Raw genomic sequence first — 69,084 nt, 5'->3', positions numbered from 1 at the left:
CACTCAATAACGCTTTCAGAACCCGTGGGAAGCGGCCGGGAAAAGTCACCTCGGGGACGTCTGAGGCGGGCGGCTCTGACCAGACAGACTGGGGGCTGGCCCGGAGCCAGTGGCTTCCCGGGGACCACAGGGATGGCCATCGCCAGGCCGGTGTCAGAGCTGTGGAGGCCGGAGAGGAGAGCTGTGCAGGCGCAGGGTGGCCCTCGGAGGGTCCTGGAGGGTCACGGTCAGGGTTCAGGGATGGCCAAAGAGTAACACGGGGAGGGAATTGGAGCTGGAGGAGACTCACGGTTTAAAGACTGTTTGGGGGGCTGGAGCAGTAGTACAGCAGAGAGGGCGTTTGCCTTGCACTCAGCAAACTGGGTTCCCCGGTATCCCATAGGGTCCCCTAAGCATCGCAGGAATGATTCCTGAATGCAGAGCCACGACTCACCCCTCAGCATCGCCAGGTGTGACCCAAAGACCCAAAGAAGAAAAAAGACTTTTTTTTTTAACTTGCATTCACAACCGTCCACACCCGGACATAGGGACACCAGTGTCGTTGGAACAAGGGAGCGGGGACACTGCCACTGGCTCTGCGGTGAATAACTCTGATCAGTTATTCATTTATTGGTGGTGGTGCTCAGGGCTGAGTCCTGGCCCTGTGCTCAGGGACCACATCCGGGCAGGTGTGTGCAAGGCCAACGCCCTGCCCGCTGTGCTGTTCCATCGCTCCATACCTCAGCTCGAGCACGCCTTTCAAAATGAAGTTTTTGAGGGTTTTTTTGGGGGACCACAACCAGCATAATGGCTGTTTTCTGAAAGAAGAAGGGGGAAAAAAGAAAACCCAAACACTTTCTTTGGTCTTTTTCCTAATTCAAGGAAGGTTTGCTTGGCGCTCCACGGCCTAACGCAGCCGTGGTCAGGAGGCCGTGGCGAGTGGGGGCTGGCCTCGGGGCACCGAGGCGAAGCTCCCGTGCAGGGCTGGCGCCCTCCCGGCTCTCCAAAGGGCCTCCTGCCCTTTGCCCCATTCTTCCCTGCGCACAGGAAGTCCAGGTTCTGCGCCAGCTGGCCCCGATGTTTACGTGACTGACCTCGGAGGAGCCCTTCGGAGGCTCTGAGACGGCTGTTCCAGCCTTAGGCCTGTGGAAGGCGGTCCCCTGCCCCTGGCACTCCCTGTCACTGGCAGTGGACAGACTGCCCCCATGCTTGTGCTACTTTGGTTCTCTCTGGAGACTCAGGGACCCTCAGTGGGCTCACTGGAAATGCCCAGCTCTGACCTCAAGTCCCGTCTGTGCTCGCAAGTAGGCAGGGGTCGCAGAGTGGGACAGTCAGTCTTATGGTGTCTCAGAGCGGGAGGTCACTCTGTCCGTCCTGTGGCGTCTCAGAGCCCAACCGTGAAGAGCTTCTCCGGGCTGATGTGCGGTGGTTCTCCTGACCTTGGGAGATCACTTCCCTTCTCTCCAGCTGAGCTCTGACAGAATGTTCTGGAGACAGGCTTGCGGCAGTTTTGGGCAGATGATATTTCCAGGATATGAAGTCAGGGTCTTGAGAGACGTGACTGGCTTCTAGCTGTGCTGTTCCAGGAGGCTGTTTCCGGGTCAGGGACGGCATGTTCTGTGCCAAATTCTTCGCCGATGAACTTTGCAGCCTCTTCTCAGCCCAGGGCCGCCACCCCAGCCACCTGTCTCTTGTTCTTTTATTCCTTGTCACACTCACAGTGCCCAGGGCCCACGCCTGGCCACGGAGGCTGTGCCAGGGCCTTTGCACATGGCACTTCAGGACTTGCAGAGACAGTCCTGGGTGACGCTGCTACCCCTCGTGCTGCGAGTGACCCCCGAGCACGTGAACCCAGTCCTGCCCCAGACCCGAAAAAAGAAAACCGCGCTCTCAGGCATTATTAGTTGAGGTCTCTCTCTCTCTCTCTCTCTCTCTCTCTCTCTCTCTCTCTCTCTCTCTCCCCCCCCCCCTTTCTGTTTTGACTTTTTGGTTTTGGGGCCACTCCTGGCAGTGCTTATGGGTCACTCAGGCTTTGCACTCAGGAATCAGTCTTGGCGGGCTAGGGGGACCATCTTGGGTGCTGAAGATTGAACCCAGGGTGGCCACACACAAAGCCAGTGCCCTTCCCCCGGTGCTCTGGCCCTTTCTGTCAGCATTCCCGTCAGTGTCCAGCGCTGTGATTCTGTTTTGCTCTGCGTCCCGGGGGCCAAGCATCAAGCCAAGGCATAGTGAAGGAGAACTGGAAAATCGAACTCCGCTAAGATATGAGAACAGTCATTTTCCTCTAGCTGGTTTCTGGCTTAATTGTTCTCCAGCGGTGGGGTTGCCACGGCTCTGCTCCCACACCCACGGGGCAGCGACCCCCTCGCCACACCAGGTGGCTGGCCTGGGTCAGAGATTCCCAGGGGTGTGGTCAGCCAGGCCACCGGTGTAAGCGAGTGGGTGTGAACGCCGCTGCCTTGCATGGACACTGAGCAGCAGCGTCTGCTCACCCTGTAGGGGTTGCAGGGGGAAATGGCACCTTGACCTTTGGGGTTTCTTCCGGAAATCCCTACTCTGAAGCCAGAATGTTCCTTCGCGGGGGTGGGGGCGCTTTGCGCAGTCCAGAGTGCCTGACCCGCGTCCCTCTGGCAGGTGGGAGGCGTGGAGGCCGGTGTGGTGCGCTTCCTCGGGGAGACGTACTTCGCCAAGGGGGATTGGTGCGGCGTGGAGCTGGACAAGCCGCTGGGCAAGAACGATGGCGCCGTGGCCGGAACGAGGTGGGTCCTCCTGCCCCCCCCCCCAGACAGCCTGGGGCAATGCACGGTGCCCGGGAGGCGCTGAGGAGACTGCAGGCCACTTCACTTGGTTCTTAGGCGGGGCCACTTCCGGTGGCACTCGGGGACCCTGCAGGGATGTGGGGACAGCCTGGGGCTCCCACATGCAGCTGTGCTTGCCCGCAGGAACCCCCGGGCCTGCTGTCGCCCTTCAGATGCCGGGGAGGCTGCTTGGAATCGCCCTTGGTTTGCGCGGTGGGGGTGGGAGGCGTGCGAGGGAGTGTGTGTGTGAATGTATGAATGTGTGTGCTTCGGAGTGTGGATATGTATGTATGAGGGTGTGTGTATGTGAGCGTGTGAGTGTGGGGCTGTGAATGTTGGTGAGGGCATGAGCATGTGAGTGTTGGTGGGGGTGTGAGCATGTTTGTGAGGGAATGAGAGCGTGTCATTGTTGGTTTGAGAGCGTGCAAGTGTTGGTTGGGTGTGCGTGTGTGTGACTGGGGCTGTGGGAGTGTGGGAGTGTTTGTTGGGGTTTGAGTGTAAGTGTGTTTTTTTTTGGGGTGTGAGTGTGAGTGTGAGTGTGGGACGTTGGGAGTGTGGGAGTGTTGGTTGGGGTGTGAGTGTGTGGGAGCGTGGGAATATCGGTTGGGGTGTGAGTGTGTATGTTAGTTGGGGTGTGAGTGTGTGAGTGTGGGGCTGTGGGAGTGTTGGTTGGTGTGTGAGTGTGTAGGAGTGTGGGAATATCGGTTGGGGTGTGAGTGTGTGTGTTAGTTGGGATGTGAGTGTGTGAGTGTGGGGCTGTGGGAGTGTTGGTTGGGGTGTGAGTGTGTAGGAGTGCGGGAATATCGGTTGGGGTGTGAGTGTGTGTGTTAGTTGGGGTGTGAGTGTGTGAGTGTGGGGCTGTGGGAGGGTATGAGTGCTTGTTGGGGAGTGAGTGTGTGTGAGTTTGGGGCTGTGGAAATGTGGGTGTGTTTGTTGTGCTCTGAGTGTGTGTATGTTGGGGTGGGAGTGTGAGAGTGTGGGAGTGTTGGTTGGGGTGTGAGTGTGTGTGTTTCTTGGGGTGAGTGTGGAAGTGTTTATTGGGGTGAGAGTGTTTGGGAGTGTTGGTTGGGGTGTAAGTGTGTGTTAGTTGGGGTTTGAGTATGTGTGAGTGTGGGGCTGTGGGAGGGTATGAGTGTTTGTTGGGGAGTGAGTGTGTGTGAGTGTGGGGCTCTGGAAATGTGGGAGTGTTTGTTGGGGTGTGAGTGTGTGTATTTGTTGGGGTGGAAGTGTGAGAGTGTGGGAGTATTGTTTGCGATGTCAGTGTGTGTGTTTCTTGGGGTGAGTCTGGGAGTGTTTGTTGGGGTGTGAGTGTGTGTTGGTTGGGGTGTGAGTGTGTGGGAGTGTTGGTTGTGTGTGAATGGGTGTTTCTAGGGGAGTGAGTGTGTGCGAGTGTGGGGCGGCTGTGAGCATGTGGGAGTGTTTGTTGGGGTGTGAGTGTGTGTGTGTGTTGGGGTTTGAGTTTGTGGGAGTGTGGGAGTGTTGGTTTGGGTGTGAATGTGAGTGTTTGTTTTGGTGGAAGTGTGAGAGTGTGGGAGTGTTGGTTGCGATGTGAGTGTGTGTGTTTCTTCGGGTGAGTCTGGGAGTGTTTGTTGGGGAGTGAGTGTATGTGAGTGTGGGGCTGTGGAAATGTGGGAGTGTTGGTTGGGGTGTGAGTGTGTTTGTTGGGGTGAGTGGGAGTGTGAGAGTGTGGGAGTGTTTGTTGGGGTGTGAGTGTGTGTGAGTGTGGGGCTGTGGAAATGTGGGAGTCTTGGTTGGGGTGTGAGTGTGAGTGTGTGTTGGTTGGCGTGAGTGTGTGGGAGTGTTGGTTGGGGTGTGTGAGTGTGTGTGTTTGTTGGGGAGTGAGTGTATGTGAGTGTGGGGCTGTGGAAATGTGGGAGTCTTGGTTGGGGTGTGAGTGTGTTTGTTGGGGTGAGTGGGAGTGTGAGAGTGTGGGAGAGTTGGTTGGGGTGTGACTGTGTGGGAGTGTGGGGCTGTGGGAGCGTGTTAGTTTGTGGGGGTGTGAGACTGTGGGACTCAGTGGACTCCGCGGTCGGCGCCTGTCTCTCTTGCCAAAGGTGTCTTTTGTCCCCCCCTCCTCGTTGTCCGCAGGTACTTCCAGTGTCAGCCCAAGTACGGCTTGTTTGCTCCCATTCACAAAGTCACCAAGATCGGCTTCCCCTCCACGACGCCGGCCAAGGCCAAGGCGGCCCCCGCGAGGCGTGTGATGGCCACCACCCCCGCCAGCCTGAAGCGCCGCCCGTCGGCCTCCTCGCTCAGCTCCGTGAGCTCCGTGGCCTCATCCGTGAGCAGCAGGCCCAGCCACACGGAACTAGTAAGCAGCCCCCTCCCCCGCCCTGTGCGATACTCAGGCCCCCACAGACTCCCAGGCCCCAGGGGCGAGAGGCGGAACAGGACCGGGTGGGCTGGGCAGCTCCGGGGGGCAGGCGAGTGGCTTCCCAGCCACCACCGGTGACAGGAGCAGGGATGGGCCTTTCCTCCGGTGCTCAGGGCTCGTCCGGCCCCAGGCTGCCGTAGCGATGAAGTGGGGAAGCTGAAGGGGGCGTCGGAGGGTCAGAGCGGGACCCAGGGACTCTGGGGAACGCTTGGCACTTGGCGTTGCTTGTTTGCTCTCTCCGTCCCTCCCTGCTCCCTCCTGTCCCTCTGCACCCCTGTCGACACAGAGGGGCCTCGACTTCTGTCCATTGCGGGGCCGCAAGTCAAAGCTGGGGCCTCGTGGCTTCTCCCCTCACGTCTCTCTGAGTCCTAAACACTAAAGTGTGTCCGACTGTGCAAGGGTGTCCTGAGATATTGTCCACAGGGAAACGGGCCCACGATGGAGACGTGTCCCGGGGGGCTGGCTTTGCTGGGGGCTGCGCTTCCTGCCGCCCCCTCTGCTCCCTGCATTGACCCTCGATGCGGAAGAGGAGGGAGTGAGTGTGTGTGCAACGGAAGATACAAAACAGGTGACACGGAAACGGGAGCCAGGAGGCCGCGCGCCGTGGGCACAGGCCTGGGGCCAGTCCTGTCTTGCTCGACCACCACCAGGTTTCCCTGCCCTGCCTCCATCCTCACTTCCGACTCCTCCTTCCCCTCGCCTCGCCATTTAGGAGGGGAGCAGACTCAGAAGCCCCTCTCCTTCCCTCGCGAGCCAGCCCATTTGTGGAATTTGGTTTTGTTTCTCTGCTTGACTGTGGGCCACACCCTGCAGTGCTTGAAGGGGCCGTTTGCAGTGCTGGGGTTGAGCCGGGCCTCCCACCTCCGAGCAAGAGCCCCACGCCTGAGCCGTATCTCCAGCCTCCCCCTGCTGTCTTGTTTTGTTCTGTTCTGGGGTCACACCTGGCAGAGCCCAGGGCTTTCTCCCGCCTCTGTGCTCGGGATTATTCCTGGCGGGCCTCCGGGATTGAGCCTGGGCAGCGCTGGGGCTTCGCTCTCCAGCTCTTTGGCCCCTGCCTTGCATATCTTTACGCAGGGTGGAGCTCACTCCTACACTGCACATCACCGTTAGCACATATGACAGGAATATAGAATGAGTCTGTGTGGCTTCATGGAAGTATACCTCCACAACGTAATTCCATACGTGCACACACAAGCGTTCACACACACACAGGCACTCATACATGTACACGTAGTGCATACCGTATATACACAGGCTGATGGGTATATACACACAGGCACGTACTGCATAGACACAACGCGCGCACGCACACAGCTGTGTGTAGACATGCCCACAGGAACGTACGTGCACGCATACATACATGCACACAGGTCCGTGCGTGCCCTGGGGGAGCCTCCCGGTTCGCGTGTTGGCTGAGTTGCTCTTCTGAGGTACCAGGCTCCCACAGAGGGTCCGGCCTTGCTGGCATGGAGCCTGGGGCCTCACACACCATGCGCAGGGCAGAGGCTTTGGCATCAACATCCTGAGTTCAGCTCGTGGCCCCGACCTTGCCCAGCCCCTCAGCACCGCCTCCCCCCATACCAGGGGTGCTGCTTTCTCCCTGCTCCGGCGCCTGAACCTCGCAGTCTGGTCTCCACGGTTGGCTGAAAGAAGCCGTTCGCTCCCGTGCTCGTTTCCTCAGGGAGCTGTCTCGGGCCCAGGAAGCGCGTGCGTCCAGCCGGCCCCACCCGCTCAGGCCAGGAGGCTCGGGGAACACCGCCGCCCACCTTTCCTAGTTTATTTTTGCTCTTTGGTTTTGGGGCTCACCTGGCAGTGCTCAGGGACTCCAGGCGTGGTGCTTGGGGGCTGCTCCCGGTGGAGGGGGTTTGAGCCCAGGTCTTGGTGGAGACCCCCAAGGCTGTCAAGCTCTTCCCAGCCACCCCTTGAAATCAGAGTTGACTGCAGTTCCCGGCAGCACTGCACATGGCTGGGCCGGAGAGCTCGTGTGCTCCTAGAAATTTTATTTATTTATTATTTGGTTTTGGGGCCACACTCAGGGGTGCTCAGGGCTTATTCCTGGCTCTCTGCTCTTGGGGTCACTCCTGACAGTGCTGGATCTTGAACCTCTGAAAGCACCTTCCACCCCCCAAAAAAGAAATCTCTTTGGCCCTGGGGAGAGCATTTAATCTGACCAATATACTTTAAGTGTATTGGGGAGTCACGGCCAGATCCTTACGCAGAGGCAAGGATGACCCGCTCCCCGGACAGAACCAGGTAGCTCGAGAGTTCGCAGCAGGCAAAGCAGCAGTGGACAGCCTGGGCCCTGCTGGGCCCGTCAGTCAGCAGGCAATTGGCAGCAGCTCAGATGATGCAGGGAAGCGGCAAGAGCAGGGCGATGGGTCAGGCGTGGCCGGGCAGAAGGAGCGGACGTCCTCGGCCACCCCCGCCCCAGCGCCCGCCACCGTGTGCCTGAAGAATGAAGACCAGGTCCCGCTGTGTCCCCGCCTGCAGGGGCCATTGTGCCGCAAGGAAACTGGTCTGCAGAGCGACCATGAGTGACCACGAGCCCAGGACAGAACGGACAGGACCCCCAGTCCCCGCGGCCCTCCAGCCCACTCCCCTCCCCTCCTCACTGTCTTTGCCTCTTCTCTCCTTCCCTTTGTGCTTGGTCTTCCCCTGAGCTGCCCTTGCTGTCCTGCTCGCTGGGCGTGAACCCTCACACATGCTCACCCACCACTTGTTCCTTTTTTTCCTGGATTTTGGCCCACACCCCAGCAATGCTCAGGACTTCCTCCGGGCTCTGCACTCAGGACTCACTCCTGGTGGGCTCGGGACCCTATGGGGTGGGTACCTGGGATCCAGTTCGGGCAGCGGCGTGCAAGGCCAGCGCCTTCCCCGCAACTTTACCATTCTAGCCTCTCATCCCCCCTTTCGAAGGCAGATGGCACAGGGGTCTTTTATGGGGTCACACCCAGTGACCCTCAGGGGCACGGGGCCATTCCCAGAGACAAGAGTCTCTGGTTACTGCTATTCAGGCCTGGGGCGGGTGCTGGGGAGAGCGAGGTGAGCTGAAAGGAAGAGGAAGAGAGAAGGGCCAGGCTGCCCTGGGAGACCCTGACGGACCTGCAAGGCTGAAGATGCTGGAGCCGGCCTCAAGCTCATGCCAAGGGCTCAGCCTTAAGGAAGCTCAGGCCAGAGCGGGCTGTGGAGGGGGCTGCCTCCGGCTCTGCAGAAGAGTCTCTGGATTCCCACGAGGCCCGAGGTCAGTGGAGCCCAGGTCCCGTCCAAGGACCTTCGGGAAGGTTTCAAGACGCTTCTGCTGAGAGTCGCTGGCCCATATGCACGGATGCAGCGCTGCTCCATCTGCTTTGCTGAGGATAGCCGTGTGCATGCCCGCGTCCGCCACCCCCACCCCCTTCACGTCTCTTTTTCCTTTGCAGTTGCCAGAAACCTCCTCTCGCTATGCCTGCAAGATCTCCAGCACAACCGCCCTCCAGGAGGCGCTGAAGGAGAAGCAGCAGCACATTGAGCAGCTGCTGGCCGAGCGAGACCTGGAGCGGGTGGAGGTGGCCAAGGCCACGAGCCATGTGGGGGAGATAGAGCAGGAGCTGGCCCTGGCTGGGACGGGCACGACCAGGTGACGTCTGTGCAGACGGCAGTGCCGGGGCCAAGAGACGCTTGCGGCAAATGCTGGGCGCGACCTTGGTGCAGGCGGTGCAGGGAGAGGCCGTGGGTCCCCGTCTGCCGTCGTTGCGGTGGCATCCGGCGCGTGGTTTGATCGCATGCACCTTCTGCTCACCCCGTGGGGGTTCAGGGAGCGCCGAGTTATCCCCGCTGGTGCTTTCGTGGTGTGGTTCCCCCCCGGCCTTCCAGAAACGCTGCAGCTTAGGTGGGAGACGTGTTCAGCATGCCGCGGTGGCAGGTGGCGGTGCCAGCCCACAGAGGGCTGTCGGGGGCGGGCGAGGACACTCACGCGCAGTTGCCTCCACAGCACGTCCTGGAGCTGGAGGCCAAGATGGACGAGCTGCGGGCCATGCTGGAAGCGACCGACTGGGAGAAGGTGGAGCTGCTGAACCAGCTGGAGGAGGAGAAGAGGTGAGGCTGTGCCAGGAGCTGGGGGGCTGCCTCGGGTGGGGTGCTCCTGGCCTTCCAGGGCTGTGAGAACCACAAACTAGCGGGTGCCCAGTCCTGAGAGTGGCCTCATTGGGGGGGATGGGGGGAGCTCACTGGAGCCCAGCCACCCCCGGCCCTCCCTGCTGTGTCCACGTGGCCTGGTGTTCAGGAGACCTGTGCTGGGTGGCCGGGAACTGTCATATCCCAGTGGGGCCCTGTGGGAGTCCCTGGGGTTAATCCTGGGCGGGAGGAAACCCGCAGCACCCATGGGGCACGGCAGCAGACAGGCAGGGCTCAGGCCAGGCTGCAGACAGACGGACACGGGGTGCCGGCCAAGACGGTCTTCTCAGATGGGCTCCCGGCAGTGTGGTGCCCAGGGGCACTGCCAGTGCCCGGCTCAGCCCCTCAGCTCCACATGCCGAACTCGCCACGTCCCCTGGGAGCCCCTCCTGCCCCCCCCGCCCTGGCCCCGAGTCATTTGCTGCTTCTCCCCCAGGGGCTCAGTTGTTGTCCCGATGCGGGGACAGGCGCTGGCTGGGAGGGACTGGCACGCGCACCTGGTCAGTCTCTAACCACCTCTGTTAGCTGCGAGGCAGAAAAGGCTGATATGACAGTGCGCCTGGCGTTGGCTCGACAGAGCTTCCTCCTGTAGCCTGCGGGTACCACCCAGTGCTCACAGCCGAGGGGACTCGCTGACTTTGTTTTTTTTCTTTTTGGGTCAATCCAGCGATGCTCCCTGCCTCAGCACTCAGGAATTACTCCTGGCATTGCCCAGGGGACCATAATGGGATGCTGGGAATTGAACCCGGGACGGCCACGTGCCAAGACAAATGCCCTGCCCGCTGTACTCTCGCTCTGGCCCTCGCTGACTCTCTCAGCCCTCCTGTGTGTGGAGGCGGGGGCTGGGTCAGGCGTGCATCTACAGGATGGTGGCCCTCAAGGGGGGCAGCAGTGACGCCCCTCACAACTCTCCCTCTCCCCCACAGGAAAGTGGAGGACCTCCAGTTCCGAGTCGAAGAGGAGTCCATCACCAAGGGCGACCTGGAGGTAAAGCCCGGGCAGGTCCCAGAGGCTTGCAGGGTGCAGGCAAGGATGCGGGGTGGCCTGGCCGACCCCGCCGGGACCACTTCTGCTGGAGACTCCGAATCAGACAGGGATACCAGGGGTCATGCACCTGGCAGGGCCCGGCGGAGGCACCTCTGCTCCTTGGGGCCGGAGGCTGCTGTTGATGAGCGTTTTCCTCTCGTTCTGACAGTTGGGTCTACGCCTTTGCCTCAGCTTTGATTTTCAGTCGAGCAGCACAAATCAAATCCTTTAGAACCCCAGTTTATTGGAAGGTATTCCTTAAAACAAGAAAAAGCAAACAGTCAGTTTGCAAAAGAATAATTTCTATTTCTGCTTCTTTTCCTTCCTGTTTTAAGTTCATGGAAATTTTGTTTTCCCACCAGAAGGAGGTGAAGGCCCTGCAGGCGGCCTCCGAGAAGCTCGCCAAGGAGAACGAGGGGCTGAGAACTAAGCTGGACCATGCCAACGAGGAGAACACAGATGTGATCGCCCCGTGGAAGTCCAAGCTGGAGACGGCCATCGCCCCGCACCAACAGGCCATGGGCGAGCCGAAGGCGTCCGTGAGCCGGGGCGTGGGCGCCGAGGCGGCCGAGCTGGCCGAGCTCAAGATGCAGATGGAGAGGCTGCAGTTCGAGTACCAGCAGGAGGTAGAGAACTCGAAGGCCCAGCAGGTGGCTGAGCGTGCAGCGCACGCCTTTGAGCTGCAGACGCTCAGGTCGCGGCTGGTCAGGACAGCCCAGGAGCAGAAGAACAGCCTGGAGGCCGCGCGGGCCAAGCTCGACCAGACCGAGGACCAGCACCTGGTGGAGATGGAGGACGCCCTGAACAAGCTGCAGGAGGCGGAGACGAAGGTAACGCACCTGGAGGGGTTGCGGGCCATGTGTAGGCAGCAAGCCCAGGCCCTGGCCGACGCCACGGCGCAGCTGGAGGCCACCCAGCAGAAGCTCTTGCAGCTCGATGGGCTCCGAAAGGCCAGTTCCGAGGTCAATTGGGAATGGAGAAGCTCAGGCAGCAGCTCCAGGTGGCTGAGCAGCAGATTCAGGAGTTAGAGAATGCAAAGCGGGCCGAGAGTGGCAGGTTGGTACCCGGGTGCCCTCGCCCACTTCCACGCTCGCTCCCTGCATGCTGTGTGTCTGTCTGCTCGCCGCCGTGTTCCGGCTTGGTGCTGACAGGTCTCCCGGTCACGTCCCGTGCGGTTCCCTCTGATGGGACTGAGAACGTGTCGGCACGATTCTGGGACTGTCATTGGTCCCCAGCACCCAGATGCCGTGCAAGCCTTGGCCCCGGCTAATCGGGCCCGTCTGGGGTCTTTCTGAAACTGAGAACTCTTCACAAGGCCAGTGAGAAAACAAGATAGGAGCCCCCAAAGCAAACCTCTGCCCCCCCCTTAGGCCCCCTGCGTACTCGCCGAGTCCGCCCAGACCCTTGGGCTCAAGTCTGGCCGCAGGGTTCTTTCCCTGACCTTGCTGACCACCTGCTCGTGTGACTGGCTTTGCCAACCTCTCCCCGAGGCGCCTCAGTTTCCAGCTGGTGCTCAATGCCTCTGAGCCTCTGAGCTCCCTCAGGGCTGGTGACGTGGCCCATCTTGGTATTTCTCATTGCCGGCCCCTCCCTGCCTGCAGCACAAGCCCCTGCCCAGCCCTGCAGAGATTTCATCCCTTTCAGCCTCTAAGGGGTGCTTGGGCCAAGTCCGCCTTCCAGCATGGCCTCCTGCTGGCCACGGACATGGACTCTCATGGTAGCCCTGACCCTGGGGAAGGACAAGACAGTGAGATCTGGGCCAAGCCGAGGAAGCTGCAGTTCTCACCCAGGAGCCCCTTGGAAAAATGCCCTTTAACTCCTATAGGATTGTGGTGGCAGGACGCACCCTCCCAGCCGCCCCCCACCGACCCCCATGGCGCTGTGCGCTTTGTTGAAGAAACTTCTCTGTTGGCCAAGATGGAAGGGCTGTGGGATTTGTAGACAGGACTGACAGACATAACAGAAGGACCCAGAGACCCCCGGGAGTTCCTCTCAGGACTCAGGACTCCTTAGCTGACATTCCAGAAACAAACAGAATCAATTCCTAGGACACAGCAGGGCATAGTTGAACCACTTGTTCGCATCAAGATGTAACAAACGTCACGTTCTGCTGTCTAGTGGATTAGAGGTTCTTCAATTTAAATTTCATATTGAAACCCCTCAAACTTTTAAAGTCACAGACAAGAAACTACAAGAAAGTAAATCTTGGGGGCCAGAGTGATAGTACAGTGGGAAGGGCATTTGCCTTGCACACGGCCTACGTGAGTTCGATCTCCAGCATCCCATAGGGTCACTGTCATTGTCACTGTCCTCCCTTTGTTCATCAATTAGCTCAAGCGGGCCAAAAAAAAAAAAAATAACATTTTCTTCCCTCCCTTCCCTCCCTTTCCCTTTCTTCCCTGTTTCCTCCCTCCCTCCTTCGTATCCTTAGCCTCCCTCCTCCCTTGCTTACGTCCTTCTTCCTCGCCAAGCCATGCTCTCGGCTCTGGGGTCCTCCCGCCCAGCAGTAGTGGGTCTTTCAGCTTGTGGACCGATCTCAGGCTCGCCCAGTGGTGCTGCAGTTCCAACTCGGGCCTGGTGTGTACTCCAGCCCTTTGTGCCGTCTCCCCGCCCCTGGAAAGTCAGTCTTTCTCATAGGCTTTCTTATTTTCTGGTCACTCCAAATGTAGGTCTAGAAAACGCCTCTGTTTGAGCCGTTTTCAGTAACCACTAGACAGTCATCACCAGAACTGACGGCGCCAAGGCCTTGGCTTTGAGAACTTCAGGCAATCGCACTCACCTCACGCCTCTGTTTTTCGGGGTTGTGTTGGGTCATGGGCTTCTCATACGTGCTTTCTGTTTTGTTTTCCCCTTCCTGTTCCTGTTCGTCCCCTTGGTCCATTCACTCCATCCTTGTCTCTCTGGTAGGCCGAGAGCCTGGCCGAGGAGCTGCAGGGGAAGGAGCTAGCGCTTCGTAGTCTTCAGGAGAACTTGAACGAAGTCAGTCGAGTGAAGGAGGCTTTGGAGAAAGAGCTTCGGAGTTTGGTGAGTACCAGGGGAGTCGGACGCTGATCTTTACATTGCTGAGGGCAAAGCGAAGCCTCCTCAGGCGAGCTCGGCCCTATCGCCTCTGAGGCTCACATTGTGTGTGTGTGTGTGTGCTGGTGAGCAGAGTCGCCGTGTGTGTGCGGGTATGTTTGTGTGTTTGTGTGTTTGTGTGCACTGTATGCGTTGTGTGTGTGTGTGCGCGTGTGTGTGCTGGGGGCAGGCAGGGGGCCCACAGCTGATGGTGGCCCCCGGCTCCCCGCAGGGGGAGAAGGTGGACGTGAGCCGCAGCCAGTCCCAGGCTCTGCAGGCCGAGCACGCCAAGTCCACCACGGAGAGCCAGGCGCAGCACGAGGAGGCGCTGCAGGCCCTGCAGAAGCTGCTGCTGCAGGCGGAGGAGAAGCTGCAGGCGGTGCAGGCGGAGAACGGGAGCCTGCTGCGGGAGGTGGCCGAGCTGAAGACGCAAGCCGACAAGGCCAAGGTGTGTGGGCGCAGGGCCGCCGTCTCGGGGTCGGGCTCTGTTGGGGGCCTCGGCCTGCAGCCTCAGACACTTCCTCCGTCCGTCGGCGCCTGTGAGAGCCAGAAGGGGGTTGCTCCCGGGGCGCCCGGCAGAGCACATAGAAGCCCAGGGACCCCAGCTTGGGTTGTCTGTTTTGTTTTTAGCTTGCTCAGTAAGTTCAGGCCTTTGTGTTTTCACTTGACTGCTCAAAGGCATTTTTTCATGTATCAAAGAAATGTTAAGGTTCGAAGCTCAGTGGGGAGAAATAAAGCGGCTGGAACTAGTGCAGTGAGAGGGCACTTGCTGTGCACGTGACCCACCGGGGGATCCCCAGCATCCCCCGTGGTCCCCCAAGCACCCAGGAGGAAGCCGTGACCTCTGCCGGGTGTGAACCCCAAAACAAGAAGGAAAATAATGTACACACACATATATGTGTGTACATACATAACATGTACATATGTGTACATCTTTATATCCATATAATAAGTGTATTTTAATTCATATGTACATATTTTGATACATTTTCAGTTTTACACACTTGGTCCCATGTATAGTTTATACATATATGTGTATGCCTATACATATATGTGCTTGTATGTATATGTGTGTGTATACATATCTATAAGCCAGTGGAAAGAAAACGGAACCGAGCTTACATCAGAGGAAACCAGGGCTGCTGAGCGGCGGCCATGGCCCGCGTGTGTGTTGGTGCCCGGCCTCTTTCCACCACGCACCAGAGCCAGGGCTACGTCTCCTCTCTGGACCACCTGCACGGCCCAGTTCTGTGGCCAGCAGCCTCGTGTGCATGCTCAGGTCAGTCCCATTCCAGTAACCTGACCGTCAGCGGTCAGCTGCCCAGCGCACGCCAGTAGCCTGCTGCGGCTCATGGCTGCTGAGCTGGACAGAGAAGATAGCCCTTGCTGCAGAAAGTTCTGGAAAGTACATGGCGGTTAAACTATGGTGTGCATTGAGACTCAGAAACGAAGACGCACAACCCGTTGCTGACGGGCAGGGAGAGCAGGTGAGGGAGACTCTGGCCCGTGTGCGGCCACTCCTCCTGGAGCCCCTGGGCCCCTCCCAAATTTCTGCAAACACTGCCCTCCCATTGTTCATCGATTTGCTCGAGCGGGCCCACTAATGTCTCCATTTTGAGACTTGTTGTTACTGTGTTTGGCAAGCAAAACCTGTTGGCTTCAGTCTCCAAAGCTTGGTGGATTAGTCTGGATTTTCTATAAAGTGTAAAACTTTTGGGACTAAGTCCATTTCCTGCCTCTGTTTGTCCCTGTGAAAATCGTTTTGCAAGCAATGGTTGCTTTTCCCTTCCCCTCCTGCACAAAGTTCAACAACAAAATACTTTTTGTAGTTCTTTGAATTGTACTGGAAACTAGTTTTTTAATGCATCCCTTCTATGACAGAGTGATGGATTTTGTAATGGAATAATTGAAGTGGGGGGAAAAATCTTATGCCCCAATGTCAAGATCCAACTGTACTTAAAACTTCCGGGGAGCTGTCAGGAATAATTTCAGACGGCATTTCAAAAATAAAATGGCTGATAGTAGAATGGGTAGTGCTGCCTTGTACTTGGCCAACCCGGGTTGATCCCCAGCATCCCGTATGGTCCTCCGGCCCTGCCAGCAGTGATCCCTGAGCACAGAACCCTGAGCGAGACCCGAACACCACCAGGTGTGGGGCCCCCATCCACAAAATAGGCAGGTAGATATGTTGACCCTGTGAAGTTAACTGTGTTTGAGCCTCTCCATCCTGCGAGTGTGTGTGTGTGTGCGTGTGTGTGCGTTTGTGTGCGTGCACGTGTTTGTGTGCTTGTGTGTGCATGCACGTATGCACGCGTGTGCAGGTAAGACTACTCTGCCATTTTCATTTCTGGTGTTTAGGCCACATTAAGTGCTTGGCTTGCTTGTGCCTGCTTGATCTCATTCTTGTTTCCGTTCTTCCCCGCTTTTGTTTCTGTAGTCATTAACTTCCCTAATAACATCAGAGGAAATTGAGCTGATGTCGGAGGATCTCAGGGCCCTGAGGTCAGAGAATCAATTGCTGGCGAAGGAGAAGCTCTCTCTGAAGTCAGAGAGAGAGTCATTGCTATTGAAGTTGAAGGAAGCGGAGGCCAAAAACTCTTCGCTGCGGGAAGAGCAGAGGAAACTCTGGCTGTTGAACCAAGCCATACGCTGCGACAAGGAGAAGGTCATCGAGGCCAGGCGGGCCGCAGAGAAGCTCTGGCAGGAGGAGCAGCTCGGCCGAGAAGCCCTCGAGGCGGAGAAAGAGAAAGTGCTGGAAGAAGCCAGGGCGGTGCAGGAGGAGCTCCAGAGGGTGGGCGCGGAGAACGACGCCCTGCAGGTCGCCAAGGTGGGGCTGCAGGCCCTGGTGGAGGAGCTGCAGATGAGCAAGAGCAGCCTGGTGGCTGAGTGTAAGAAGGGCCTGGAGGAGAGGGGCCAGCTGGAGGAGCATGTCAAGAAGCTGGTTCTGGAGAACCTATCCCTGGCCAAGGACAAGGACAACATCATCCAGAAGCTGCAGTGCTCCTATCATGAGCTGGCTTGGGATCAGAAGTCGCTGGTGCAAGAGATCGAGGAGCTCACGGCCGAGAAAGAGTCGGCCCTCGAGAAGCAGTTGGAGCTCGACAGCCTGTGCGTGGCCCTGAAGCTGGAGCGTGACGGCCTGGCTCAGAGGAACAAGGAGCTGCAGCTCGAGAAGGACCTGCTGCGCCAGGAGCAGGAGAAGCTGGGCGCCAGCCTGGAGGCGGCGCTACAGGCCAAGGAGCTGCTGGGCACCGAGGCCAGCTGCCTGCGCACGCAGCTGGACGAGGCCACCAAGACCGTGCACAAGGCCGAGCTGGAGGTGCTGCAGCAGGAGCTCCAGGGGCTGGCGGCCAGCCAGGGCGCCCTCGAGGCGGCGCTGCAGGAGGCCAGGGACGCAGCCCGCAGCCTGGAGAAGACACACGCCAGCGTGCTGCAGGCCAAGGAGGCGCTTGACGCCGAGCGGCAGGAGGAGTGCCTGCGGGAGAAGGAGCAGCTGGCCGGCAGTTACTTCCTCCTCCAGAAGGAGGTCAGTCGGCTGGCCCAGACCAGCAGCCACGTCTCGGCCAACCTCCTGGAGGCCCAGAAGGAGAACCGCATACTGAGGAAGGACAAGATCAGGCTCACCTTCAAGATCAGAGAGCTCAAGACGCTGCACTCTTTTACGGTAAAGTGGAGCAGGCCCGACCCTCGTTGGCCCCGGGCACCCCCTTTTAGCGGTTAAGAGGATTGCTCTTCGTCGGCACAAGGAGAGGTGCACCCCCACGGAACCAGTGTGTCACGGGCTGTTTGCTGCGGGCGCAGGGACAGCTCGTCACCACGTGCCTGGTGACCTCTAGGACAAGGCATAAGCTGTGAATAAAACCGAGAAAGGACAGTATGTTCATTTCCGGGGGGAGTTCTCACGGAAGATTGCACTGTGGCTCTTCAAGACGTAAGGGAAGGCATGAGAGAGGCACTAAGTTGTAAAGCAAAGCAGTGTCTTCCGGGGGGACTTTGAGCGGTTGCCCTGAGTCTGCTCACTTGGGACTCGGGGGTGCCCTGTGCCACCAGCAGTGTGCCCGGTGCAGGGCAGCCTGGACTCGAGGGTGCCTGGTGCCGGGCAGGTGTTCTCTCTTCCCACCTCACTCAGGGTTTACCTTTCTCCCACTCCCACACCTGTGCTCACTGCTCACATCTCCTCTCCTTCCCCCCCGCCCCCACGCTTTCCACCCAGGCCTGCTTAGCTGTCCGCTCATGTCATTTTTATTCTGTGTGAGGAATGGAGGCTCTTGGGAGCCCTGGGCTGTTTCTGGGTGTCAGTCTTGCTGCTGAGCGGCTCAGACGTGAGTCCCCGCAGGATGAACCGGCGGCCAGCGGGGCCGGAGCCACTGTGGCAGGTGTGGGTGGTTTGTGGGGCATTTCGCGCTGTGTTGTGCCACTGTTGCCAACCCCTCCCTGCCCCCCCCCCCCCCCCCGGCGTGGCTCAACGAGGTTTCTCTCTCCAGGCTGTGCAGACAGCGGAAGATGCCAGGCATTTTATGCAGCAACTGTCCCAGGAGAAGACAGAGACCCTGGCCTCCCTGGAGGACACCAGGAACACCAATGCAAACTTGCAGAATGAGGTGGGTGATGGTGGTGACCAGGGCGTGTAGGCCCGGCCTCAGCCTTGAGAGAAACTATATCCTGGGCCAGAGCGATAGCACAGCGGGGAGGGCGTTTGACTTACACACGCCAGACCCAGGTTCAATCCCCGGCATCCCATCTGGTCCCCTGAGCACTGCCAGGAGTAATTGGTCCCTGGTTCTCGCATGGGACAGGAGGGGAAGTGTACCCCTGCATGACCCCTGTATGACCCCTGGGGAGGTGCTGCGTGGAGTGACCACACAGAATCTGGGGGACATGGGGCGGCCTGGCGAGATCACTGAACAGCTGACCACTCCCAGACTGCTCGGCGGAGCAAGGAGCCCGGCAGGGACTGGACGCCCCAGTTAGCTCGCCCAGAGCCTGGGCCGGGACAGGAAGAGAAGCCACATGTGTTGACATACGCAGCATTTCAAGGCTCTTTGATGACCGTGAGAAGGCGAGCCAGTGCCCTCTGACCACACAGCCCCACTTTCCCGGGCTCGAGTGACTGCTGACGGCCTGGGCTGCTCCTCCCTCGCCAGGAGTGATCCCTGAGCACAGAGCCAGGGCATAGTCCCCACCGCACCAAACAAACCAAACTGACGACCCACAAAGGTTATAGATGAGCATGTATACATACACAGACATGTACATATGTATATATGCGTGTATGCTTCAAAAGAGTCGGGGAATACCTACCATTTAAAATATCCGAGAGTGGGGCCGGAGCTACAGCACAGCAGGTAGGGTGTTTGCCTTGCACGTGGCCAAGCCAGGTTCCATCTCCGGCATCCCATATGGTCCCTGAGTGCAGAGCCAGGAGTCACTCCTGAGCAACGATGGGTTGTAACCCAAAAGCCCCCCCCCCCAAATGAATTGATTAATCACAATAAAAGAAGCCAAAAAGAAGGAAGCTGAGGAAGAAGGGGCGGTGCTCACCTGGCGCGCGTGAGAACCAGGGGCTGGGCACACGCTGCCGGAACCCCATCCCCACATGCTCCCAGCACAAGAGGTGATGCTTACGGAGTGAAAGGCCCCATGGACAAGGACACATCCCTTCAGTCAAGGGGTCACGTCCTTGCCAGAGCCGAGAAGCCAGACCCCTCCACAGCCCTTACTCCTGCTGCTCTCCCAGAACCTGGGCTTCGGGCTCCCATAAAATTGGCAAATCTTCACTTTGCCAGAGTCGAACACCACTTTGGAGGGCCTCCTTCCCATCAGGAAGGTCCGGTCGCAAACGGAAACGTCCACCAACATGTGGCTGTCCCGGCCACGTTGTGCATGCTCTGGGCGCAGAGCTGGGGAGTCTGGTCCTCTGGGCCGCCTTCCTGCTTCTTGCTCCTGTCGAGGGAGACAGCTGGGTGGGGTCTTCTGGGGTGTGCACACTTGGCTGCAGACCCCAGTGCCCGCACCTACCATCACCAGGCTTGCGTCTGGCCTGCGGCAGGAGTCAGCCTTGGGGCCTCCTTGATGTCTCTCCTTCCCAAACCCCCTTCCATCCCACCTGGCCTGCAACACTTTATAATTTGAATCCTCTCCAAGGAAGGGGACCATCTGGGTCCCAGTGCCCTGTGGAGTTCCCGCACACCCTCACTTCCTGCACTTCTGTACTTAACAGCCGTTGTCCTGGACGGCACATGTGGGCTGAAGTGAACTTTGCATGTGGGCTGTGGAGGTGGACCCTGCATGGGCTTGTTGGGAACTGAACATTTCCATGTTTTTTTGTGTTTGTTTTCTTCACCTGGAGGAAGAGAGATCTGTGTTTCTTGGCTCCAGTGTGGGAGGGCCTGGGCACTCTCAGAGACTCCTCATCAGAACTTGCCCCGAGGGAGAAAAAGAATCAGTCAGCTTTATGGTTTTCTTTCTTCTTTCTTTGGGGGCCACACCTGGCGATACTCCGGGCTTCCTCCTGGCTCTGCACTCAGGAATCACTCCTGGCTGCTCTCCAGTGGCCCCTATGGGATGCCAGGGATCAAACCTGGGTTGGCTGCGTGCGAGGCAAGCACCTTTCCCGCTGTGCTATCACTCAGACCCAAACCTGCCAGTTTTTAAGTGAAACATGAATGTTTGTGCCTATAGTCATGCTTACCTTTGTAAAGTGGGATTCCCCCCCCCCCCGCCCCGTGGATTTTAAAGAAGTGAGTCTGTCTTTGTAGGAGAGGGAAGGCCCTCTTGACTCCCTGCTCTGAGAGGAACCGAGGGGGCCCAGCATGTCCTCCTGGGGTCTTCCCTGGGGCACCCGGGAGCTTGCGCTCAGGAAGGGAAAGGGGAGCTCTGGCTGCCTCCAACCCTGGGGCGGGGACTGGAAGCGGGGCCCAGCCTCCTCTGTGGCGGGCTCCGATGGCTCCCGCAGATGGCTCACCGTCTCACGCTCTCCTTTAACACAGATCGATTTCCTGAATTCCGTGATCGTGGACCTCCAAAGAAAGAATCAGGACCTCAAGATGAAAGTGGAGATGATATCCGAGGTGGCTCTCGACGGGAACGGGGACGACTCAACAATTACGACGACAACTTCGGCCCGGCCACCCCATTCTCTGCACTGTGCAGCAATCACCAGCACTTGAAGGATGACATAACCAGCTATTTGTGAAACACCTAGAATAACCATTTTACTGTCTTTACAAGGTTTACATTTTTCACTGTGGTTTTAGATGAATGTATGATGAGAAATTCAACATTACTAATTTTGGATTTTCTTACCACAAAAAGATTGAATGAAGGACCTCAACCATCAGAAGTTTGTCATCCAGTTTCAATCTATTTTTCTTTATTTGAATGTTTTCTAGTTCTGTCAAAAGTGATAATGTACCATCCAGGCTACATGTATAATAAGAACTTCTATAATTATATGTATGATTTTGATGTATTTTCCTCTGGAGATTATCAGCTGTCTGACAAGTGAAAGATCTGGATCCATTGAAATTTTTAGTAATGACCATTATTGAAATTGTTTCACAAACTATGTAAAGCAGTATTAAAATTTGAGCAAGCAAGTGTTCTATATCTACTTTAATAAAATTATTTATTTTTTGCCAGTGATAACTGATTATTCTCAGGTTTCTTTAGAAAAGATTTTTGGCTAGCAGTGAAGAACTATAGAGTCAAATGAGTCAAACAGTTTCTACAATGGAATTCTGATACACCAATTTCTTTTTGTTTCTTTATGTTTGTGCCACCCCTGGTGATGTCTTAGGGCTTATTCATGGCTCTGCACTCAGGAATCACTCCTGACAGTGCTTGGGCAGACTATATGGAATTACAGGGATTGAAGCCAGATTGGCCAAAGCAAATGCCCTACCAGCTGCCCAATTGCTCTGGGCCTGTAAACCATTTTCTTAAAAGCGTTTATCTTGGGCTAAAGAGATAGTGCAGTGAGTAGGGTACTTGCATGTGGCTGATCTGGGTTCAATGGCAGGAATCCCATCCAGTCATCTGTGTCCTGGCAGGAGCAATCTCTAAGTGCAGAGGCAGGAGTAAACCCTAAGAAGCACTGGGTTGGGGGTATGGTGCCACCAGCAGGTCAGTCTGTACCTGTGAGGCGAGAGCATCAGCAGCCTGATGGCGCCTTCAGACTTCCAGGTACCCCCAAATTGCTGCCGTGCGTTTGGCCAGACCCCAAAAACTTGAGGCAGAGTTGACCAAGAAAGTAAACAGGTAAAAGATATGTGGGAGATATACCCACAAACCACCTCCAGTTCAGCTATATAATTGGAGACATGGCCTCTCTGGTTCCTGATTGAACTGCTTAACAGCCATGATCCCAGAGACTCAGAAACAAATCTCAAAACCCAATGTTTTTTGGCAGAGATGTGTCCAGTCCCTGCAGTAGGTTAGAGGCGCTGGGCCACCCCAGGTGGGAATAGATTTCGTGCCCTGGCCTGTTCTCCCTGGCAGCCCACTGGTCGCCATCCTCCAGAGGCCACAGGACAATCAGGTTTGGGCCCAAAGTGACAAGACACGTAGAGCCTCATGGGATGGGGGTGGAGCTGGCTCTTTTCTCCCCAACAAGACCCCCAAGTCGTCACCCACAAACGGCCTCTCTGGCTTCTGATCGAGCTGTTTTACGGCCATGATCTCAGAGACTCAGAAACAAATCTCGAAACTCAGCAACTTTTGGCAGAAATGCGTCCAGATCGCACAATAGGTTACTGTTGCCGGGCCACCCCGGGGGGGAAAGGGTGCTCTCCCTCCGCCTGCTCTCCCGTGGTGGCTCATTGGCCACCATCCGCCAGAGGCCAGTGGACAGTCAGGTTTGGGCCCACAGTGACGAGACACGTAGGGCCTCATGGGATGGGGGTGGAGCTAGCCCTTTCCTAAACAAAAAGACCCCAAGTTGTCACCCACAAACGGCCTCTCTGGCTTCTGATCAAGCTGTTTAACGGCCATGATCCCAGAGACTTAGACACAAATCTCGGAATCCAGTGGCTTTTGGCAGAAATGCATCTGGACCCTGCAGTAGTTTACTGTCGCTGGGCCATTCCAGGGAGGAAAGGGTGCTGTCCCTCCACCTGCTCCCCCTTGGCGGCTCTGTGGCCACCATCCTCCAGAGGCCATTGGACAGTCAGGTTTGGGCCCTCAGTGATGAGACAAGGGGGACCTCATGGGATGGGGGTGGAGCCAGCCTTTTCCTCCCCGTCTCAACGTGACATCAAGTCGCCGCCCATGAACAGCCTCTCTGGGTCCTGATTAAGGTGCTGAATGACTATGATCCCAGAGACTCAGACACAAATCTCGGAATCCAGTAGCTTTTGGCAGAAATGCATCTGGACCCTGCAGTAGGTTACTGTCGCTGGGCCATTCCAGGGAGGAAAGGGTGCTGTCCCTCCACCTGCTCCCCCTTGGCGGCTCGGTGGCCGCCATCCTCCAGAGGCCATTGGACAGTCAGGTTTGGGCCCTCAGTGATGAGACATGTGGGGCCTCACGGGATGGGGGTGGGACCAGCCCTTTCCTCCCCATCCCAGCAAGACCCCTAGTCACCGCCCACTAATGGCCTTTCTGGCTCCCGATCAATCTGCTTAACGGCCATGATCCCACAGACTCAGGAACAAATCTTGGAACCCAGCAGGTTTTGGCAAGAAATCCCTCCAGATTTAATTGTTAAAATTTTGGAATTTCAAAATCGCGCAGCCACTACTACAACCACGCGACATCATATGTTATTCATAACCAGGAATAGAAAACAAATTGTCTACTGTTGCCTTTTCAGCAGCTCTGTGTGTTGGGGTAAAATCCCAAATAATAATGGTGGGTCCAGTGTCAAAATATTGAATGTGATCAAAGTAGAGAGAGTGTAATGTGAAAATCATCTCTCCACAGGTAGGGGGAGGGTGTGGGATGGGGGCATACTGGGGTTTTGGGTGGTGGAGAATGGCACTGGTGAAGGTACGGGTCTTTCATTTTATAACCAAGATTTAAACCCGAAAGCTTCGTAACTGCTCTCATGGTGATTCAATAAATAAAATTATAAAAGATGAAAAATAATAGAACCACTGGGTGAGGTTTAATGGCAAAAAAAAACCCAAAACAAATAAAACCTTTATTGCATTATTGCAAAGCTTCCTAACCAATGTAGCCTAAAATGAATACCTTCAGTGATTCTCCATAGCTATTTGACAAGACGAAAATAAAGGGACACCATGCAGTACAGACACCATCAATCCATAAAGTCTGGGAAAGAAACTGGAAGTTGCTATATTATTAACCCAAAATTAACAGAACCAACGATGTTTATAAGCACCAACTCCTGTACGTTTGAAGCACACGTGTCCTCAGGTTGATTTTTCCTGAAAAAGAGCTTGAGCAAGAACGTTACTTTTAGCCTACATAAGCCCCAATAGCAGTCCTTGACTTTAGAATCTATGGTAGGGAATTCAAACGGTCTATACGTGAATCATGGTTACTTTGCAGGATATCCAAATATTACATCGTACTGTGAATATTCTGTAATACTAGGTTGTAAGTCAGTAAACTGTAGATTGGAGAGAGAGCCCTGGGGCAAGGCTGATGCCTAGCAAGCAGCAAACCCAGAGTCTTTTCCCTGGCACTTCCTATGGTCCCCAGCATCCCCTCCAGGAGTGATGCCTGCGCAGTTAGGAGGAGCCTCAGCACTGCTGGATATGGTTCCCAACTCCCTTGACAAATACAAGCACCCATTTCGTGGAATATAATATGTATGGTCACGGTCCTCCTGTTGTTCATCGATTTGCTCGAGCGGGCCCAGTAACGTCTCCATAGTGAGACTTCTTGTTACTGCGTTGGGCATATTGAAAATGCCACGGGTAGCTTGCCAGGCTTTACGTGCGAGCGAGATACTCTCCGTAGCTTGCCGGGCTCTCCGAGAGGGGCAGAGGAATCGAACTTGGGTCGGCCATGTTGGCTGCGTGCAAGCAAACACCCTACCCGCTGTGCTATTGCTCCAGCCCATAATACACACACACACACACACACACACACACACACACACACACACAGATATACAGGGGATTGATATCCAAGGCTAGGAAAATGGAGGCCAGGAGGACTGGTCAATGGTTGGAAGCTCCCACAAGCATTGGGGACAGAGTAGGGACCAGTCTGGCAATAATGCTTGGAAATGGTTGGAAATCACTTTGGACGGGAACTGGGTGTTGAAAGTAGGTAAAGAGATACACATAATAACCTTTCCATATCTGTATTGTAAACCGAAAGGCGTGTGTCAGAGAGAGGGGGAGACAGAAAAGAGGGAGAGAGGGAGGAGAGAGAGAGCACTGCAGAAAGGAGGAGGGAGAGAGAAGTGCCTTGCCTGCCTGGGGGAGTAGGGAGACCGGGAAGATTCATGGTGAGCGATGTACACTGGTGAAGGGACAGGTGTTGGGACATGATATGACTGAAATCCAACAATCATGATCAACTCCGTGTATTTCACTAGGATTGAAAAAATTCACAAAGAAAACAACATTTCTAAAAAGACAAAACAAATTTCAGTCGACCTTGAAATTTTGAGCGAGCAGCAGTGCAGTGGGCTGGTGAGCGGTGCTAGCAGAGCCTCACCTGGCAGCGGTGGTGGAGTCAGCTCCCAGGCTCCAGAAGCTTCCGAAGCTGGGCGCCTCTCCCTGGCCAACACTGAGCCTTACTCATCAGCGTTCTTTGGGGGGCTGCAGGGGCTGGAGCACAGGAAGCACATCCCTCCTGCAGGCAAATGCCTGCATCCCGGAGCTATCTCCGGCCCCGAAGGTGAGACTTTCCAGCAGGCCGAGGACCAATTTTGTCCTTAGTCACTTTGCGTCTTTTATTTATTTATTTATTTTGCTTTTGGGGTCACATCGAGGGGTGCTCGGGGGTTCCTCCTGGCTCTGCACTCGGGAACCACGCCTGGCGGTGCTCGGGGGACCCTAGGGGACGCTGGGGATCGAACCCGGGTCGGCCGTGTGCCAGGTGACCGTCCGGACCCCTGCGCTGCCCCTCGGTCCCTTCGCTTTATTTTATCTCGACCAAAGGGACAAACAAAACCAACGTTCTGGCCCCACGCGGCGGTGTCCAGGGGCTGCCCAGGGAGGGGTCGCCCCGACGGCTTAGCACCACCACTGCCGGCTCTAAGGCCAGTCTCGGCGCCCGGGGGCTCCCGGGCCGCGCCGGGGCCACGCGAGACCCTCGGACCCGGGCGGGATGCGCGGGGCTGGGCGGAACCAAGAGGCGGAACCCGGACCGGAAAGAGGCGCGGGGTCCCCGGCCGCTTCGGCTTCCGGCGGCGGCGTGACGTCACGGAGTTCACGTGACCCGCGCGTCACGTGGCGGCGGGCCTGAGCGGCGCCGAGGCCGCAGCTGTCCCCTGCGCCGGAGACCCTGGACGCCCTGCGCGATTCCCGGGCGATTCCCGGGCAGCGAGGGGAGGGCCGGGGTGGGCGGCGGCCTCTGGAGCCGGGGGCGCCCCCAGTGCGGCCCGAGCGAGGGGGCGTTGCGCTCCCGCCCTGCGGCCCGGCCCTGGGAGGGAAACGGGGCGACTCGAGTCCCTCTGGCAGGCCGAGCGCAGCCCCGCGTCCAGGCCCTCCCCGCTGTCCCGCGTGCGGGTGTCGCCGCCTGCGACCCTGGAGCCACTTTCCCAGCTGCCTGCTCCTCCACGGTCTCCTTGGCAGTTCCCCCGGGGGTCCATGACCCCAGTCTGACCCCAGGACCCTGCAGACACACTCTTTGTGGAGGACAGTGATTGCTTCCGTGGCCAGTCGCACCCCTTGCCCTGATGCTGTTTTTCTTCAGGCCCCGGAATATGAGTGTGTCAGCTGTTGCTCACTGCAAGCTTTGTTTGTCCGGAGTTTGCAAATGACTGTTTGCTGCTGGCCGTTATTGAAATTCCTTTCACTCAAAGGACGGGATGCTTCTCCCTCCCACAGGCAGTAGTTTGGGATGAGCATCTCACAGGACCGTTTGGCTTGCTTGCACAGTGCTCACTTCTAAAGCTAAAAGGGTTTTGGTTATTAGTATTTTTTTGAAACTGTCATTCTGGACTCTAGCAAGAGTAATGTGATGTTCCACTTCTGGAGTAACTGGTGTGCAGAGCTGTCTGGCTTTTAGAATCACTGACGCTGTTAGGAGTGGTAAATGTTTTATCTTCTGTGGACCTTTTGTTTATTTATTTGAAGGAAAAAACCTTTTATTTGGTGACTTTTAGGAAGAGGACGAGCGGAGAGAGAGAAACATTTCAAGAGAGACCGTGGGCTTCTCCAAAGGCAGAGAGAGCCCCTACACACATCCCAAGATTAGGAAAGCACAAAAGCCCCCATGTCAAGGAGAGCTGCGGGCACCGCATTGGCTCGGCTACCTGGGCACAGGCAGCTCAGGGGCTCGGGCAGCATAGGAGCCTTCAGTGGACCTTTCAAGGGTGGGTGTGCTCCCCCCTCTTCTCCTCGACGGAGCGGCATGTCTTCTGATTGTTACCTAATGTGGCTCAAAGTTTTTCAGACACAGGATTGGTTACTTCAGCCTGAATTTATAGACCTGGCTTTGGGGAATCTAAATTTTTGTACTAAAGTGGTTTTGAATTTTATTTGGAGGCTCGTGCCAGGCAGTGCTCAGGACTTACTCCTGGCTTTGCACTCAGGATCACTCCTGGCAGTGCTCAGTGGACAGTATGGGGTGCTGGGGATAGAACCCCGGGTCAGCTGAATGCAAAGCAAGCACCTTACACGCTCTACTTTCTCCCTGGCCCCGGGTCTCCTGAGCACTGCCCCAGGGCACCTCCTGGTGGTGATTCTTAGCAGTTCGATGGTGCTTGGTGCTGTGGTGGCAGGGATATCCCAGGCCACTCCAGTGGCCTCTCTTGGGATGCACATGGCAATGCTCGAGACCCTGGTGGTGCCAGGGGGCGAAGTTGGCAGTCATGTGTCAGGCATATACCTTAGCCCCTGCACTCTCTGACTCAACACTAAAGTATACTGTGCTTTGGAGCGGGAGTGTTACAACACCTGAGTTTTTGTTGTTGGTCTGTTTTGTTTGGGCCTCCCCTGGCAGTGCTCAGTCTTACCCCTGGCTCTGCACTCACGATTGACTCCTGGTGGTGTTTGGGGACGGTGTGGGACGCCAGCAGTCCAACCCAGGTTGGCTGCCTGCAGTGATGCCCAAGGTTGGGTCGGCTGGTAAGTTTTAGGGGTTCTGTTCACCATTTGTATGTGTGCTTTCCTAGGAACATGAGGTGGAGAAAATGTTCACACTCAAAGGAAGCCTCTTGCCAGCAGCCGATGTCAAAAATATCAATTTTTTCGTCAGACCCCGGCTAGAACTGATGGATATAATGGCTGAAAATGTGCTTAGGTATCTCAGAGCTGATGCTGGGTCCATACGGAATCATTCCTCTAGTGGTTTGAGTGCTCATCAGGACACCTTTGCTTGCCAGCGCTTTAGGAAGTGGATCTTTGGACAGATGTGAGAGTGTGTCGGAGGAGAATGGGGGGTCAGGAGCAGGATACTCTACAGTCAGCCAAGGATAGATCCTCGGAACCCAGTGCGGTCCCCAAGTCTCCCGGGAGTGACTTCTGAGTGCATAGCCAGGAGTTATCCCTGAGCACCTGCCGGGGTGGCCCAAAAACTATAAATAGAGAATGGGAAACTTTGTGTATTGGGGCTTGGGGAGGCAGGGCAAACCACATAAACCCCCTGTCTCAGGACAGTAGAAAGCTCCGGCCTGTCTCAGTAGAAGGACCCAAATTTCTTTATAAAAAGAAAAACAGCTAATGGTTCTTTTTCAAGTACTGAATACCATATGCTCAAACTTCATAAGCAAAGTCAGGAGAAGCTGATTAAAATTTAATGCTGCAGCATCTATGGAGGAAGTGCACCAGTCCAGTCTGCATTACGTTTGATCTACGTGGCCCCTAAGGACTTAAAAGCATGCGAGGTATTTGCGCAAGATCAGGCACGGTGTGGAGCAAACTTTTATTTTCCTAGAGACATCGCTTGATTAAATAGAAACATTATTTTTTCTGCAAGAAACAGATGTTCGTTGCAATAACCCTGAGAGGTTTTTCTTTTTTTCTTTCCTCTTTTTGGGTGACACCCGGCAATGCACAGGGGTTACTCCTGGCTCTGTACTCAGGAATTACCCCCGGTGGTGCTCACGGGACCATATGGGATGTTGGGAACTAGGATTCCAACCCGGGTCGGCCGCGTGCAAGGCAAACGCCCTACCCGCTGTGCTGTTGCTCCAGCCCCAACCCTGAGAGTTTTCATGTCCCATCAATGGCCCATGAGAAAGTAACACTGCCCCTTGGCAGAGCACAGGTCAGCGGTTTCCAGAAAAGGCATCAAAATCAAGAGAGCAAGAAAACTAGAATCTTGGGCCGAGTCAGTGGTGGGGGCTTAGCTCATAAGCGTCTCTTTAGAGCCCACTGTGTGTCAGGCACAGGGGGGGCCCTGGGGAGCAGTCCTCGCCTCGGGGCCTCGGGCTAACGCACGGTCCTTCTCTTGCAGTGAAGAGAGACGTGGCCTCACAAGAGATTTCCACATCTTGTTTGTACCCCAGCGTAGCCTGCTGTGTGAGCAGCGGCTGAAGGACCTGGGCGTCCTGGGCTCCTTCATCCACAGGGAGGAGTACAGCCTGGACCTCTTTCCCTTCGACGGGGACCTTCTCTCCATGGAGCCGGAGGGCGCCTTCAGAGTAAGTTCAGTGTTTGCCCTTTGAACTTGACGCTCGTTTCTGCCTCGTTTGTGATGGTGACACTGACACTGGCATTTCAGTGATTCCTGGAAGCCTCCAGTTTCTTCCTTTTGGGGAGAGACGGGAGTTGGGCCACACCCAGCAGTGCTCAAGGTTTACTCCTGGTTCTGTGCTCAAGGATCACTCCTGCCCATGCTCGGGGACCATATGTGCTGCCAGGGATAGAACCCAGGTTGGCTGCGTGCAAGACCAGCGCCTTCCCCTGTGCTGTCTCTCGGGCCTCTGCTCCTCTTGCTTATGGAGACCCTCCTGTTTCAACGAATTTGCTTAAAATTGTTAATGCCGTTAATGAATTCTCAAAACTCAGTTGTCCTTAAATGTGTTTATTTCTGGTGTTTCTCTGCTGCTGGTCGATCTTTGTCCTTGTGCCCGTCCCACCCTGACTTGACTGTGGCTGTGGAGGAAGCTTCGAGAGTGGAAGGCAGGGCCGCTCCAGCCAGAAATAGTCAAGTCTGTCACTGCGTTTTTCCAGTTAGCCACTTGTGAGGGATTTTGTTTTAGTGACCGCCTTTCCCCTTGATTGAGTCTTGGCAAGACCTGAAGACTCTAATCTTACATTCTCATTTTCTAGAAATACAATTGCCTACATTTTTCATTCAAACTCTTGAGGTTCTGCAGTGTGACCTCAGGGCTGGGTGCAGGGTGTGCGGGAAATTCTGTTTCTCCCACACGCCCATCCCAGCCTGTTTCCTACTGGTTATTTTCAGCACATATTTATTTGTTTGCTTTGCTTTGGTTTTTGCTTGGAGCCTCACCTGGTGATGCTCAGGGATTACTCTTGGGGGTCCTCAGGGGTCCATATTTGACTCTTTGATGCCAGGGAAGCACCTTCGCACTGAACTATATATCTGACCACCCGGACTATTTCTTTTTTAAATGTTGTCTTTTTCTGAAAGGTGGTTTTTTGTTTGCAAATATGATTTTATATGTTTTGTTTACTATCTTTATGACAGGGAGCACTTCTGAAATATTTCTCTTTCAAAGTGTCAGCTTGGCTCTTAGGGGCGCCCGGGCCAGATCTCTGGCTCTTTCTTCTGTGCGGTGAGGTTTCTCCATGCTTAGTCCCTTAAGACAATCTGTAGACCCCAAAGCATTGATTTATGTGAGTTTTCAACCAGATGCTTTTCCTATGACGTACTTTTTACTGGAAATAGGGAAAATTGGGCATGGCTGGAGTTCTGGCAGGCCGAGTGAGACCCCCCCCCCCGCCCCCAAGTGGGTAACCACCACCTAGAGTGTGCGACCCTCAGCCTCAGCGAGAAAGGGAGGGAAAGGGAAAATAAATACTGGAATGAAGGGGAAGATGCAAGGGGGAAACACATCAGCTTGATAATGTCCTCTAAAAACGGCGTACCAGGGCCAGAGAGATAGTAAGGTGGGTAGGGCACTTGCCTTGCCCCTGGCCGACCCGGGTTCGTTCCCTGGCACCCCATATGGTCCTCCAAGCCCCGACTGGTGTGACCCCCAGTGCCAAGCCCGGGAGTCAGCTTGAACCTGTGCACGGCCCCAGCGCTCCCGGTGCCTGTCTGCGCCCTCTGCGCCCTCTGCTGTTCGTTGGAAGCTTGTGCAGGTGTGTTTGAGACGCGATCACATTTCCCTGAGTTCTTGGGCATGTGAGTTGATTTGTGGTACTGCTGCTGGTCTCAAGACACGACCTTTCGAGAACGCAGGTGCATCACCAGATTTCCAGGCCCCCTTTCCCCTCAGCATGTTGGTCTCAGCAGCACCTTAAGAGAAAGAACCTGGGGCTCGCTTGGTTTCTGGGCTGCTGTCACCCAGCTCCCCGTGGGTTTGCTCACGTCCCTGGGCTTCGGCCTGTGGAATCCAGAACTTTCCTGGGCTCCCCCGATGGCCTCTCCCCACCCCAGTCTTGGAGCAGGAAAGGGCTTGCATGCCATGTGTGGTGACAGGACAGGGGCCTGCCCGGCCCTGTGTGGTGACAGGACTCGGGGTTCACCTTCCATACGAGTCACTGCGGGTCTGGGAGAGGCCTCTCTGCTCCTTCTGTTCCCAGTCAGCAGTGCATAAGCTTTGAGGAAGCGGCTTGGTCACCCCAGCTGAGGGTAGGGGCCGTCTCGGTCACACCCAGGGTCGCTCCTGGCCCTGTGCGGTCGGGGTGGGGCCATCCCAACAGGCAGACCCGACACAGGTCAGAACCAAGGGCCCCACATCCCCCCACATCCACCCATAATTCCGTATTAAAAAAATACAGAATTATGGGTGGTGGGGATATAGCTTAGAGGGCTAGAGCCCCAGCATCACCTGGGGAGCCCCGAGTTCAGGACAGGAGGGACCCACACACCACCAGATATGACCCTAGGGGCTTTTAAAGAGGAATTACAAGGGCTGGAGCAATATACATTGGGAGGGCATTTGCCTTGCACGCAGCTGACCCAGGTTCAATCCCCGGCATTCCATATGGTTCCCAAAGCACCACCAGAATAATTCCTGAGTGCAGAGCCTATCCCTTGAGCCTCGCCGGGTGGGAGTTGTTAGAGGTGTCTCTGTAGTAATACGCCGTTTTTAAACATGAATGTTTTGTTTGGGTGCTCGGGGCTGGGCAGGGCCGGGCAGGAGCCGGCTTAGCTGTCCGCAGGCAGACACAGTTCCCGCTCTGAACAGTCACCTGGGCCCCTGAGCAGTTCGAAAGAGGACCCCTAATGCTTTCCTTCCCCTGCATCAGCCTCTGTGGTCTGCTCCAATGCAGAGTATTCCGTTCTTTTCTGAGGACTCTTTGGACATCCTGACCAGGGTGGCTTAGACTCAAGTGTGAGGCTGCACCCCAGACCTGGCGGAGCCATCCTACGGGGTCTTTGGGGATGTTATGCTCACTCTGGGCCAGGCTCTCTGGGAGGTCTCCCTCTGCACCCCGCCCCCAGTCTGCACACCTCCACAGTGTTATCTTTTTATTGTTAATTTTTTCACCCGGAGAGGCACGGGGGTTACTCCTGGCTGTGCAGTCAGGATTTACTCCTGGCGGTGCTCAGGGGACCATATGGGATGCCGGGATTTGAACCCAGGTTGGCTGCATGCAAGGCAAATGCCCTCCCCGCTGTACTATCTCGTTCCAGCCCTGACACTAGAAGCTTCGACCTGGGGATCCTTGTTCCTTCAGCTCTTTTGCATGGAAGGGCGGGTGTGAGTCAGACCTGAGCAGCTGTGAGCGTTGGAGGGATTCCATGGCATGTGGGGTGTCCGTGAGTTTTCCGAGGCATGTGGGGTGTCCCCTGGTGGGTTCTGCAGGGCAGCTGGGGCTGGGACCCGGGTTAGGCCAGAGACCGGCCTCACCTCCGCTCACCTTCTCTTAGTCCTGTTTGCCGGCTTGCTCTTCTCTTCGAGCTCTTGCTAACTCTGATTTCCCCCCCTGACACATAAAAATTTCCTCTATCTGGATATTTTGAAGTTGAATGCCAGCATGAGACGGGTGACGGGGCTCGCTGATGACAGTGAATAGATGCCGTTTGCATATGTCCTGTGCCTTCAGGCTGTATATAGTCTTGAACTGTGTCTACAGCTCCTGAAATTTTGTTTCGAACGGAAGACTGATTTTTATGTAACTTCCTGATAGAATGCCGTGCGGCGCTGCCCGAGGGGTAAGGGGTCCTCGGAGTCCTAAGGGGGGAAAATGACCCAAATTGAGGTGCTTCCTGTGTGCCAGTGTCCCATCACGCCACACCTCCCAGGGCTGGTGTTTCCCTGTCCAGAAGACGCTGGACAGACGTGAGCCAAAGCTCTAGCAGGGAGGAAGCATTTGTGCTGCGGGATGAAATAGAACTGCCTTCGGAAACCCCAGCTTTGAGTCCAGCTGACATTTTCAAGAAATCCAAAACAGACTTTTTTCCCCCCATTTTTAGTACCAGAGTAGATAATCCCCTAAGGTTATTTGCTTCCCTGAGAGATATTTAGCTTACCCTTTCAAGGTTCGTTTAGAGCAGATCTTGGCGTTAAATCAGAGTTGGGTGCTAACCGAGTTCAGAGTGTTTGCCTATTTGCGGCCTTCTTTGTCTCTTAAGAGGAGCCGTAGTTAGAGGCCTCCAGAGAAAACAAAACACAAGCACCCACTTCCTCCAGGCTTGGTTCCTCTGTTCTCAACCCCTGGCCACTTGTCTATGCATCGTCCCCAGAGCAGGCGGGGGACAGAGGCAGAGAAGGTCTGAGCAGCCCCTGTATGGTGCTCCCCGAGCAGTGCTCCCCATCTTTGTGGCTTCTGTTGAGGTTCTGAAGTGAGTCATCAGGTTCTAGTGACAAATGTCTCACGTACGGCGTGACACAAAGATGGAGTTTGTGCCATCAGTCCCCGGGGTGGGAGGAGGGAGCGTCGCGTTTTGGGGGCCAGAGGCAGGAGGATGTGACCCATAGCATGTCGGCTTTATCTCGGGTGGGGGAAAATGGATCGTTTGGGGAGGAGTGCGCTTGGGGTACAGATTTGCTGTGTTTTTCTGGATTTCTCTCTCTCTCTTTTTTTTTATTTAGGAGTACTGCTATTTATCCAGCCACTGATTAGCTGATTGAATTGTGCATGAACTCCACCTTACTTTTTTTTCATTTTTTATGATTTTATTTATTGAGTCACCATGAGAGCAGTTACAAAGCTTTCGGGTCTAAATCTCGGTCATACAATGAAACAACCGTACCTTCACCAGTGCCCATTCTCCACCACCAACAACCCCAGTATATCCCCATCCCACACCCTCCCCCTACGTGTGGGGCAGATGATTTCCAAATTATTTTCTCTCGACTTTGATCACATTCGATATTTTGACACCAGACCCACAATTATTGTTTGAGATTTTACCCCAACACTCAGATCTGCTGAAAAGGCAACAGTAGACAGTTTGTTTTCTATTGCTGGTTATGAATAACCTATGATGTTGTGTGGCTGCAGTAGTGGCCACGTGATTTTGAAATTCCAAATTTGAACACTTCAATCTGGAGGGATTTCTGCCCAAACCTGCTGGGTTCCGAGATTTGCTCCTGAGTCTCTGGCATCCTGGTCATTAAGCAGCTTGATCAGGAGTCAGAGAGGCTGTTCATGGACGATGACTTGGGGTCTCGTTGGGACGGGGAGGACAGGACTGGCTCCACCCCCATCCTGTGAGGCCCAACAAGTTTTGTCACTGAGGGCCCAAGCCTGACTGTCCAGTGACCTCTGGAGGATGGCGGCCACCTGGCCGCCAGGGGGAACAGGCCAAGGCATGAACCCATGGGCCCAGCACTGCAGGGACCAGACGCCTTTCTGCCAAAAGCCACTGGGTTTCGAGATGTGTTTCTGAGTCTCTGGGATCATGGCCATTAAGCAGTTCAATCAGGAACCAGAGAGGCCATGCCTCCAAGGATATAGCTGAGCCGGAGGGGGCTTGTGGGTGTGTTTCCCACATACCTAACTTTTGGCCGTTTACTTTCTTGGTAAACTTTGCCCAAGTTTTTGGGGTCTGGCCAAAGGCACAGCAGCAATTTTGGGGTATCTGGAGTCTGAAGGTGCCATCAGGCTGCTGATGCACTCGCCTCACAAGTACAGTGTTTTTCGTTTGTTTGTTTGTTTGTTTGTTTCTTTTTAATGTAGGAGTACTGCTATTTATTCAGCCACTGATTAGCTGATTGAATTGGGCTTGAACTCCACCTTACTTTTTTTGTTTTTCATAATTTTATTTATTTATTTATTTTTTCTTCTTCTATTTATTTATTGAATCACCGTGGGAAAAGTTACAAAGCTTTCAGATTTAAGTCTCGGTCATGCAATGATCAAACACCTTTCCCTTCACCCTTCACCAGTGCTCATTTTTCACCACCAAGAACCCCAATATACCCCAGCTCCCACCCACCCAATGCCTGTGAGGCAGATGATTTCTCCTTAACTATCCTCTACATTGATTGCATTCATTATTTCAACAAAAGATGCACCATGATTGTTTAGAATTTACCCCCCAACAATCAGAATGGCTGAAAAGGCATTGTGAAATACGTTGTTTTCTATATAAAGTTTGGAGTTCCGGGGCTGGAGAGATACACAGTGGGTAGGGCGTGTGTCTTTCACGTGGCCATCCCGGGTTTGAGTCCCAGCATCCATATGGTCTCCTGAGTGCAGAGCCAGGAGTAACCCCTGTGAGTGCAGAGCCAGGAATAACCCTTGTGCATCGCCAGGTGTGACCCAAAAAGCCAAAAAAAAAAAGTTTGGTGTTCCTCCCCTCCAAACACAGGTGTGAGGTGCTGCGTCTCGCTGAGCAAGCAGAAGGAAAGCAGAGAGCTCGGGCCCAGTGGTTGATGCAGATTGCTGGGCCGGGCCGTCGAGCAAGGGAAATTTGGGGATCTCTGGGACCCTTCCTCGGGCCCAGTGCTCTCCGGGGCCCCTAGCTTGGTCGTGTCCTACGAGTTGGGGGCGAGCCTGGCTTTGTGATTGCTTTGCGTTTGGACGGGCAGGTGGGGTGTTCAGGGCCCAGCTGCTGACACCTGATCCCGCCCTGGCCAGGTGGGAGGACGGAGATTGGCGGCTGGCCCCTGAGATGCCCAAGATAACCAGTCAAGGAGATAACCAGAGTCAATCCCAGTCGAGTTGGGTGATAGGCTGAGATAACGCACCGAGCCGCTGAGGCAGATCCTGTCTGGAGACGCTCGGGCACCTTGATCCCAGGCCGGCCTGGCCTGGCAGGGGGCGGAGGCGAGTGGGCACCAACCAACCTCGGCGTTTCCGTGGCTCAGAGCTTCCGGGCCCTTCCGCTTGCTCTGCTGTTGTTTTGATTTTGGGTCACACCTGGACATGTTCCGGGGTCACTCCTGGCTCTGCACTCAGGACTTACTCCTGGAGGTGCTCTGGGGTCCCTATGGGATGCCGGGATTGAACCCAGGTCAGTTGTGTGCAAGGCAAACGCCCTCCCCGCTGTACTAGAGTTCTGGCCCCGTGGCCCAAAACTTAAAGAAAAATCCTTGCTGGGGTTGCCCCGTCGCTGGCGCCCTGTCAGCCTCGTGGGTCTGCACACGGCCTCGAGTGGCCAGTGACAAGGTGCGCCCTCCTGGCCTCCTGCTCCCCAGGGCTGCTCTCTGCCCGGTGCTCCCGGCCCTGCAGCCCTCAACTCCTGCCCTGTGTTCCCTCCTCCTTTCTGTGGTGTCCCCCTCCTCTCTCGGTGGCCCTCCCCCTGGGGTCACCCCCCTTCCTGCGTGGTGCTGGGACAGCAGAGCTGCCTGGTTTGTGCCGGCTTTGTGCCAGGTGCACATGTGACCCCTGGGACTTGGACTCAGGACCTCATGCTTGTGAGGCAGTGCTCAAAACCCCCTCTCGGACATTCCTCCCCTCCAGGCTGAAGGAACGTACTTGACCCACGTTCAGGCTCACACCTCTGCTTCCTGCCAAATCACTGCCGGCCACTAGCAGGCCAGGACCCGTGTGCCACGCCTGTGTGAAGCAGGGACGTTCTGGGGCGTGAGCCTGCTAGCGTCTTTGTCATGGACACATGTGGTCCCATCACAGGATTTAGGGTCACGGTCCAAACACAGGAGCATGGGGGTGAGGGGGTCGGGGCATGTTTAGGCCGGAGACTCTACTGGGCTCACACACGGCACTGAGTGCTCAAGTCTCAGGGAGACAGTGAGGCTCAAACACATTTTCTTTCGCGCTGTTTTTTTCTTTTTTTTGGCTTTTTGGGTCACACTCAGGGATGCTCAGGAATTACTCCTGGCAGTGCTCGGGACTGGTGATCGAATCTTGGTCAGCCGTGAGCAAGGCAAACCCCTCCCCACTGTGCTCTCACTTCAGCCCCTCCTTTTGCATCTTTTTGTGTTTTTTTCAGAATTGATTGACTTCCTCGTAGCGTTTGCTGGCCCTGACGTTCTCTGTAGAGTCCCTTGTTGCACACTGTGTTTCGTGGGCACCTTGGCATCAAGACTTGGCGCTTGCCTGGTGCATGGCTCACCCCATAGGTCCCCCTGAGCACCGCCAGGAGTGATTCCCGAGAGCAGACCCAGGAGTAACCCTGAGCACTGCCGGGTGTCCCAAAAAACAAAAGGAAAGAAAGAAAATAGGTATCCTTGACCGGAAAGGTAGCCCAGGGCCAAGGAGCCTGCCTTGCCTGCGGCTGACCCCACCCCACCCTGTACGTCACCCCCCCCCCCCCCCGCCAGGTCCTGCCAGCATGAGCCCCGATGACTGGATCAGAGTCGGCCCTGAGCACGGCCAGGTGTCCCGTCCAAGTGTCCCGACCTGAGCCCCCAGGTTAGGTCACTCCACCCTCCCCACCTCCCCACCACTCCCCCGTTCCTGCTCACTCATCCTCGAGGGGACCCGCACTCATTCAGCTTGTGCTCCCATCCGAGCAGGCCAGGCCAGACTCCTCTGTACAGCTCTCAGGCCTTAGTGGGCTGGGCCACGCCCTGGCCACAGTGCGGCAGGTGTTGCTCACAGCACTGGGGTCACAGAGAGCAGGGCTATCAGGGTCGGGCTCAGGGCCTCTGCCCTGTCGCTCTGCCCCTCCGCCCCCGCCCCCGCCCGCCCATAGATTTTATGGCCCAGCTCCTGAGGAGGGCCCTGGGCACAGTCACTGGGTCCAGGTCACACTCGGGGGACGCCGAATGACCTCAGTTGGAGATCTGTAACTGCCAAACATTTGTCAAACGTTTTCTGAAACCACTTTCTCAGGGCCCAGGAGTCCAGAACTGGGCCCCGCAGGGACCAGAGGCACATTGGCCAGCTAGTGCTGGCATCTGCAGGGCAGCCCTCCGGAGCCTCAGCCGGACCCTGGCATCACGAAGGGTGGCGCCTGCCCCTTTAAGAAGGGCCCATGATGCCCTCCTCCTTGCGGAATTCTCATTCTACCTTGGAACATTCTAGACTCCAAGTGCCATTTTCAGTCTCTGTAGGAGACTGGCACGAGCCTGTTTGGCAGAGCTCAGTTCTTTAAGCTGCGAGTGCAGTGTGACACAGGTGAATCTGAGTCTCTGGGCTTTTTGCCCGCGTGCGGGTGGCTTTTTTCTCTAACAGTTCTTTAGTGTATGATAGTTTTTAATCTGTAGTTCGTTTAAGTTTTTTTAGTAGTTATATATATATATATATTTTTGGGGGGTGGGGGTGGGGTGGGGTGGGGTGGCCATACCTGGCTGTGCCCAGGGGTCACCCTGGCCGGCTAACGTCCCTGTGCTGACGGAGATCGAGCCCAGGACAACTGGATAGAAGGCAAGTGCCCTCCCCACTGTCCTGCCTCTCTGCCCCCTGCGGACTTTTCTATTAAATACGGAATGACTCTGAAGTCAGTGGGCCCTCATGGGGGGCTGATGAGAAGCAGAGGAGAAGATGTCACTCCCCCGGGACTGGCTGGAGCGCTGGCACTGATGAGCGCGACGAGCCCTACCAGCCACACGACACCCACTAGGCCTTCCCGGGGTCTCGGGCCGGAGTGAGGGGTTGCCCTTTTCAGGGAAAGGGAGTCGATCCTCGACCTCCTCAGGCCCCCGGGCCTTTGTCCTTCTCGCAGAAAATCATTTCAGGAGATGAGCATGAAGCAGGAACATTTTATTTGGAGGCTTTTAGGAAGGGGAAATGAGGGAGGGAGTAACACGCTCGAGAGAGAGTGCGGCTTCTCCAGAGGCGCAGAAAGCCACTGAACACGTTAGGTTGCCTGGTTGCGTTCGGTCCGAAAGTCCACACCTCAGGAGGGGAGAAGCCCGTGACATGACCGACCTCGTAGGCAAGAGCAGTCCCTGGGCTCGGGCACACATGAGCGCCCTCCCTTGGTTCAAGGGGGCTAATCTCGGGTTTTCCCCAGGCTGCCCCTGGTGGGAGTTTCTAGCTACCTAGAGTCCGTTGCTAGGGTGGTTGCCAAGGGGGTAGAGTTGAGTGGTCCAAGGTCCTCTTAGAAATTCCTTTCCTGGCCTTTGTTCCTATTCCCTCGGGGGGTCCAGCCTGCTCTGGGCCTCCTAATGTGGGTTAATTTTGACCAGACCTTGGGTCCCGTGCCCTCAGGTGGTCTTTTGGTGGCCATGAAGCTATTGTTGACTTCCTCGGAGTTCCATTGCCATGGCGATGCTTCCCCCATCCACATGTCTGCCTCAGTTCTGTGGGTTAAGAAATGCAGTTAATACTGGCTTGTGGTTATCAAACTTGGGCACCGTCACAAGGAACGAAGGAAACGCCAAAACCTCCTTCGCTCCCCTTTGGCGCAATTTTTTTTCTTTTTGGGTCGCACCTGGTGATGCACAGGATTTACTCCTGGGTCTGCACTCAGGAATCAGTCCTGGCAGTGCTCAGGGGACCATATGGGATGCTGGGAATCGAACCTGGGTCGGCCACGTGCAAGGCAAACGCCCTACCCACTGTGCTATCGCTCTCCAGCCCCCCTTTGGCGCAGTCTTGCTGGGCCCTTTTCCCTGGCACTTCTCAGCCCATAGAAAAAAGTGTGCCTGTTGCTTGCCTTAGCTTCTGTGTGTAACCCCGGGCCTCTCACACACATACATACGCACACATGCACACACAAGACCAGCCATCACTGCTGAGTCGCCTCCCGGCTAGTCAGTGTCTGGACGGGAAGGTGGTCAGTGGCACTCACAGTGCACAGGGACGATTTCTGGCTCCTGAATGTGTTTGGGGGTGGGTGTGATGCCAGGGAGGGCGTGAGGGTCAGCTGCCCGCAGGGCAAGTACCTGTCCCCTCTGCCCTCTGGCCCTGAATCTGCTGTTGTTTGTTTGTCTGTTTGGGATTGAGTTTTTGTGCAGGAATGACACTTGGTGGGCTCAGGGGGCTGTGCGGGAGGCTGGGGGTCGCACTCGGGGTGGCGAGTCTCAGACTGGCAGCTCTCTGGGCTCCGGAAGCTGCTGTGGTCGCTCCCGTGAGACAGACTCTCTCCTCTGCTCTTCAGAGATTTATCCCTGAGAACGAGTGCGCCTCAGAAGGCCCCACAGTGGGCTCGACAGTCAGGGCCCGGTAGTGGCCGCGGCAGCGTCTGACCACCTGACCATGAGTCTGCTGAGGCCCAGCGGGCTGAAGGCCCCCACCAAGATCCTCAAGCATGGGAGCTGGGCCCTGAAGGCGCCCTCGGCCGGTAAGTGCGCTCAGCCCGGGCCAGGGGAGACTCATTTCCACCCGGGAACCCCCTCCCGAGTCCTCGCCCGGGAAGGGCTCCCTGAGCTGTAGGCACGTTCATGGCTCTGGGGACAGCTCTCACACACGAGTCTCACGTTCTGTGACTTTCGTGTCACGGCAACTGGTGACAGCTGAGGCGACCAACACGCTCCCTCCTAACTGCTAGCCCCCTCGCCCGGGCTTGGGGACAGGCTGAGGGAGGTGGACTCACCTGGACTAAAGGGCCTCATTGCCGGCCGTAGCCACAGTACAGTGGGGAGGGCAACCGGCACCCCATGGGACTCTCCAGCCTCAACCTCACATGAGTGACCCTGAGCGCAGAGTCAGAAATAGGCCCTGCGGACTGGCTGGAGTGCTCCCCCCCTAAAAGAAAAAGAAGATGGGCCAGTGGACACAGCAGAAATAAGACACTGGGTTGGAGCTTTCGCCTGGCTTGGTCCGTAGCATCACGGGGTGTGTCCAAAGATTTCCCCTCAGCTGCCCAAATATGACTGTGGCCTGGGATGCTGCAGTAGGTAGGCACGTCCCCTTCACGGCGGGCCCGGCCAGGCTTCACCACAAGCAGCCCCCGGCATTGGCTGGGAGTAGTCCCAAGCACTGCTGGGTGTGGCCACCCCCAACCACACTTTAACTGGACCTGGACAGGCCCTTCCTGACCCTTCTGACCCTTCTGACCCTTTCTGCTGTTCCAGCGGCTGCTCCCGTTGAGAAGTCCGTGCCTGGGGAGAAAACCCCCAGCGCCCCCTCCTCGGAGACGCAGGAGGAGTTTGTGGACGACTTCCAGGTCGGGGAACGAGTCTGGGTGAAGGGGAACAAGCCTGGATTCATCCAGTTCCTCGGGGAGACCCAGTTTGCCCCTGGTCAGTGGGCCGGGATCGTCTTGGACGAGCCCATCGGCAAGAACGACGGCTCGGTGGCGGGTGTGCGCTACTTCCAGTGCGAGCCGCTGAAGGGCATCTTCATCCGGCCGTCCAAGCTGAGCAGGAGCTGGCAGGCCGACGATGAGACCAACGGCCTGCAGCCAGCGCCTGCTGCCCAGGCCACACCGCCCCTGTCAGCCGCCCCGGCCCCTGCGGCCGCCCCGAAGGCACCCCAGCCCTCCGCGAAGGAGGCACCGGCCACCCCTCACATCAGCAACCTGACCAGGACGGCCAGCGAGTCCATCTCCAACCTCTCGGAGGCTGGCTCCCTCAAGAACGGGGAGCAGGAGCTGAAGCTCGGGGACCGGGTGCTGGTGAGTGCCGAGGGCAGCGGTCGCGGGTGGGTGTCCATTCGCCTGTCTGGTCCATCAGCTTTCCCAGACTCGCGGTTTGGGTGGAAGCACGAGCAGCCAGGACACCTGGTCCTGCAGTTTCCAGCGTGATGGATGCGTGCGGGGATGCTGCCAGTTTTACCAGTTTAGCCAAAACAGGGTGGAGGGGTCATGCCGTGGGGAGGCCGTGTGCTTTGGATGCCTCTGACCCGGGGTTTAAGTCTTGGTCCCATGTACAGTCCCCCAAGCACATCCCGGAGTGATCCCTGAGCACCAAGCCAGAAGTAAGCCCTGAGCACTCTGACTGTGACTCAAAAAACAAACCAACGAACAAAGTTGGAAATCGGTTCCATTGCTCTGGTTTGTGATGTTTGTGTTTGGGGCGTCACAGGGCTCACCCCGAGCCGCTCCAGGCCATTCCGTGCGCAAGCCCTGAGCCGTCTCTCCAGACGTGTGTGGTTTGGTGTTTGGGCCACACCTGGCCATGCTCAGGGCTTCCTCCTGGTGCTGAACTCAGGGATCTGGTAGGGCTCAGGGGACCATCTGGGGTGTCGGGGATGGACCCTGGGTAGGCCACGGGTAGGGACCCGTCTCCGGAACATTCTCAGGAGTATGTTTTGCTGTCTTGGTTGCTCGATCTTCAGACTCAGCACCTGCTCTTGGGTTTCTCTGAGCAGCTCCTGGAAGGCCTTCGGTGGGGGCGAGGGGGCACCCTTTGTGAGATGAGTTTCTGGTGGGGGTCACCAGGTCCCTGCACATGGCATCCTCAGTCCACCCCAAGCCCATTCCTCTGCACAGCTCCCCTAAGCAGAGGCGCTTGGCTGTAGACAACTGTTCTCCCCAGCAGAAGCACTCAATAACGCTTTCAGAACCCGTGGGAAGCGGCCGGGAAAAGTCACCTCGGGGACGTCTGAGGCGGGCGGCTCTGACCAGACAGACTGGGGGCTGGCCCGGAGCCAGTGGCTTCCCGGGGACCACAGGGATGGCCATCGCCAGGCCGGTGTCAGAGCTGTGGAGGCCGGAGAGGAGAGCTGTGCAGGCGCAGGGTGGCCCTCGGAGGGTCCTGGAGGGTCACGGTCAGGGTTCAGGGATGGCCAAAGAGTAACACGGGGAGGGAATTGGAGCTGGAGGAGACTCACGGTTTAAAGACTGTTTGGGGGGCTGGAGCAGTAGTACAGCAGAGAGGGCGTTTGCCTTGCACTCAGCAAACTGGGTTCCCCGGTATCCCATAGGGTCCCCTAAGCATCGCAGGAATGATTCCTGAATGCAGAGCCACGACTCACCCCTCAGCATCGCCAGGTGTGACCCAAAGACCCAAAGAAGAAAAAAGACTTTTTTTTTTTAACTTGCATTCACAACCGTCCACACCCGGACATAGGGACACCAGTGTCGTTGGAACAAGGGAGCGGGGACACTGCCACTGGCTCTGCGGTGAATAACTCTGATCAGTTATTCATTTATTGGTGGTGGTGCTCAGGGCTGAGTCCTGGCCCTGTGCTCAGGGACCACATCCGGGCAGGTGTGTGCAAGGCCAACGCCCTGCCCGCTGTGCTGTTCCATCGCTCCATACCTCAGCTCGAGCACGCCTTTCAAAATGAAGTTTTTGAGGGTTTTTTTGGGGGACCACAACCAGCATAATGGCTGTTTTCTGAAAGAAGAAGGGGGAAAAAAGAAAACCCAAACACTTTCTTTGGTCTTTTTCCTAATTCAAGGAAGGTTTGCTTGGCGCTCCACGGCCTAACGCAGCCGTGGTCAGGAGGCCGTGGCGAGTGGGGGCTGGCCTCGGGGCACCGAGGCGAAGCTCCCGTGCAGGGCTGGCGCCCTCCCGGCTCTCCAAAGGGCCTCCTGCCCTTTGCCCCATTCTTCCCTGCGCACAGGAAGTCCAGGTTCTGCGCCAGCTGGCCCCGATGTTTACGTGACTGACCTCGGAGGAGCCCTTCGGAGGCTCTGAGACGGCTGTTCCAGCCTTAGGCCTGTGGAAGGCGGTCCCCTGCCCCTGGCACTCCCTGTCACTGGCAGTGGACAGACTGCCCCCATGCTTGTGCTACTTTGGTTCTCTCTGGAGACTCAGGGACCCTCAGTGGGCTCACTGGAAATGCCCAGCTCTGACCTCAAGTCCCGTCTGTGCTCGCAAGTAGGCAGGGGTCGCAGAGTGGGACAGTCAGTCTTATGGTGTCTCAGAGCGGGAGGTCACTCTGTCCGTCCTGTGGCGTCTCAGAGCCCAACCGTGAAGAGCTTCTCCGGGCTGATGTGCGGTGGTTCTCCTGACCTTGGGAGATCACTTCCCTTCTCTCCAGCTGAGCTCTGACAGAATGTTCTGGAGACAGGCTTGCGGCAGTTTTGGGCAGATGATATTTCCAGGATATGAAGTCAGGGTCTTGAGAGACGTGACTGGCTTCTAGCTGTGCTGTTCCAGGAGGCTGTTTCCGGGTCAGGGACGGCATGTTCTGTGCCAAATTCTTCGCCGATGAACTTTGCAGCCTCTTCTCAGCCCAGGGCCGCCACCCCAGCCACCTGTCTCTTGTTCTTTTATTCCTTGTCACACTCACAGTGCCCAGGGCCCACGCCTGGCCACGGAGGCTGTGCCAGGGCCTTTGCACATGGCACTTCAGGACTTGCAGAGACAGTCCTGGGTGACGCTGCTACCCCTCGTGCTGCGAGTGACCCCCGAGCACGTGAACCCAGTCCTGCCCCAGACCCGAAAAAAGAAAACCGCGCTCTCAGGCATTATTAGTTGAGGTCTCTCTCTCTCTCTCTCTCTCTCTCTCTCTCTCTCTCTCTCTCTCTCTCTCTCCCCCCCCCCTTTCTGTTTTGACTTTTTGGTTTTGGGGCCACTCCTGGCAGTGCTTATGGGTCACTCAGGCTTTGCACTCAGGAATCAGTCTTGGCGGGCTAGGGGGACCATCTTGGGTGCTGAAGATTGAACCCAGGGTGGCCACACACAAAGCCAGTGCCCTTCCCCCGGTGCTCTGGCCCTTTTTGTCAGCATTCCCGTCAGTGTCCAGCGCTGTGATTCTGTTTTGCTCTGCGTCCCGGGGGCCAAGCATCAAGCCAAGGCATAGTGAAGGAGAACTGGAAAATCGAACTCCGCTAAGATATGAGAACAGTCATTTTCCTCTAGCTGGTTTCTGGCTTAATTGTTCTCCAGCGGTGGGGTTGCCACGGCTCTGCTCCCACACCCACGGGGCAGCGACCCCCTCGCCACACCAGGTGGCTGGCCTGGGTCAGAGATTCCCAGGGGTGTGGTCAGCCAGGCCACCGGTGTAAGCGAGTGGGTGTGAACGCCGCTGCCTTGCATGGACACTGAGCAGCAGCGTCTGCTCACCCTGTAGGGGTTGCAGGGGGAAATGGCACCTTGACCTTTGGGGTTTCTTCCGGAAATCCCTACTCTGAAGCCAGAATGTTCCTTCGTGGGGTGGGGGCGCTTTGCGCAGTCCAGAGTGCCTGACCCGCGTCCCTCTGGCAGGTGGGAGGCGTGGAGGCCGGTGTGGTGCGCTTCCTCGGGGAGACGGACTTCGCCAAGGGGGATTGGTGCGGCGTGGAGCTGGACAAGCCGCTGGGCAAGAACGATGGCGCCGTGGCCGGAACGAGGTGGGTCCTCCTGCCCCCCCCCCCCCAGACAGCCTGGGGCAATGCACGGTGCCCGGGAGGCGCTGAGGAGACTGCAGGCCACTTCACTTGGTTCTTAGGCGGGGCCACTTCCGGTGGCACTCGGGGACCCTGCAGGGATGTGGGGACAGCCTGGGGCTCCCACATGCAGCTGTGCTTGCCCGCAGGAACCCCCGGGCCTGCTGTCGCCCTTCAGATGCCGGGGAGGCTGCTTGGAATCGCCCTTGGTTTGCGCGGTGGGGGTGGGAGGCGTGCGAGGGAGTGTGTGTGTGAATGTATGAATGTGTGTGCTTCGGAGTGTGGATATGTATGTATGAGGGTGTGTGTATGTGAGCGTGTGAGTGTGGGGCTGTGAATGTTGGTGAGGGCATGAGCATGTGAGTGTTGGTGGGGGTGTGAGCATGTTTGTGAGGGAATGAGAGCGTGTCATTGTTGGTTTGAGAGCGTGCAAGTGTTGGTTGGGTGTGCGTGTGTGTGACTGGGGCTGTGGGAGTGTGGGAGTGTTTGTTGGGGTTTGAGTGTAAGTGTGTTTTTTTTTGGGGTGTGAGTGTGAGTGTGAGTGTGGGACGTTGGGAGTGTGGGAGTGTTGGTTGGGGTGTGAGTGTGTGGGAGCGTGGGAATATCGGTTGGGGTGTGAGTGTGTATGTTAGTTGGGGTGTGAGTGTGTGAGTGTGGGGCTGTGGGAGTGTTGGTTGGTGTGTGAGTGTGTAGGAGTGTGGGAATATCGGTTGGGGTGTGAGTGTGTGTGTTAGTTGGGATGTGAGTGTGTGAGTGTGGGGCTGTGGGAGTGTTGGTTGGGGTGTGAGTGTGTAGGAGTGCGGGAATATCGGTTGGGGTGTGAGTGTGTGTGTTAGTTGGGGTGTGAGTGTGTGAGTGTGGGGCTGTGGGAGGGTATGAGTGCTTGTTGGGGAGTGAGTGTGTGTGAGTTTGGGGCTGTGGAAATGTGGGTGTGTTTGTTGTGCTCTGAGTGTGTGTATGTTGGGGTGGGAGTGTGAGAGTGTGGGAGTGTTGGTTGGGGTGTGAGTGTGTGTGTTTCTTGGGGTGAGTGTGGAAGTGTTTATTGGGGTGAGAGTGTTTGGGAGTGTTGGTTGGGGTGTAAGTGTGTGTTAGTTGGGGTTTGAGTATGTGTGAGTGTGGGGCTGTGGGAGGGTATGAGTGTTTGTTGGGGAGTGAGTGTGTGTGAGTGTGGGGCTCTGGAAATGTGGGAGTGTTTGTTGGGGTGTGAGTGTGTGTATTTGTTGGGGTGGAAGTGTGAGAGTGTGGGAGTATTGTTTGCGATGTCAGTGTGTGTGTTTCTTGGGGTGAGTCTGGGAGTGTTTGTTGGGGTGTGAGTGTGTGTTGGTTGGGGTGTGAGTGTGTGGGAGTGTTGGTTGTGTGTGAATGGGTGTTTCTAGGGGAGTGAGTGTGTGCGAGTGTGGGGCGGCTGTGAGCATGTGGGAGTGTTTGTTGGGGTGTGAGTGTGTGTGTGTGTTGGGGTTTGAGTTTGTGGGAGTGTGGGAGTGTTGGTTTGGGTGTGAATGTGAGTGTTTGTTTTGGTGGAAGTGTGAGAGTGTGGGAGTGTTGGTTGCGATGTGAGTGTGTGTGTTTCTTCGGGTGAGTCTGGGAGTGTTTGTTGGGGAGTGAGTGTATGTGAGTGTGGGGCTGTGGAAATGTGGGAGTGTTGGTTGGGGTGTGAGTGTGTTTGTTGGGGTGAGTGGGAGTGTGAGAGTGTGGGAGTGTTTGTTGGGGTGTGAGTGTGTGTGAGTGTGGGGCTGTGGAAATGTGGGAGTCTTGGTTGGGGTGTGAGTGTGAGTGTGTGTTGGTTGGCGTGAGTGTGTGGGAGTGTTGGTTGGGGTGTGTGAGTGTGTGTGTTTGTTGGGGAGTGAGTGTATGTGAGTGTGGGGCTGTGGAAATGTGGGAGTCTTGGTTGGGGTGTGAGTGTGTTTGTTGGGGTGAGTGGGAGTGTGAGAGTGTGGGAGAGTTGGTTGGGGTGTGACTGTGTGGGAGTGTGGGGCTGTGGGAGCGTGTTAGTTTGTGGGGGTGTGAGACTGTGGGACTCAGTGGACTCCGCGGTCGGCGCCTGTCTCTCTTGCCAAAGGTGTCTTTTGTCCCCCCATCCTCGTTGTCCGCAGGTACTTCCAGTGTCAGCCCAAGTACGGCTTGTTTGCTCCCATTCACAAAGTCACCAAGATCGGCTTCCCCTCCACGACGCCGGCCAAGGCCAAGGCGGCCCCCGCGAGGCGTGTGATGGCCACCACCCCCGCCAGCCTGAAGCGCCGCCCGTCGGCCTCCTCGCTCAGCTCCGTGAGCTCCGTGGCCTCATCCGTGAGCAGCAGGCCCAGCCACACGGAACTAGTAAGCAGCCCCCTCCCCCGCCCTGTGCGATACTCAGGCCCCCACAGACTCCCAGGCCCCAGGGGCGAGAGGCGGAACAGGACCGGGTGGGCTGGGCAGCTCCGGGGGGCAGGCGAGTGGCTTCCCAGCCACCACCGGTGACAGGAGCAGGGATGGGCCTTTCCTCCGGTGCTCAGGGCTCGTCTCCGGCCCCAGGCTGCCGTAGCGATGAAGTGGGGAAGCTGAAGGGGGCGTCGGAGGGTCAGAGCGGGACCCAGGGACTCTGGGGAACGCTTGGCACTTGGCGTTGCTTGTTTGCTCTCTCCGTCCCTCCCTGCTCCCTCCTGTCCCTCTGCACCCCTGTCGACACAGAGGGGCCTCGACTTCTGTCCATTGCGGGGCCGCAAGTCAAAGCTGGGGCCTCGTGGCTTCTCCCCTCACGTCTCTCTGAGTCCTAAACACTAAAGTGTGTCCGACTGTGCAAGGGTGTCCTGAGATATTGTCCACAGGGAAACGGGCCCACGATGGAGACGTGTCCCGGGGGGCTGGCTTTGCTGGGGGCTGCGCTTCCTGCCGCCCCCTCTGCTCCCTGCATTGACCCTCGATGCGGAAGAGGAGGGAGTGAGTGTGTGTGCAACGGAAGATACAAAACAGGTGACACGGAAACGGGAGCCAGGAGGCCGCGCGCCGTGGGCACAGGCCTGGGGCCAGTCCTGTCTTGCTCGACCACCACCAGGTTTCCCTGCCCTGCCTCCATCCTCACTTCCGACTCCTCCTTCCCCTCGCCTCGCCATTTAGGAGGGGAGCAGACTCAGAAGCCCCTCTCCTTCCCTCGCGAGCCAGCCCATTTGTGGAATTTGGTTTTGTTTCTCTGCTTGACTGTGGGCCACACCCTGCAGTGCTTGAAGGGGCCGTTTGCAGTGCTGGGGTTGAGCCGGGCCTCCCACCTCCGAGCAAGAGCCCCACGCCTGAGCCGTATCTCCAGCCTCCCCCCGCTGTCTTGTTTTGTTCTGTTCTGGGGTCACACCTGGCAGAGCCCAGGGCTTTCTCCCGCCTCTGTGCTCGGGATTATTCCTGGCGGGCCTCCGGGATTGAGCCTGGGCAGCGCTGGGGCTTCGCTCTCCAGCTCTTTGGCCCCTGCCTTGCATATCTTTACGCAGGGTGGAGCTCACTCCTACACTGCACATCACCGTTAGCACATATGACAGGAATATAGAATGAGTCTGTGTGGCTTCATGGAAGTATACCTCCACAACGTAATTCCATACGTGCACACACAAGCGTTCACACACACACAGGCACTCATACATGTACACGTAGTGCATACCGTATATACACAGGCTGATGGGTGTATACACACAGGCACGTACTGCATAGACACAACGCGCGCACGCACACAGCTGTGTGTAGACATGCCCACAGGAACGTACGTGCACGCATACATACATGCACACAGGTCCGTGCGTGCCCTGGGGGAGCCTCCCGGTTCGCGTGTTGGCTGAGTTGCTCTTCTGAGGTACCAGGCTCCCACAGAGGGTCCGGCCTTGCTGGCATGGAGCCTGGGGCCTCACACACCATGCGCAGGGCAGAGGCTTTGGCATCAACATCCTGAGTTCAGCTCGTGGCCCCGACCTTGCCCAGCCCCTCAGCACCGCCTCCCCCCATACCAGGGGTGCTGCTTTCTCCCTGCTCCGGCGCCTGAACCTCGCAGTCTGGTCTCCACGGTTGGCTGAAAGAAGCCGTTCGCTCCCGTGCTCGTTTCCTCAGGGAGCTGTCTCGGGCCCAGGAAGCGCGTGCGTCCAGCCGGCCCCACCCGCTCAGGCCAGGAGGCTCGGGGAACACCGCCGCCCACCTTTCCTAGTTTATTTTTGCTCTTTGGTTTTGGGGCTCACCTGGCAGTGCTCAGGGACTCCAGGCGTGGTGCTTGGGGGCTGCTCCCGGTGGAGGGGGTTTGAGCCCAGGTCTTGGTGGAGACCCCCAAGGCTGTCAAGCTCTTCCCAGCCACCCCTTGAAATCAGAGTTGACTGCAGTTCCCGGCAGCACTGCACATGGCTGGGCCGGAGAGCTCGTGTGCTCCTAGAAATTTTATTTATTTATTATTTGGTTTTGGGGCCACACTCAGGGGTGCTCAGGGCTTATTCCTGGCTCTCTGCTCTTGGGGTCACTCCTGACAGTGCTGGATCTTGAACCTCTGAAAGCACCTTCCACCCCCCAAAAAAGAAATCTCTTTGGCCCTGGGGAGAGCATTTAATCTGACCAATATACTTTAAGTGTATTGGGGAGTCACGGCCAGATCCTTACGCAGAGGCAAGGATGACCCGCTCCCCGGACAGAACCAGGTAGCTCGAGAGTTCGCAGCAGGCAAAGCAGCAGTGGACAGCCTGGGCCCTGCTGGGCCCGTCAGTCAGCAGGCAATTGGCAGCAGCTCAGATGATGCAGGGAAGCGGCAAGAGCAGGGCGATGGGTCAGGCGTGGCCGAGCAGAAGGAGCGGACGTCCTCGGCCACCCCCGCCCCAGCGCCCGCCACCGTGTGCCTGAAGAATGAAGACCAGGTCCCGCTGTGTCCCCGCCTGCAGGGGCCATTGTGCCGCAAGGAAACTGGTCTGCAGAGCGACCATGAGTGACCACGAGCCCAGGACAGAACGGACAGGACCCCCGGTCCCCGCGGCCCTCCAGCCCACTCCCCTCCCCTCCTCACTGTCTTTGCCTCTTCTCTCCTTCCCTTTGTGCTTGGTCTTCCCCTGAGCTGCCCTTGCTGTCCTGCTCGCTGGGCGTGAGCCCTCACACATGCTCACCCACCACTTGTTCCTTTTTTTCCTGGATTTTGGCCCACACCCCAGCAATGCTCAGGACTTCCTCCGGGCTCTGCACTCAGGAGTCACTCCTGGTGGGCTCGGGACCCTATGGGGTGGGTACCTGGGATCCAGTTCGGGCAGCGGCGTGCAAGGCCAGCGCCTTCCCCGCAACTTTACCATTCTAGCCTCTCATCCCCCCTTTCGAAGGCAGATGGCACAGGGGTCTTTTATGGGGTCACACCCAGTGACCCTCAGGGGCACGGGGCCATTCCCAGAGACAAGAGTCTCTGGTTACTGCTATTCAGGCCTGGGGCGGGTGCTGGGGAGAGCGAGGTGAGCTGAAAGGAAGAGGAAGAGAGAAGGGCCAGGCTGCCTGTGAGACCCTGACGGACCTGCAAGGCTGAAGATGCTGGACCCGGCCTCAAGCTCATGCCAAGGGCTCAGCCTTAAGGAAGCTCAGGCCAGAGCGGGCTGTGGAGGGGGCTGCCTCCGGCTCTGCAGAAGAGTCTCTGGATTCCCACGAGGCCCGAGGTCAGTGGAGCCCAGGTCCCGTCCAAGGACCTTCGGGAAGGTTTCAAGACGCTTCTGCTGAGAGTCGCTGGCCCATATGCACGGATGCAGCGCTGCTCCATCTGCTTTGCTGAGGATAGCCGTGTGCATGCCCGCGTCCGCCACCCCCACCCCCTTCACGTCTCTTTTTCCTTTGCAGTTGCCAGAAACCTCCTCTCGCTATGCCTGCAAGATCTCCAGCACAACCGCCCTCCAGGAGGCGCTGAAGGAGAAGCAGCAGCACATTGAGCAGCTGCTGGCCGAGCGAGACCTGGAGCGGGTGGAGGTGGCCAAGGCCACGAGCCATGTGGGGGAGATAGAGCAGGAGCTGGCCCTGGCTGGGACGGGCACGACCAGGTGACGTCTGTGCAGACGGCAGTGCCGGGGCCAAGAGACGCTTGCGGCAAATGCTGGGCGCGACCTTGGTGCAGGCGGTGCAGGGAGAGGCCGTGGGTCCCCGTCTGCCGTCGTTGCGGTGGCATCCGGCGCGTGGTTTGATCGCATGCACCTTCTGCTCACCCCGTGGGGGTTCAGGGAGCGCCGAGTTATCCCCGCTGGTGCTTTCGTGGTGTGGTTCCCCCCCGGCCTTCCAGAAACGCTGCAGCTTAGGTGGGAGACGTGTTCAGCATGCCGCGGTGGCAGGTGGCGGTGCCAGCCCACAGAGGGCTGTCGGGGGCGGGCGAGGACACTCACGCGCAGTTGCCTCCACAGCACGTCCTGGAGCTGGAGGCCAAGATGGACGAGCTGCGGGCCATGCTGGAAGCGACCGACTGGGAGAAGGTGGAGCTGCTGAACCAGCTGGAGGAGGAGAAGAGGTGAGGCCGTGCCAGGAGCTGGGGGGCTGCCTCGGGTGGGGTGCTCCTGGCCTTCCAGGGCTGTGAGAACCACAAACTAGCGGGTGCCCAGTCCTGAGAGTGGCCTCATTGGGGGGGATGGGGGGAGCTCACTGGAGCCCAGCCACCCCCGGCCCTCCCTGCTGTGTCCACGTGGCCTGGTGTTCAGGAGACCTGTGCTGGGTGGCCGGGAACTGTCGTATCCCAGTGGGGCCCTGTGGGAGTCCCTGGGGTTAATCCTGGGCGGGAGGAAACCCGCAGCACCCATGGGGCACGGCAGCAGACAGGCAGGGCTCAGGCCAGGCTGCAGACAGACGGACACGGGGTGCCGGCCAAGACGGTCTTCTCAGATGGGCTCCCGGCAGTGTGGTGCCCAGGGGCACTGCCAGTGCCCGGCTCAGCCCCTCAGCTCCACATGCCGAACTCGCCACGTCCCCTGGGAGCCCCTCCTGCCCCCCCGCCCTGGCCCCGAGTCATTTGCTGCTTCTCCCCCAGGGGCTCAGTTGTTGTCCCGATGCGGGGACAGGCGCTGGCTGGGAGGGACTGGCACGCGCACCTGGTCAGTCTCTAACCACCTCTGTTAGCTGCGAGGCAGAAAAGGCTGATATGACACTGCGCCTGGCGTTGGCTCGACAGAGCTTCCTCCTGTAGCCTGCGGGTACCACCCAGTGCTCACAGCCGAGGGGACTCGCTGACTTTGTTTTTTTTCTTTTTGGGTCAATCCAGCGATGCTCCCTGCCTCGGCACTCAGGAATTACTCCTGGCATTGCCCAGCGGACCATAATGGGATGCTGGGAATTGAACCCGGGACGGCCACGTGCCAAGACAAATGCCCTGCCCGCTGTACTCTCGCTCTGGCCCTCGCTGACTCTCTCAGCCCTCCTGTGTGTGGAGGCGGGGGCTGGGTCAGGCGTGCATCTACAGGATGGTGGCCCTCAAGGGGGGCAGCAGTGACGCCCCTCACAACTCTCCCTCTCCCCCACAGGAAAGTGGAGGACCTCCAGTTCCGAGTCGAAGAGGAGTCCATCACCAAGGGCGACCTGGAGGTAAAGCCCGGGCAGGTCCCAGAGGCTTGCAGGGTGCAGGCAAGGATGCGGGGTGGCCTGGCCGACCCCGCCGGGACCACTTCTGCTGGAGACTCCGAATCAGACAGGGATACCAGGGGTCATGCACCTGGCAGGGCCCGGCGGAGGCACCTCTGCTCCTTGGGGCCGGAGGCTGCTGTTGATGAGCGTTTTCCTCTCGTTCTGACAGTTGGGTCTACGCCTTTGCCTCAGCTTTGATTTTCAGTCGAGCAGCACAAATCAAATCCTTTAGAACCCCAGTTTATTGGAAGGTATTCCTTAAAACAAGAAAAAGCAAACAGTCAGTTTGCAAAAGAATAATTTCTATTTCTGCTTCTTTTCCTTCCTGTTTTAAGTTCATGGAAATTTTGTTTTCCCACCAGAAGGAGGTGAAGGCCCTGCAGGCGGCCTCCGAGAAGCTCGCCAAGGAGAACGAGGGGCTGAGAACTAAGCTGGACCATGCCAACGAGGAGAACACAGACGTGATCGCCCCGTGGAAGTCCAAGCTGGAGACGGCCATCGCCCCGCACCAACAGGCCATGGGCGAGCCGAAGGCGTCCGTGAGCCGGGGCGTGGGCGCCGAGGCGGCCGAGCTGGCCGAGCTCAAGATGCAGATGGAGAGGCTGCAGTTCGAGTACCAGCAGGAGGTAGAGAACTCGAAGGCCCAGCAGGTGGCTGAGCGTGCAGCGCACGCCTTTGAGCTGCAGACGCTCAGGTCGCGGCTGGTCAGGACAGCCCAGGAGCAGAAGAACAGCCTGGAGGCCGCGCGGGCCAAGCTCGACCAGACCGAGGACCAGCACCTGGTGGAGATGGAGGACGCCCTGAACAAGCTGCAGGAGGCGGAGACGAAGGTAACGCACCTGGAGGGGTTGCGGGCCATGTGTAGGCAGCAAGCCCAGGCCCTGGCCGACGCCACGGCACAGCTGGAGGCCACCCAGCAGAAGCTCTTGCAGCTCGATGGGCTCCGAAAGGCCAGTTCCGAGGTCAATTGGGAATGGAGAAGCTCAGGCAGCAGCTCCAGGTGGCTGAGCAGCAGATTCAGGAGTTAGAGAATGCAAAGCGGGCCGAGAGTGGCAGGTTGGTACCCGGGTGCCCTCGCCCACTTCCACGCTCGCTCCCTGCATGCTGTGTGTCTGTCTGCTCGCCGCCGTGTTCCGGCTTGGTGCTGACAGGTCTCCCGGTCACGTCCCGTGCGGTTCCCTCTGATGGGACTGAGAACGTGTCGGCACGATTCTGGGACTGTCATTGGTCCCCAGCACCCAGATGCCGTGCAAGCCTTGGCCCCGGCTAATCGGGCCCGTCTGGGGTCTTTCTGAAACTGAGAACTCTTCACAAGGCCAGTGAGAAAACAAGATAGGAGCCCCCAAAGCAAACCTCTGCCCCCCCCCTTAGGCCCCCTGCGTACTCGCCGAGTCCGCCCAGACCCTTGGGCTCAAGTCTGGCCGCAGGGTTCTTTCCCTGACCTTGCTGACCACCTGCTCGTGTGACTGGCTTTGCCAACCTCTCCCCGAGGCGCCTCAGTTTCCAGCTGGTGCTCAATGCCTCTGAGCCTCTGAGCTCCCTCAGGGCTGGTGACGTGGCCCATCTTGGTATTTCTCATTGCCGGCCCCTCCCTGCCTGCAGCACAAGCCCCTGCCCAGCCCTGCAGAGATTTCATCCCTTTCAGCCTCTAAGGGGTGCTTGGGCCAAGTCCGCCTTCCAGCATGGCCTCCTGCTGGCCACGGACATGGACTCTCATGGTAGCCCTGACCCTGGGGAAGGACAAGACAGTGAGATCTGGGCCAAGCCGAGGAAGCTGCAGTTCTCACCCAGGAGCCCCTTGGAAAAATGCCCTTTAACTCCTATAGGATTGTGGTGGCAGGACGCACCCTCCCAGCCGCCCCCCACCGACCCCCATGGCGCTGTGCGCTTTGTTGAAGAAACTTCTCTGTTGGCCAAGATGGAAGGGCTGTGGGATTTGTAGACAGGACTGACAGACATAACAGAAGGACCCAGAGACCCCCGGGAGTTCCTCTCAGGACTCAGGACTCCTTAGCTGACATTCCAGAAACAAACAGAATCAATTCCTAGGACACAGCAGGGCATAGTTGAACCACTTGTTCGCATCAAGATGTAACAAACGTCACGTTCTGCTGTCTAGTGGATTAGAGGTTCTTCAATTTAAATTTCATATTGAAACCCCTCAAACTTTTAAAGTCACAGACAAGAAACTACAAGAAAGTAAATCTTGGGGGCCAGAGTGATAGTACAGTGGGAAGGGCATTTGCCTTGCACACGGCCTACGTGAGTTCGATCTCCAGCATCCCATAGGGTCACTGTCATTGTCACTGTCCTCCCTTTGTTCACCAATTAGCTCAAGCGGGCCAAAAAAAAAAAAAAGATAACATTTTCTTCCCTCCCTTCCCTCCCTTTCCCTTTCTTCCCTGTTTCCTCCCTCCCTCCTTCGTATCCTTAGCCTCCCTCCTCCCTTGCTTACGTCCTTCTTCCTCGCCAAGCCATGCTCTCGGCTCTGGGGTCCTCCCACCCAGCAGTAGTGGGTCTTTCAGCTTGTGGACCGATCTCAGGCTCGCCCAGTGGTGCTGCAGTTCCAACTCGGGCCTGGTGTGTACTCCAGCCCTTTGTGCCGTCTCCCCGCCCCTGGAAAGTCAGTCTTTCTCATAGGCTTTCTTATTTTCTGGTCACTCCAAATGTAAAGGTAAGGTAAAAGGTAAAGGCCCTCCCGTTGATCGTCGATTTGCTCGAGCGGGCCCAGTAACGTCTCCATTGGAGACTTTGTTGTTACTGTGTCTGGCATATCGAATACTCTCGGTAGCTTGCCGGGCTCTCCGAGAGGGGCGGAGGAATCGAACTCGGGTCGGCCATGTTGGCCGCTTGTAAGGCGAACGCCCTACCCACTGTGCTATAGAACAATATATATATTGTTCTATAGCAGGCCACTCCAAATGTAGGTCTAGAAAACGCCTCTGTTTGAGCCGTTTTCAGTAACCACTAGACAGTCATCACCAGAACTGACGGCGCCAAGGCCTTGGCTTTGAGAACTTCAGGCAATCGCACTCACCTCACGCCTCTGTTTTTCGGGGTTGTGTTGGGTCATGGGCTTCTCATACGTGCTTTCTGTTTTGTTTTCCCCTTCCTGTTCCTGTTCGTCCCCTTGGTCCATTCACTCCATCCTTGTCTCTCTGGTAGGCCGAGAGCCTGGCCGAGGAGCTGCAGGGGAAGGAGCTAGCGCTTCGTAGTCTTCAGGAGAACTTGAACGAAGTCAGTCGAGTGAAGGAGGCTTTGGAGAAAGAGCTTCGGAGTTTGGTGAGTACCAGGGGAGTCGGACGCTGATCTTTACATTGCTGAGGGCAAAGCGAAGCCTCCTCAGGCGAGCTCGGCCCTATCGCCTCTGAGGCTCACATTGTGTGTGTGTATGTGCTGGTGAGCAGAGTCGCCGTGTGTGTGCGGGTATGTTTGTGTGTTTGTGTGTTTGTGTGCATTGTATGCGTTGTGTGTGTGTGTGTGTGCGCGCGTGTGTGCTGGGGGCAGGCAGGGGGCCCACAGCTGATGGTGGCCCCCGGCTCCCCGCAGGGGGAGAAGGTGGACGTGAGCCGCAGCCAGTCCCAGGCTCTGCAGGCCGAGCACGCCAAGTCCACCACGGAGAGCCAGGCGCAGCACGAGGAGGCGCTGCAGGCCCTGCAGAAGCTGCTGCTGCAGGCGGAGGAGAAGCTGCAGGCAGTGCAGGCGGAGAACGGGAGCCTGCTGCGGGAGGTGGCCGAGCTGAAGATGCAAGCCGACAAGGCCAAGGTGTGTGGGCGCAGGGCCGCCGTCTCGGGGTCGGGCTCTGTTGGGGGCCTCGGCCTGCAGCCTCAGACACTTCCTCCGTCCGTCGGCGCCTGTGAGAGCCAGAAGGGGGTTGCTCCCGGGGCGCCCGGCAGAGCACATAGAAGCCCAGGGACCCCAGCTTGGGTTGTCTGTTTTGTTTTTAGCTTGCTCAGTAAGTTCAGGCCTTCGTGTTTTCACTTGACTGCTCAAAGGCATTTTTTCATGTATCAAAGAAATGTTAAGGTTCGAAGCTCAGTGGGGAGAAATAAAGCGGCTGGAACTAGTGCAGTGAGAGGGCACTTGCTGTGCACGTGACCCACCGGGGGATCCCCAGCATCCCCCATGGTCCCCCAAGCACCCAGGAGGAAGCCGTGACCTCTGCCGGGTGTGAACCCCAAAACAAGAAGGAAAATAATGTACACACACATATATGTGTGTACATACATAACATGTACATATGTGTACATCTTTATATCCATATAATAAGTGTATTTTAATTCATATGTACATATTTTGATACATTTTCAGTTTTACACACTTGGTCCCATGTATAGTTTATACATATATGTGTATGCCTATACATATATGTGCTTGTATGTATATGTGTGTGTATACATATCTATAAGCCAGTGGAAAGAAAACGGAACCGAGCTTACATCAGAGGAAACCAGGGCTGCTGAGCGGCGGCCATGGCCCGCGTGTGTGTTGGTGCCCGGCCTCTTTCCACCACGCACCAGAGCCAGGGCTACGTCTCCTCTCTGGACCACCTGCACGGCCCAGTTCTGTGGCCAGCAGCCTCGTGTGCATGCTCAGGTCAGTCCCATTCCAGTAACCTGACCGTCAGCGGTCAGCTGCCCAGCGCACGCCAGTAGCCTGCTGCGGCTCATGGCTGCTGAGCTGGACAGAGAAGATAGCCCTTGCTGCAGAAAGTTCTGGAAAGTACATGGCGGTTAAACTATGGTGTGCATTGAGACTCAGAAACGAAGACGCACAACCCGTTGCTGACGGGCAGGGAGAGCAGGTGAGGGAGACTCTGGCCCGTGTGCGGCCACTCCTCCTGGAGCCCCTGGGCCCCTCCCAAATTTCTGCAAACACTGCCCTCCCATTGTTCATCGATTTGCTCGAGCGGGCCCACTAATGTCTCCATTTTGAGACTTGTTGTTACTGTGTTTGGCAAGCAAAACCTGTTGGCTTCAGTCTCCAAAGCTTGGTGGATTAGTCTGGATTTTCTATAAAGTGTAAAACTTTTGGGACTAAGTCCATTTCCTGCCTCTGTTTGTCCCTGTGAAAATCGTTTTGCAAGCAATGGTTGCTTTTCCCTTCCCCTCCTGCACAAAGTTCAACAACAAAATACTTTTTGTAGTTCTTTGAATTGTACTGGAAACTAGTTTTTTAATGCATCCCTTCTATGACAGAGTGATGGATTTTGTAATGGAATAATTGAAGTGGGGGGAAAAATCTTATGCCCCAATGTCAAGATCCAACTGTACTTAAAACTTCCGGGGAGCTGTCAGGAATAATTTCAGACGGCATTTCAAAAATAAAATGGCTGATAGTAGAATGGGTAGTGCTGCCTTGTACTTGGCCAACCTGGGTTGATCCCCAGCATCCCGTATGGTCCTCCGGCCCTGCCAGCAGTGATCCCTGAGCACAGAACCCTGAGCGAGACCCGAACACCACCAGGTGTGGGGCCCCCATCCACAAAATAGGCAGGTAGATATGTTGACCCTGTGAAGTTAACTGTGTTTGAGCCTCTCCATCCTGCGAGTGTATGTGTGTGTGCGTGTGTGTGCGTTTGTGTGCGCGCACGTGTTTGTGTGTTTGTGTGTGCATGCACGTATGCACGCGTGTGCAGGTAAGACTACTCTGCCATTTTCATTTCTGGTGTTTAGGCCACATTAAGTGCTTGGCTTGCTTGTGCCTGCTTGATCTCATTCTTGTTTCCGTTCTTCCCCGCTTTTGTTTCTGTAGTCATTAACTTCCCTAATAACATCAGAGGAAATTGAGCTGATGTCGGAGGATCTCAGGGCCCTGAGGTCAGAGAATCAATTGCTGGCGAAGGAGAAGCTCTCTCTGAAGTCAGAGAGAGAGTCATTGCTATTGAAGTTGAAGGAAGCGGAGGCCAAAAACTCTTCGCTGCGGGAAGAGCAGAGGAAACTCTGGCTGTTGAACCAAGCCATACGCTGCGACAAGGAGAAGGTCATCGAGGCCAGGCGGGCCGCAGAGAAGCTCTGGCAGGAGGAGCAGCTCGGCCGAGAAGCCCTCGAGGCGGAGAAAGAGAAAGTGCTGGAAGAAGCCAGGGCGGTGCAGGAGGAGCTCCAGAGGGTGGGCGCGGAGAACGACGCCCTGCAGGTCGCCAAGGTGGGGCTGCAGGCCCTGGTGGAGGAGCTGCAGATGAGCAAGAGCAGCCTGGTGGCTGAGTGTAAGAAGGGCCTGGAGGAGAGGGGCCAGCTGGAGGAGCATGTCAAGAAGCTGGTTCTGGAGAACCTATCCCTGGCCAAGGACAAGGACAACATCATCCAGAAGCTGCAGTGCTCCTATCATGAGCTGGCTTGGGATCAGAAGTCGCTGGTGCAAGAGATCGAGGAGCTCACGGCCGAGAAAGAGTCGGCCCTCGAGAAGCAGTTGGAGCTCGACAGCCTGTGTGTGGCCCTGAAGCTGGAGCGTGACGGCCTGGCTCAGAGGAACAAGGAGCTGCAGCTCGAGAAGGACCTGCTGCGCCAGGAGCAGGAGAAGCTGGGCGCCAGCCTGGAGGCGGCGCTACAGGCCAAGGAGCTGCTGGGCACCGAGGCCAGCTGCCTGCGCACGCAGCTGGACGAGGCCACCAAGACCGTGCACAAGGCCGAGCTGGAGGTGCTGCAGCAGGAGCTCCAGGGGCTGGCGGCCAGCCAGGGCGCCCTCGAGGCGGCGCTGCAGGAGGCCAGGGACGCAGCCCGCAGCCTGGAGAAGACACACGCCAGCGTGCTGCAGGCCAAGGAGGCGCTTGACGCCGAGCGGCAGGAGGAGTGCCTGCGGCTGGCGGAGGACAGGCTCGCAGCACAGCAGGCCCTGGCGCAGGAGCGGGAGGCCCGCGCCAAGGAGACCCAGGCGGCCGCCCACGAGGCCAGCCAGCTGCGAGGCCGCCTGGGGCTGCTGGAGCAGGAGGCGGAGGAGCTGCGGGCGCGTGCCCAGGGGCTGCAGGCCGAGCACCTGGACCTGCTGGAGGAGAAGGCGCGGTCAGACAAGAAGGTGGCCGAGATCCTGCGGGAGAAGGAGCAGCTGGCCGGCAGTTACTTCCTCCTCCAGAAGGAGGTCAGTCGGCTGGCCCAGACCAGCAACCACGTCTCGGCCAACCTCCTGGAGGCCCAGAAGGAGAACCGCATACTGAGGAAGGACAAGATCAGGCTCACCTTCAAGATCAGAGAGCTCAAGACGCTGCAGTCTTTTACGGTAAAGTGGAGCAGGCCCGACCCCCGTTGGCCCCGGGCACCCCCTTTTAGCGGTTAAGAGGATTGCTCTTCGTCGGCACAAGGAGCGGTGGATCCCCACGGAACCCGTGTGTCACGGGCTGTTTGCTGCGGGCGCAGGGACAGCTCGTCACCACGTGCCTGCTGACCTCTAGGACAAGGCATAAGCTGTGAATAAAACCGAGAAAGGACAGTATGTTCATTTCCGGGGGGAGTTCTCACGGAAGATTGCACTGTGGCTCTTCAAGACGTAAGGGAAGGCATGAGAGAGGCACTAAGTTGTAAAGCAAAGCAGTGTCTTCCGGGGGGACTTTGAGCGGTTGCCCTGAGTCTGCTCACTTGGGTCTCGGGGGTGCCCTGTGCCACCAGCAGTGTGCCCGGTGCAGGGCAGCCTGGACTCGAGGGTGCCTGGTGCCGGGCAGGTGTTCTCTCTTCCCACCTCACTCAGGGTTTGCCTTTCTCCCATTCCCACACCTGTGCTCACTGCTCACATCTCCTCTCCTTCCCCCCCGCCCCCACGCTTTCCACCCAGGCCTGCTTAGCTGTCCGCTCATGTCATTTTTATTCTGTGTGAGGAATGGAGGCTCTTGGGAGCCCTGGGCTGTTTCTGGGTGTCAGTCTTGCTGCTGAGCGGCTCAGACGTGAGTCCCCGCAGGATGAACCGGCGGCCAGCGGGGCCGGAGCCACTGTGGCAGGTGTGGGTGGTTTGTGGGGCATTTCGCGCTGTGTTGTGCCACTGTTGCCAACCCCTCCCTGCCCCCCCCCCCCGGCCTGGCTCAACGAGGTTTCTCTCTCCAGGCTGTGCAGACAGCGGAAGATGCCAGGCATTTTATGCAGCAACTGTCCCAGGAGAAGACAGAGACCCTGGCCTCCCTGGAGGACACCAGGAACACCAATGCAAACTTGCAGAATGAGGTGGGTGATGGTGGTGACCAGGGCGTGTAGGCCCGGCCTCAGCCTTGAGAGAAACTATATCCTGGGCCAGAGCGATAGCACAGCGGGGAGGGCGTTTGACTTACACACGCCAGACCCAGGTTCAATCCCCGGCATCCCATCTGGTCCCCTGAGCACTGCCAGGAGTAATTGGTCCCTGGTTCTCGCATGGGACAGGAGGGGAAGTGTACCCCTGCATGACCCCTGTATGACCCCTGGGGAGGTGCTGCGCGGAGTGACCACACAGAATCTGGGGGACATGGGGCGGCCTGGCGAGATCACTGAACAGCTGACCACTCCCAGACTGCTCGGCGGAGCAAGGAGCCCGGCAGGGACTGGACGCCCCAGTTAGCTCGCCCAGAGCCTGGGCCGGGACAGGAAGAGAAGCCACATGTGTTGACATACGCAGCATTTCAAGGCTCTTTGATGACCGTGAGAAGGCGAGCCAGTGCCCTCTGACCACACAGCCCCACTTTCCCGGGCTCGAGTGACTGCTGACGGCCTGGGCTGCTCCTCCCTCGCCAGGAGTGATCCCTGAGCACAGAGCCAGGGCATAGTCCCCACCGCACCAAACAAACCAAACTGACGACCCACAAAGGTTATAGATGAGCATGTATACATACACAGACATGTACATATGTATATATGCGTGTATGCTTCAAAAGAGTCGGGGAATACCTACCATTTAAGATATCCGAGAGTGGGGCCGGAGCTACAGCACAGCAGGTAGGGTGTTTGCCTTGCACGTGGCCAAGCCAGGTTCCATCTCCGGCATCCCATATGGTCCCTGAGTGCAGAGCCAGGAGTCACTCCTGAGCAACGAGGGGTTGTAACCCAAAAGCCCCCCCCCCAAATGAATTCATTAATCACAATAAAAGAAGCCAAAAAGAAGGAAGCTGAGGAAGAAGGGGCGGTGCTCACCTGGCGCGCGTGAGAACCAGGGGCTGGGCACACGCTGCCGGAACCCCATCCCCACATGCTCCCAGCACAAGAGGTGATGCTTACGGAGTGAAAGGCCCCATGGACAAGGACACATCCCTTCAGTCAAGGGGTCACGTCCTTGCCAGAGCCGAGAAGCCAGACCCCTCCACAGCCCTTACTCCTGCTGCTCTCCCAGAACCTGGGCTTCGGGCTCCCATAAAATTGGCAAATCTTCACTTTGCCAGAGTCGAACACCACTTTGGAGGGCCTCCTTCCCATCAGGAAGGTCCGGTCGCAAACGGAAACGTCCACCAACATGTGGCTGTCCCGGCCACGTTGTGCATGCTCTGGGCGCAGAGCTGGGGAGTCTGGTCCTCTGGGCCGCCTTCCTGCTTCTTGCTCCTGTCGAGGGAGACAGCTGGGTGGGGTCTTCTGGGGTGTGCACACTTGGCTGCAGACCCCAGTGCCCGCACCTACCATCACCAGGCTTGCGTCTGGCCTGCGGCAGGAGTCAGCCTTGGGGCCTCCTTGATGTCTCTCCTTCCCAAACCCCCTTCCATCCCACCTGGCCTGCAACACTTTATAATTTGAATCCTCTCCAAGGAAGGGGACCATCTGGGTCCCAGTGCCCTGTGGAGTTCCCGCACACCCTCACTTCCTGCACTTCTGTACTTAACAGCCGTTGTCCTGGACGGCACATGTGGGCTGAAGTGAACTTTGCATGTGGGCTGTGGAGGTGGACCCTGCATGGGCTTGTTGGGAACTGAACATTTCCATGTTTTTTTGTGTTTGTTTTCTTCACCTGGAGGAAGAGAGATCTGTGTTTCTTGGCTCCAGTGTGGGAGGGCCTGGGCACTCTCAGAGACTCCTCATCAGAACTTGCCCCGAGGGAGAAAAAGAATCAGTCAGCTTTATGGTTTTCTTTCTTCTTTCTTTGGGGGCCACACCTGGCGATACTCCGGGCTTCCTCCTGGCTCTGCACTCAGGAATCACTCCTGGCTGCTCTCCAGTGGCCCCTATGGGATGCCAGGGATCAAACCTGGGTTGGCTGCGTGCGAGGCAAGCACCTTTCCCGCTGTGCTATCACTCAGACCCAAACCTGCCAGTTTTTAAATGAAACATGAATGTTTGTGCCGACAGTCATGCTTGCTTTTGTAAAGTGGGATTTTTCCCCCCGTGGATTTTAAAGAAGTGAGTCTGTCTTTGTAGGAGAGGGAAGGCCCTCTTGACTCCCTGCTCTGAGAGGAACCGAGGGGGCCCAGCATGTCCTCCTGGGGTCTTCCCTGGGGCACCCGGGAGCTTGCGCTCAGGAAGGGAAAGGGGAGCTCTGGCTGCCTCCAACCCTGGGGCGGGGACTGGAAGCGGGGCCCAGCCTCCTCTGTGGCGGGCTCCGATGGCTCCCGCAGATGGCTCACCGTCTCACGCTCTCCTTTAACACAGATCGATTTCCTGAATTCCGTGATCGTGGACCTCCAAAGAAAGAATCAGGACCTCAAGATGAAAGTGGAGATGATATCCGAGGTGGCTCTCAACGGGAACGGGGACGACTCAACAATTACGACGACAACTTCGGCCCGGCCACCCCATTCTCTGCACTGTGCAGCAATCACCAGCACTTGAAGGATGACATAACCAGCTATTTGTGAAACACCTAGAATAACCATTTTACTGTCTTTACAAGGTTTACATTTTTCACTGTGGTTTTAGATGAATGTATGATGAGAAATTCAACATTACTAATTTTGGATTTTCTTACCACAAAAAGATTGAATGAAGGACCTCAACCATCAGAAGTTTATCATCCAGTTTCAATCTATTTTTCTTTATTTGAATGTTTTCTAGTTCTGTCAAAAGTGATAATGTACCATCCAGGCTACATGTATAATAAGAACTTCTATAATTATATGTATGATTTTGATGTATTTTCCTCTGGAGATTATCAGCTGTCTGACAAGTGAAAGATCTGGATCCATTGAAATTTTTAGTAATGACCATTATTGAAATTGTTTCACAAACTATGTAAAGCAGTATTAAAATTTGAGCAAGCAAGTGTTCTATATCTACTTTAATAAAATTATTTATTTTTTGCCAGTGATAACTGATTATTCTCAGGTTTCTTTAGAAAAGATTTTTGGCTAGCAGTGAAGAACTATAGAGTCAAATGAGTCAAACAGTTTCTACAATGGAATTCTGATACACCAATTTCTTTTTGTTTCTTTATGTTTGTGCCACCCCTGGTGATGTCTTAGGGCTTATTCATGGCTCTGCACTCAGGAATCACTCCTGACAGTGCTTGGGCAGACTATATGGAATTACAGGGATTGAAGCCAGATTGGCCAAAGCAAATGCCCTACCAGCTGCCCTATTGCTCTGGGCCTGTAAACCATTTTCTTAAAAGCGTTTATCTTGGGCTAAAGAGATAGTGCAGTGAGTAGGGTACTTGCATGTGGCTGATCTGGGTTCAATGGCAGGAATCCCATCCAGTCATCTGTGTCCTGGCAGGAGCAATCTCTAAGTGCAGAGGCAGGAGTAAACCCTAAGAAGCACTGGGTTGGGGGTATGGTGCCACCAGCAGGTCAGTCTGTACCTGTGAGGCGAGAGCATCAGCAGCCTGATGGCGCCTTCAGACTTCCAGGTACCCCCAAATTGCTGCCGTGCGTTTGGCCAGACCCCAAAAACTTGAGGCAGAGTTGACCAAGAAAGTAAACAGGTAAAAGATATGTGGGAGATATACCCACAAACCACCTCCAGTTCAGCTATATAATTGGAGACATGGCCTCTCTGGTTCCTGATTGAACTGCTTAACAGCCATGATCCCAGAGACTCAGAAACAAATCTCAAAACCCAATGTTTTTTGGCAGAGATGTGTCCAGTCCCTGCAGTAGGTTAGAGGCGCTGGGCCACCCCAGGTGGGAATAGATTTCGTGCCCTGGCCTGTTCTCCCTGGCAGCCCACTGGTCGCCATCCTCCAGAGGCCACAGGACAATCAGGTTTGGGCCCAAAGTGACAAGACACGTAGAGCCTCATGGGATGGGGGTGGAGCTGGCCCTTTTCTCCCCAACAAGACCCCCAAGTCGTCACCCACAAACGGCCTCTCTGGCTTCTGATCGAGCTGTTTTACGGCCATGATCTCAGAGACTCAGAAACAAATCTCGAAACTCAGCAACTTTTGGCAGAAATGCGTCCAGATCGCACAATAGGTTACTGTTGCCGGGCCACCCCGGGGGGGAAAGGGTGCTCTCCCTCCGCCTGCTCTCCCGTGGTGGCTCATTGGCCACCATCCGCCAGAGGCCATTGGACAGTCAGGTTTGGGCCCAGGGTGGAGGGGCCATGCCGTGGGGAGGCCGCGTGCTTTGCACGCCTCTAACCCGGGGTTTAAGTCTTGGTCCCATGTACAGTCTCCCAAGCACATCCCGGAGTGATCCCTGAGCACCAAGCCAGAAGTAAGCCCTGAGCACTCTGACTGTGACTCAAAAAACAAACCAATGAACAAAGTTGGAAATCGGTTCCATTGCTCTGGTTTGTGATGTTTGTGTTTGGGGCGTCACAGGGCTCACCCCGAGCCGCTCCGGGCCATTCTGTGCGCAAGCCCTGAGCCGTCTCTCCAGACGTGTGTGGTTTGGTGTTTGGGCCACACCTGGCCGTGCTCAGGGCTTCCTCCTGGTGCTGAACTCAGGGATCTGGTAGGGCTCAGGGGACCATCTGGGGTGTCGGGGATGGACCCTGGGTAGGCCACGGGTAGGGACCCGTCTCCGGAACATTCTCAAGAGTATGTTTTGCTGTCTTGGTTGCTCGATCTTCAGACTCAGCACCTGCTCTTCTGTTTCTCTGAGCAGCTCCTGGAAGGCCTTTGGTGGGGGCGAGGGGGCACCCCCATGAGATGAGTTTCTGGTGGGGGTCACCAAGTCCCTGCACATGGCATCCTCAGTCCACCCCAAGCCCATTCCTCTGCACAGGTCCCCAAAGCAGAGGCGCTTGGCTCTTGACAGCTGCTCTCCCCCAGCAAAAGCACTCAATAACGCCTTCAGAACCCGTGGGAAGCGGCCGGGAAAAGTCCCCTTGGGGATGTCTGCGGCGGGCGACTCTGACCAGACAGACTGGAGGCTGGCCCAGAGCCAGTGGCTTCCCGGGGACCACAGGGAAGGCCACCGCGAGGCCGGTGTCCGAGCGGTGGAGGCGGGAGAGGAGAGCAGTGAGGGGACCCGCCTGCAGGCGCAGGGTGGCCCTCGGAGGGTCCTGGAGGGTCACGGTCAGGGTTCAGGGATGGCCAAAGAGTAACACGGGGAGGGAATTGGAGCTGGAGGAGACTCACGGTTTAAAGACTGTTTGGGGGGCTGGAGCAGTAGTACAGCAGAGAGGGCGTTTGCCTTGCACTCAGCAAACTGGGTTCCCCGGTATCCCATAGGGTCCCCTAAGCATCGCAGGAATGATTCCTGAATGCAGAGCCACGACTCACCCCTCAGCATCGCCAGGTGTGACCCAAAGACCCAAAGAAGAAAAAAGACTTTTTTTTTTTAACTTGCATTCACAACCGTCCACACCCGGACATAGGGACACCAGTGTCGTTGGAACAAGGGAGCGGGGACACTGCCACTGGCTCTGCGGTGAATAACTCTGATCAGTTATTCATTTATTGGTGGTGGTGCTCAGGGCTGAGTCCTGGCCCTGTGCTCAGGGACCACATCCGGGCAGGTGTGTGCAAGGCCAACGCCCTGCCCGCTGTGCTGTTCCATCGCTCCATACCTCAGCTCGAGCACGCCTTTCAAAATAAAGTTTTTGAGGGTTTTTTTGGGGGACCACAACCAGCATAATGGCTGTTTTCTGAAAGAAGAAGGGGGAAAAAAGAAAACCCAAACACTTTCTTTGGTCTTTTTCCTAATTCAAGGAAGGTTTGCTTGGCGCTCCACGGCCTAACGCAGCCGTGGTCAGGAGACCGTGGCAAGTGGGGGCTGGCCTCGGGGCACCGAGGCGAAGCTCCCGTGCAGGGCTGGCGCCCTCCCGGCTCTCCAAAGGGCCTCCTGCCCTTTGCCCCATTCTTCCCTGCACACAGAAGTCCAGGTTCTGCGCCAGCTGGCCCCGATATTTACAGGACTGACCTCCGAGGAGCCCTTCGAAGGCTCTGACATGGCTGTTCCAGCCTCCAGGCCTGCGGAAGACGGTCCCCTGCCCCCGGCACTCCCTGTCACTGGGAGTGGACAGACTGCCCCCATGCTTGTGCTACTTTGGTTCTCTCTGGAGACTCAGGGACCCTCATTGGGGTCACTGGAAATGCCCAGCTCTGACCTCAAGTCCCGTCTGTGCTCGCAAGTAGGCAGGGGTCGCAGAGCGGGACAGTCAGTCTTATGGTGTCTCAGAGTGGGAGGTCACTCTGTCCGTCCTGTGGTGTCTCAGAGTCCAACCGTGAAGAGTTTCTCCGGGCTGATGTGCAGTGGTTCTCCTGACCTTGGGAGATCACTTCCCTTCTCTCCAGCTGAGCTCTGACAGAATGTTCTGGAGACAGGCTTGCAGCAGTTTTGGGCAGATGATATTTCCAGGATATAATGTCAGGGTCTTGAGAGACTTGACTGGCTTCCAGCTGTGCTGTTCCAGGAGGCTGTTTCCGGGTCAGGGACGGCATGTTCTGTGCCGATGACCAGCTGTGAGACAGGAACTTTGCAGCCTCTTCTCAGCCCAGGGCCGCCACCCCAGCCACCTGTCTCTTGTTCTTTTATTCCTTGTCACACTCACAGTGCCCAGGGCCCACGCCTGGCCACGGAGGCTGTGCCAGGGCCTTTGCACATGGCACTTCAGGACTTGCAGAGACAGTCCTGGGTGACGCTGCTACCCCTCGTGCTGCGAGTGACCCCCGAGCACGTGAACCCAGTCCTGCCCCAGACCCGAAAAAAGAAAACCGCGCTCTCAGGCATTATTAGTTGAGGTCTCTCTCTCTCTCTCTCTCTCTCTCTCTCTCTCTCTCTCTCTCTCTCTCCCCCCCCCCCTTTCTGTTTTGACTTTTTGGTTTTGGGGCCACTCCTGGCAGTGCTTATGGGTCACTCAGGCTTTGCACTCAGGAATCAGTCTTGGCGGGCTAGGGGGACCATCTTGGGTGCTGAAGATTGAACCCAGGGTGGCCACACACAAAGCCAGTGCCCTTCCCCCGGTGCTCTGGCCCTTTCTGTCAGCATTCCCGTCAGTGTCCAGCGCTGTGATTCTGTTTTGCTCTGCGTCCCGGGGGCCAAGCATCAAGCCAAGGCATAGTGAAGGAGAACTGGAAAATCGAACTCCGCTAAGATATGAGAACAGTCATTTTCCTCTAGCTGGTTTCTGGCTTAATTGTTCTCCAGCGGTGGGGTTGCCACGGCTCTGCTCCCACACCCACGGGGCAGCGACCCCCTCGCCACACCAGGTGGCTGGCCTGGGTCAGAGATTCCCAGGGGTGTGGTCAGCCAGGCCACCGGTGACAGTGAGTGGGTGTGAACGCCGCTGCCTTGCATGGACACTGAGCAGCAGCGTCTGCTCACGCTGTAGGGGTTGCAGGGGGAAGTGGCACCTTGACCTTTGGGGTTTCTTCCGGAAATCCCTACTCTGAAGCCAGAATGTTCCTTCGAGGGGGTGGGGGCGCTGTGCACAGTCCTGGGTGTCTGACCTGCGTCCCTCCGGCAGGTGGGAGGCGTGAAGGCCGGTGTGGTGCGCTTCCTCGGGGAGACGAACTTCGCTAAGGGGGATTGGTGTGGTGTGGAGTTGGACAAGCCGCTGGGCAAGAACGATGGCGCCGTGGCCGGAACGAGGTGGGTTCTCCTGCCCCCCCCCCGACAGCCTGGGGCAATGCACGGTGCCCGGGAGGCACTGAGGAGACTGCAGGCCACTTCACTTGGTTCTTAGGTGGGGCCACTTCCGGTGGCACTCGGGGACCCTGCAGGGATGTGGGGACAGCCTGGGGCTCCCACATGCAGCTGTGCTTGGCCCGCAGGAACCCCCCAGGCCTGCTGTCGCCCTTCAGACGCCGGGGAGGCTGCTTGGAATCACCCTTGGTTTGCGTGGTGGGGGTGGGAGGCGTGCGAGGGAGTGTGTGTGTGAATGTATGAATGTGTGTGCTTCGGAGTGTGGATATGTATGTAGGAGGGTGTGTGTATGTGAGCGTGTGAGTGTGGGGCTGTGAGAATGTTGGTGAGGGCATGAGCATGTGAGTGTTGTGGGGGTGTGAGCATGTTTGTGAGGGAATGAGCGCGTGTCATTGTTGGTTTGAGAGCGTGCAAGTGTTGGTTGGGTGTGCGTGTGTGTGACTGTGGGGCTGTGGGAGTGTGGGAGTGTTTGTTGGGGTTTGAGTGTTAGTGTGTTTTTGTTGGGG

General features: G+C 56.9%; 2 protein-coding genes across 2 annotated transcripts in view; both read left to right on the top strand.

The window, feature by feature from the left end:
* The window catches only part of LOC130043747 (CAP-Gly domain-containing linker protein 1-like), a 23,246-nt gene extending 2,228 nt beyond the window's left edge, over nucleotides 1–21,018 (top strand). The window contains 12 exon segments of the mRNA XM_056136163.1: nucleotides 2,614–2,738; nucleotides 4,866–5,088; nucleotides 8,571–8,748; nucleotides 8,751–8,767; nucleotides 9,122–9,225; nucleotides 10,230–10,287; nucleotides 10,689–11,286; nucleotides 11,289–11,389; nucleotides 13,237–13,347; nucleotides 13,628–13,834; nucleotides 17,871–17,987; nucleotides 20,376–21,018. Coding sequence (XP_055992138.1) covers nucleotides 2,614–2,738; nucleotides 4,866–5,088; nucleotides 8,571–8,748; nucleotides 8,751–8,767; nucleotides 9,122–9,225; nucleotides 10,230–10,287; nucleotides 10,689–11,286; nucleotides 11,289–11,389; nucleotides 13,237–13,347; nucleotides 13,628–13,834; nucleotides 17,871–17,987; nucleotides 20,376–20,555 — 2,019 coding nt within the window. The 3' untranslated portion in view covers nucleotides 20,556–21,018.
* Nucleotides 21,019–40,112: 19,094 nt separating this feature from the next.
* LOC130043746 (CAP-Gly domain-containing linker protein 1-like) lies at nucleotides 40,113–60,157 on the top strand. The gene is given in 14 exon segments (XM_056136161.1): nucleotides 40,113–40,197; nucleotides 40,931–41,472; nucleotides 44,957–45,081; nucleotides 47,211–47,433; nucleotides 50,917–51,094; nucleotides 51,097–51,113; nucleotides 51,468–51,571; nucleotides 52,575–52,632; nucleotides 53,034–53,631; nucleotides 53,634–53,734; nucleotides 55,840–55,944; nucleotides 59,020–59,310; nucleotides 59,800–59,886; nucleotides 60,152–60,157. Coding segments are annotated over 14 exon segments (2,520 nt in total).
* Nucleotides 60,158–69,084: the final 8,927 nt, after the last annotated feature.

Source organism: Sorex fumeus, unplaced genomic scaffold (genome assembly GCF_029834395.1).
Source record: "Sorex fumeus unplaced genomic scaffold, SorFum_2.1 ptg000122l, whole genome shotgun sequence".
NCBI lineage: Eukaryota > Metazoa > Chordata > Mammalia > Eulipotyphla > Soricidae > Sorex > Sorex fumeus.
Note: the sequence above shows the minus strand (reverse complement) of the source record. Positions and strands in the feature narration are given on the sequence as shown.